Here is a 72,089-nt window from a genome sequence, read left to right on the forward strand (position 1 = left end):
TGTTTGAGTTCTCTGGTGACCCAGTGTTTGTCGTTTGGATAGACTTTTCCTGCATTTGTCTGGTATGACACTGTCTACACAGAAATGAATGTATTTGGTGACCACGTCATTGAGTTCATCCAGGTTTGCACTGGAGTCACAAAACAGTTGCATTCGGTGCACTCAAAACAGCCCTTGAGTTCCTCAAGAGCTTCATCTGTCCATGCTTTGTATACTTTTAGTTTTGGTTTATTAGCCTTCAGTTTTTGCTTATATGTAGGTACAAGTAAAATGGCATTGTGATCAGATTCTCCCAGCGGAGGCTTAGCATAGGACTTGTAGGCGTCCTTGACATTACCATAGCATAAGTCCAGGGTCTTTTCATGTCTGGTTGGACATGTGACATATTGCTGGAAATTGGGGAGCACTTTTTGCCGTGTGCAGCCATTAAAATCCCCAAGAATTATATCAGGTGATTTGTTTTCCAGTACAGCTATGTGATCATGAATAATGTCTGATGCTTTAGTGTAATTTGCCTTGGGGTGAATATATACTACAGATACATATATTTGGCCAAACTCTCTGGGGAGGTAATAGGGTCTCATGGATATGGTCAGAAGTTCCACATCTTCTGTGCAGAGAGATTCCCTGATGACGTAGTTTGAGCACCATCTCTCATTGATGTATATGCACACGTGCAGGACCCGTAAACTGACACAAATTAGACCATACGATTTTGTCCCAGCGTCCCCCAGCTGATAAGACTTTACCTTTTGTGACGACCCTGCACTCTCTGGCCCTGTCTTGCAGGAGGAGCCTGGTGTTGGGGTCATTGCTGATTGGATGCAATAGGCCCAGTGCCCTCATTGGGCTTAAGAAGACCTTCAGACCATTCAGTCTCTCTCCATCCTCACTGATGCACCTTTTGTTCTTGTTTACTTTGTTTACGTAATGTACTTTGTGTTGTCAAGTTATTTTCCCTTAATTTTAGTTAATTGATTATAATTTTATCTTTTACTTTGGTATCCTGTATGACTCCTCTCATTTGCTATACCTTCTTGAGCCGGGTTAACATATGAGGGGACAATAATTTATTAACTAAAACTATAAGGGAAAATTAACTACTACAACACAAACTACATTAAACAAACAAACACAACACGTGCATTGGTGAAGTGAGACTGGATGGTCTGAAGCTCTTCATAAGCCCAATGAGTGCACCGGGCCCAGGTGCACCCAATCAGCCTAACAACCCCAACACCAGGCCCCTGCAAGTGGGAGGGTGGTCACACTTTTACATGTTTTATTACAGAAAGTGTATGCAACCCATGGCCAGTGGCAGTTCTTTAGTCATAACTCTGTCATTGTGTTACTTATGGTTGGAATTCTAGTGAAAATAAATTATGAGCCTTTGTGCTGGGTACCCCACTTTGAGAACCACTGAGAGCCACATGCCCCTATTTGATGAGGTATAGTCTCTCAGACCCAAATCTGAGAATATTTCAGAATTCCAATCCATAGATATCAGATTATGATCAAAACAGTCATTCTTCTACATTGTCTAATTGTGTTAAAATCTTGTCAAATTAAGTCAAGTCAAATTTATTTGTATAGCCCTAATTCACAAGCATGTCTCAGAGGGCTTTACAGAGAATATGTATAGCTAAGCACTATCAATAAACAGGATTGAACAATTTTATATTAGAGAGAGAGGGGGAGGGGAGAGAGGAAGAGGGGAGGGGGAGAGAATAGGGGGAGGGGGAGAAGAGGGAGAGCTCACTCAGCTAGTGAGTGGGGGTGATTGGCTTGTTGTTTTTCCTCTGCAATGGGGAACATAAAATACAATAAGTCTCATTTTAGCCCATCATGACGGCTTTGTGTGTGTGTGCATGTGTGTGTGTGTGTGTGTGTGTGTGTGTGTGTGTGTGTGTGTGTGTGTCTATGAGTGACAACGTTATGATTTAAAACACAACAGTACCTGTGTGTGTTTTGTCATTTGTTTTTTTGTCAGATGTGGAAAAAGAATATTATATATGTAATAAAAAATATATATTTCGAATAAGTTTTTAATTAGAAAAGTTGTAATAACTAGTTGTATGATTGTTTTTGTATTTTAGAGAGTTGAGTTGAATTTATCTTTTGGGGATTCATAAGATAACTTTACTTTACCTGTAATCACACTTTTGGGGGCTTCATTAGCAAAATAATTGGGCGACGCAAAGCTGACATTTCATGCACTGTAATTGGATCTCCAGACTCAAGGACAAAAACACAACTTGTGGGAATTATTTTCCCCCAATTTTGCCATTGATGTTGAAAAACAGGCATAAGCTACTCTAAAGATCCAGGCTATTTCTATACCTAAAAAAGCTGGAATTGGGTTTGGCACAGTTGTTGTTCGTAGTGCAGATGAGAAGGCTTTTTGAATAAAAAGAGCAGCAGCAATCTGATGTTTGCAGCTGGTAGAAAGATGACTCAACCACATTGGGTTGAGATGGAATCTCACGGTCTAAAGTTACCTCTTCCCTTATATATATATTCAGATACAGTTAAAAAATTAAAGAAACAAACTAAAAATCCAATTGTAAAACATATGATAAAGGTATGGTATGATGTTAAAAAATATCTAAATGAACCACATTTGTTGTCTCAATTTAGTCCAATATGGGGGAATCAATTTGTTGTACCAGGAAGGGCAGATGCAACGTTCAAAGCATGGGATTCTAAGGGACTTAAAACTATCAAAGACCTTTATCTGCCAGACTCAGATGTTATGATGTCCTTTGAAGAGCTGGAGAGTAAATTTGATCTTAATAGAAGGCATTTCTACGAATACCTTCAGATTAGAAATTTTGTTAGAGCAAATCAAAACAATATATTGACCAAACCCCTACACACAAATTTAGAAGAAATGATGACAGGTGACAGTCTGAGAAAGGGAATCATATCAGGTTTTTATTGTTTACTTACATCTCGCTCATCTGAGAACTCACGATATAAGCTGAATGCTTGGAAGGAAAACTTAGAACTTGAAATTTCAGAGGAAGATTGGGAAACAGCTTGTGAGGAAGTTCATATCCTACCTATAAATTCACGACGTAAATTGATACAATACAAATGGGTAATGCGGATGTATGTGACCCCAGTGGATCTAAATCGATATAACAAAAACATACCTGACATATGTACAAAATGTGCAGAGGAAAGAGGAACTCTCTTTCATTGCATTTGGCAATGTAGAAAAATTCAGCTATTCTGGGAAGAGGTAAGAAGTATGATCGAGGAGATTATTTCAAAACCAGTTTTTTTGGACCCCAAGCATTTTCTGCTAGGTTTATACCCAGAGAATCACAGTTATAGTAAAAGTGAAATGAAATTTATAGATCTCGTGTTGCTCAATGCCAAAAAATGTATTGCATTGTTGTGGAAAATGGTTCACAGACCAAGCTCAACTCAATGGATTAGACAGATGCTGTCAAACCTTCCACTACAAAAAATTACTTACATATTGAAAGCTAAACAACATATATTTGAAGATATTTGGATGCGATTCATTAGTTATGTTGGTAATTTAAATTGAGCAGATGATCAAGCATAACTAGGTTTTGTGATGGCAGTGCAGTTCCTGAAGCTAGAATGTCTTTTTGATACCTTGTTTTTATTTATTTTCTTTACCTGTATGACGTTTAATTAAAAAATATATATATATGGTTTAAGATTACCTATGTACAAATTGGAGGAGCAGAGGTGTGGTTGTTGGTGTTGTTGTTTTGTCTGTATGTATTGTAACGATAACAAATTGTAAATAAAAACATTTTGGAAAAAAAAGAAAAGAAAGACGACTCAAAGGCTCTTTTTGATCTGAACAGATCAGAATAAAAAGGTGTGTTGCTGGAGCAACAAAAGTCAGTCAAAGTCATCATCATGACTCTAATAATGGATGCACAGAGTACCAGAGGGATGGCATATTTTTGAAGGGCAATTCAACTAGTCATACTAGTTCCAGTTCCTTCGTCTAAAAGTCATTGGGACATTTTTGGTTAAATGCTTGAAATAAGGTCTGTGGTTAACAAAATTTATGAAACAGCAAACTTTGTGTTCAGCAAGATAACCTTCACAAATGATGACTGCTTTTATGACTTTTGAAGCGTTTTCTGAAAAACGCGTAAAAAAGCGGTCAAAGGTGACTTTCCACATATAAACAACACTAAAATGAAGTAATATTTGGCATTATTGACAATTTTAAAATAAAAATCAAGTGATGGGCTAGATTTATTTTAGCTGACGTTGTGTCCCTTGTTTCTCCAGCGAGGGCTTTTGGCCACTGCCATTAAATGGACGTTTGGGGGCTATCTTTGTTCTTCGTCGGTGTTATGGGATATCCTACTCCACGATGAACCATTTGCATGCTTCAAATTTGCCCAAAGTAGGTACCTAGAAAGGTTGCAGATAATGTATCCTACTTGTTTCAGACAACCTACAGTACAACTTAAAAATTAGAACTTCCTGCCTAGAAATATAGGTCGATTCCTTGCGTTTCATAGATAGCTTCTGTTACACACGCACCTCTTTGCTTCTTCACACTCTGCAGTGGCAGCAAACTTTTTTTAACTTTTTTTAAGAAGCTTTCTCCCCAATTTTAGGTGGCCAATTCCCCCTGCTGTCCTGCTGTCCCGCTCGTTGTTCCACCCTCACTGCCAATCTGGGGAGAGTTGTAGACTAGCACATGCTTCCTCCAACACATGTGCAGTCACCAACCGGTTCTATTCACCTGACAGCGAGAACTTTCACCAGCAGGATGTAGCGCATGGGATAGAGATTAGATTCTCTTTTTTACATTAAAAGAAAGTGAGGGCATGAAGTCCTCAGAAGTTTCATAAAATACAATAAGTCTCATTTTAGCCCATCATGACGCCTTTGTGTGTGTGTGTGTGTGTGTGTGTGTGTGTGTGTGTGTGTGCGTGTGCGTGCGTGCGTGCGTGCGTGCGTGCGTGTGTGTGTCTGTGTGTGTAATCTGAATTGAAAAAAGAGAGATAGTCATTCAAGACTCTGTTGATCTATGTTTTAATCTCTATAACATCAGTCATTCATACTAACATTACATCTAGAGGTAAAGTAACAAGTCAAACTTTTGTAGGATTGATAAAACATGAATAATATGTTGCTTAAAATGCTTGATAGGTGTGCTCATATACTTGATCTCACATAGTAATCAATAGCCAGTTGGGTCACCCTGTACTCTATACACAATATTCTCTTGTAACGAACAGTCACTGTTAATTGTACGATCATTCTAAATACTGTTATGAGAATCACATTTCCAAGTTTTGCATAGAAAAAACACTGACAGATTAAGTTGTTGCGTGATCAAAACTTGAGACATATTTGACATACTGTATGCCAGTGTAAAGTGTGTAAAGTGCAGAAATAGAGTAAGGCAGAGAGTTAAGAGGTCTAATACGAAATATGATACATCTATATTGATCTTCGTTTCTGAGCCTAGTGAGAAAGAGGGGAGGAAGAGTTGAGCAGAGTAGGGAGAAACTCAGACCAGGGAGATAGAGATGAAAGAGAGAGAGAGACAGAGAAAGAGACAGAGTAGTGTGTGTGGTGAATGATGGGATAGCTCAAAGGTAGACAGCAGCTAGCTACAGTAAGGGGGAGGAAGGACACATTTTGAAAACATCTAGTTTCAGGAAATAATTATTTTCCAATCGTCGGTTGGGAAGAGACATGATCCAATGATATTATCCCAAAATCTAAATCCATACGATTCTCTCACAGAGCTCCATGTGCCTTTGACAGAGTTGCATTTCCTTTGCTAATATAACAACATATAAAACACATACGTCTGACTGTGTCAAACCAAAAGCCTCCCTGAGTCTCCACAGATCAACGCTGATCATTAGGTGAGTCATAACTGGAAAAGTTAGACTCTTTCGCAAACAAACCAATGACAATAGAGAGCCCCAGGGATGAGGTATTTTTGTAGTCGGAACGCGGAAGTCGCGGACTTACGGGTTCTTCACTGTTTCTGCCTATGGGATTTTTGAATGGGTTTTTGGTGCGATGCTTCAAATAAGGTCTGTGGGCAACGCAAGCTTAATCAAATGTGAACCAGTGTTCAGCGGGATAATCTTCACACATGAGGACCACTTTCATGAGTTTTGAAGCGTAAATGCGAGCCCTAGAAGTAAAAAGCTTGTGCTAAGCTAATCCAGAACTACACACAGTGTCGCATAGGTTTCCCCGTCAACGTCACCACTCAACCTGGAGTGTTGTTGATGTGTGCGCTGCTGTGCACTGATTACCCCGGGCTGAACCAGGTGAGGGAAAGAGAATTTCCGTGTTCGTCCTTTGAAGTGATGACATTATTGACGTATAATATCCCCGTCAACTCAACAGTGTAGTCTCATTTAGCCGTGTGCTAGCTAGCCGCCCTTTTAACGGCATGTAAAAGCTTAAAAACTCGTAAAAGTGGTCGTCATGTGTGAAGATTATCCTGCTGAACACTGGTTCATGTTTGATTAAACTTGCGTTGCCCAGAGACGGGGTACGGTGGCGCAGTCGGTAGCGCTGTCGCCTCACAGCTAGAAGGTCCTGAGTTCGATTCTCGCCTGGGACGCTGTGGGCGCTGGAGTTGTGACCCCCCCATATCTTCAGTGCCTACTGCCCAGGTGGGCTATCTCGTTGAAAGGGCCTTTCTGCGTGGAGTTTGCATGTTCTCCCCGTACCCCCCAGGGGGTTCCTCCGTACATAACCCCCCACTAAAAACATGCAGAAGATCGTCATCCGACCAGTGACGACAACATCTGAAGTTGGTCCAATGATGGTCCCCGGGCGCTGGAAAGAAATAGCGACCACTGCTCCTGGCCTGCCCCCCGGAGGAAAGGACAAGCCTGGATGGGTCAAATGCAGAGGACATATTTCACCGGCCACCGTCAGCATGAGTGTGTGTTGTGGCCGCATGCATGTGTTGTAGTATGTTCGTGTGACAATAAAGACGGGCTTCCGTCTGAAATCGTGTTTAAATCGTGTTTAGACCTTATTTGAAGCATCGCGCCAAAAACCCATTCAAAAATCCCATAGGCGAAAACAGTGAAGCACCCAGAAGTGCTAGCATCAATGTTTTCCGGACTCATTCCTGGGGCTCTCTATGGGCCTACATCGATTTCTGAAGCAGCTCTCACATTCACCTCACGCTGATTGTCAGTCCTCTTGTCTTCTAAGTCCACTGTTACTTGTCCCATCTCCCTGCCCTATGTCTCCTCTCTGGACGACCCTGATGAACATCCACCAGCTACTGACTCACTTTCCTTTTCCTCCGTTTCCTTTTCTCCGCCCTCCGCCACGCTCTCCAATGTGGCCTCTGTCACTGTCACTCTTCCAGTGGCCTCGTCCTCCTCCGCTCCATCCGACAGTCTCTTCTCCTCCTTATCTCTTGCCTCTCGCTCTGTGTCCCGCTCCTCTGCGTCTGAGGCCCCAGACTCGCCCGTTTCCTCAGGCAAAGCGTACATACTTCTCGAAACCCCCCCCACAGCAGGCGTGGTGGCTCCAGCGCCGCTCCGGTGGCGTTTCTGGAACAGGCCAAAGTCAGTCTCCTTGGGGAAGTTTCTCCTCTGGCTCGACTTGTCGCCGGGGCTCTCGTCAGACGGCGGGGGGGCGAGTCCGTTGGGCAGCCCGTTGGAGGCCTCTGGCGGCCTCGGCGACGCTGTGGCGCCGCCATGCTTGAGGAGGGATGCGGTGATCTTGAACAGGTTAAGTTTGCTTTTCACTTCGCCGCTAGGAGGAGAGGGGGAGACCTTGAGCGCGGAGTTGGGATAGGCAAGGCTGGATTCCACAGAGCTCCCACCCGCCTTCGCCCCCTGCAGAGGGGGTTTACCTGTCTTCACCATGCCCATCACCTCATAACGGAAACTGGAGATATCTTGCTTCAGCTCCTGAGAGAGCAAAGGAAATAGTGGTCAATTGACTGTTTTTCATGTAACAAGGTAAGTTACTTGGTATCCTCAGAGCTTTTGGAAGTACAGTATCAATTCAACTCAAATTACAATACAACCTACAATACAACATCTATCTATCTATCTATCTATCTATCTATCTATCTATCTATCTATCTATCTATCTATCTGTTTATTTTGTGATGTACTTTATTTTTGTGATGTACACATGGTTTTTCATGTTGTACATTTTCTTTTGTTTCTGTGCTGCTGCAGTGCTCCTCGTGTTACAGTATGTGTGGTTATGTGTGTGTAACAAGCAGATACTGTGTTATGTGTTATGTGTTATGTGTTATGTGTTATGTGTGGTTATGTGTGTGTAACAAGCAGATACTGTGTTATGTGTTATGTGTTATGTGTTATGTGTGGTTATGTGTGTGTAACAAGCAGATACTGTGTTATGTGTTATGTGTTATGTGTTATGTGTTATGTGTGGTTATGTGTGTGTAACAAGCAGATACTGTGTTATGTGTTATGTGTTATGTGTGGTTATGTGTGTGTAACAAGCAGATACTGCGCATTGTGAAACTGCACCAGTGCGTCCTGGAAGCAGTGTGACTGCGCTGGGATAAGACCAGGCTGTTACTTGGTTTTAGTGCACTTCTTTTCATTCCACCACAAGATAGCACGACGCCAGGGCCACACCTCATTTTCAGACCGGCACACCCATGGCGGTAGCATAAGGTAGCAATGACACTTGCGTTTGCATTTACCCCGCCCTGTGCCAGGTGTAAGACAGGGGCCCTTGAGTTATGGCCAAAAATGTATTTTGTTAGGTCACAGTGACCCTGACCTTTGACCACCAAATTGTAATCAGTTCATCCTTGAGTCCAAGAGGATGTTTGTCCCAAATTTGAAGAAATTCCCTCAAAGCATTACTGAGATATCGTGTTTAACATGCATGGAACAGGTGGACGTGAGGTGACAGTGACGTTAGTCTGACTTGCTTGAAGCAGCCTGGTGGACTTAGCTCTCTCATTGGTGCCTGGCTGCCATCTCAGTCAGTGCTGGATGGAAATCCCATTCCGCTCTCCGCAAGCTCTGCAATTGACCTATTGCTAAGCCACGCCCCGAACGCAGACGAGCCAATCACAGCGCGTGCAGCTCTACAATACACTCGGACATTCTCAGCTTAGAGTTCCACAGAGAAGCACTAGAAAACGTGAGTTTCCTCTGGTTTCATACATTTATAAGTTGAAAAAATGGTCAAACGATGTGCATGGGGGTAAATGCAACATTACGAGGTATCCTGGGAGGCCAGGCAATTGATAATATTAAGCTAGTAAACGTAGATCCACTCACATCCACAATGCTACTGTTTTGGAGTGCAATCGTGGTGACAGCGAGATGACGAGTCCTCTCCCTCATTTGGCTTCCATGATCCAAAAGGTATCATGAAATCATCATGGTATTCAGAAAGTCGGCAAAAGAAAATGCTGAATTATGCGAGTTTCCAGTCATTACGTTATGTGCGTAGTGGAGTTGGTGAAGAGGTAGAGAGGGGAGGCTGGCCAGCGAGACTAGTGAAGAGGAGGCGCATTGATTGATGTGATTATAACATCGCCAGACACCAGTCAAAACCTAAAACGAGGGAATTAATCTCGTTCTCCAAATAAATGTGAGGTAGTCTAAAGAGAAAAGATCCAGGAGGAAAACATGATGTTAAAAGTTGTAAACTATGCCTCTGCTGATCTGCTACACCACCACCCATGCGTGCGTGCCGTCGCTATGAAAAACATCTCTACACTATTTAACGTCTTGATTATTCAGAGGTACATGAAATAGATTACCAGGCGCCACTCTTCAATTCGGCATATAGGCTATATAATCCACGTTAGTTACTCTAAGTGAATGTCAATTCTGGATGTGAGTCGCCTGTTATCCCCACCCGCTGTCTTCCTCCGTTAAAACGTTTGATTAAAGATTCGCTAAAGCCGTTTCCAGGCATGCACGTATCACATTTCTTTTTATCGATAGCTTTAAATGTTGTACATTGCCCTCCATGGCATAGTGAAGTACTTTCTGATGGCTTCTAGACGATATCAGGCCTCAAAAAGTTGTGAAGAGCATCTTGGGATATAACTTTGACAGTGACGGCTGCCATTATTCTACTCAGCCTGCCCTGTGTTTGTCCGAGTGAGCATGGGGGGTGGGGCTTAGCGATAGGTCAATTGACTCCGACCCGCTCTGACTGCGACTGCGACCATATATGGATTTCCTTTCCGCCCCCATCCGTGTCGAATCTGTGGATCTCAAATGCCTCTGCGGCTGTACGTGTCGAATCTGGCAATCTCAAATGCCTGCGCAGCTGCATTTGAGACAATAACAACAGCAGCGCTAGCCGCTAGCTTGTTGCTACACGCTGAAAACGATTGATGTGGATTATACAATGAAGCCAGCCTGCATGGTACTTTTGGTGGATGGCTGTAAAGTGATTAAACAGAGCCTTTTTCCTCGCTAGTCCACAGTGGTGCTATCACTAGCCAGACTCTCTCCCGCTGCAGGGAGAGAGTCTGGCAAACTACAGTGACGTTGAACTTTGACTTTTGACCACCAGAATATAATCAGTTCATCCTTGCGTCCAAGTGGATGTTTGTGCAAAATTTTAAGAAATTCCTTCAAGACGTTCCTGAAATATCGCGTTAACGAGCAGCACGAACCCGAAAATATAATGCCTCTGGCCAGGGCTGTCGCCGGCCTGGGGCATAAAAAAGTCCCTGGCATGTTTGTCCAGGCATTGTGCCATTTTTACACCGGCATATCTCTCAAAACAGAATCTACCTTGAAGTTCTCTTCAGTCAGGCCTTCCTCTGTCTTGGCATCTCTGATCATGGCAGCTACATAGCGTTTCACCAAGTTCCTCAGTACCTCCTACAACAACAAATAGAAATACAGTAAATGCACAAGGAGATCAGCCTTAGAACACGTACAGTATCCTCATTCAATGATGGATAAAAATGGATAAATAATGAATAATACAATACAATATGAAATCCTCTGCAACAGAGAATGGTGACAAACATCCCGCTGAGTGTGACTGATTTATTCTATGAGACAGAAAAAAAATTCTATTGACTGACTGAAATTCAAACTGTAGAAACGAAATTGAAGTGCAGAATGTGTGATCCATCTCTCTCTCTCTCTCTCTCTCTCTCTCTCTCTCTCACACACACACACACACACACACACACACACACACACACACACACACGCATACACACACACACACACACACACACGCAGAGGGGAGTAATGGCTTTCAGTTTGCTTTGACACCGACTGCGTTTACCTGATACTGATGATTTATCCGCAGGTTCTCTGCTGCACGTCTCTATGGAGACAAGAAGCCAGAGAAGGCAAGTCACAGAAAGAGAGGGAGAGACACGAGCGGACAGAGAAGAGACAAGAATGACAGAGAAGGCAAGTCACAGAAAGAGAGGGAGAGACACGAGCGGACAGAGAAGAGACAAGAATGACAGAGAATTTTTATTTTTGTATTACTTCAGAGTACGACATTATTATTGTGCTTGCTGAAAGCAAGGCACAATCTATAAAGTCCCCCATTATTTTATGTATTTTTGTTTCTGTTGGAATGGGACTGGGTTGTGGGGAGGCAAATGAGGGTAGATGTGTTGGTTGGGATGTTTCAATGTAAAAAAAAAAAGAAATTTACACTTGTTATTGTATTGTAACGCCAATGCTCCCTGCTCAAAAATGAATATTATTAAAAAATATATATAAAGTCCCCCATACTTCTTTATATCTGCCAAAATGTTGGGATGTAATAACTGCCACAGTGTTCACATCACGTAGACATGCCAGACCTCAAAATGTGCGGCTCATTGAGGACAAGTTAGTATGCTATTAGTAGAGCGGATTAGCTCCCAAAAATAGAGGAATTGTGCACTTTTTGAGAAAAATGTGAAATTTCACACATAGTTATTAGGGAATACCATAAGATTTATTTTAAGATTGGGAGGGAAGTCAGATTTGATGCGGCAGTTTTACCGGATCTGCAACGCAGCCATAACGCATCTGGTGTACATTGCCTGCAAGCCTTAATGGTATGCGCTCTACCAGGTGAGCCAGCAGGATGCCCCATAGATCTATTGAATGACGAACATTATAATTTCTCCCACAAATGACATGTTGGGATCAAAAGCTTCCCATACTGTTTCTGTTCCTAAATTCCTACAAAAAACAAAAACAGCACAACCTATACAAATAGACCCTTTTCACGGGGGCCATTTTGTGTTGAAAAAACACAAAATGGAACATTTTGTCCCATTCTTCCATGATTCCATGATTGGAAGTTGGAAACCCTCATTAGTGTTTTGCTTGCACCTGTGTTTACCCTGCCTTTTCGACACAAAATGACCCCCATGGGAAAGGGTCTATTTAAAGGCGGTTAACGCCTGACTTACTCCAAGTGTTCCAAAGGTTTCGGGGCGCTTGGAGTCTGTCCTCTTGCACACCTGCCGCTTAATCCAACACATGAGGTACCAGGCTGATTTGGGGCTGGGGACGATGTTGAACGGGGACGGCAGAGTGCCCCCTTCTTCAAAGTAACTCATCCACAGCTTTGTCCTGGCAAACTTCCACTCGATGTCTGCATGGTCCTGAAATCATGATTTGAGTGCATTTGAAAACCACCACCACTCCCAAACATTCATGTAATACATGTCAATCTTTTAATTTATACTCCATTTTCATAAGTAAATAGATGCGTCCGTTCCAAACGGTGTAATCGTCACTGCCCACATACTTCCATGCATCTCTCACGTTCGTATCATATTAAGCAATACATTCACCAGTGGGCAGTAGAGAGTCAAATGCATGAGTGTGTGTGTGGTTTTGCTGCGTTTCGTGCGTATCCGTAAGCTTTCAGATGACGGACAGAAAACACACGAAATGAACGCAGAGTACGGACAGAAGGCTCTGTGCGTCTCTGTCTCCGTCTTTAATGTCATCGTAGAGTATAATTTGGCCTTAACGGGCTCTATCGTTGCAGCGGCGCAGTTTCTAGGCCGAGCGCCAGCCGCAGCGCAAAGCAGTGGGCGTGGAAAGGCGCACTTGATATCGTCGTACTGGCGCTAGATGCAGCCCAAAGCATTACAACCACGCCTTTTAGGCGTAAAATTATGCACCGTCATGCTCATTGGATAAGTGCAATAAACGAATCGCACGCTTGCCTTTTTAGCTCCAATTCCAGTGATCCCGCAAAACCAGACGAAAGCCAAACGCTCTGCCCCCCCCCCCCCCCCCCCTCCCTTCATCCAGTCTGTCTGTCTGCATTATAGGCTATTATTCCATATTATTATGCTTCTCAAACCAATCTAACTGCAGTTTCAATACTGCAAGCATGTAAATACGCTACACTATAGCAAGATCAAAGTGAAAATAATGTTCTAAAGGCATCAGCTACAAAAATATAGCCTATCCCTATATGATGAGATTAATTTTATATTGGTGAAAGTTTGTTCAGAATGATATCGTTTTCTCTCCCCTGCTGCAGGTAGAATGATGCACATAAATATACCCTACATTATGTAAAGTCATTGCATAAATGTGTTTTTATTGTAAAACTAAATGTGAAGTTGGGCAAAGTTATTGGAGCGGACATCACAGTATAGCACATGACAGTAGAAGCGCGTTCTGAAGCGCGTTCCTCTGACACTTATCTAAATGACGTTAAATCGACAAAGGATATATATAGGCCCAGGAGGACATATATGTTTCACTTAGGGTGGTGTTTTAATTTCGATTATTTATTTGGTCCAATATTGAAATGTTCTACAATTGCAGGCTGTGTTACCATTACACATTATTTTAGATCGACCTTTTATATCTATTTCGCCTCATTTAGTTGCTATTTAGTAGCGAAATTGAGTACCCAATTGCATGCTGGGGCATTCACAGGCAGTCAGAGAGAGACAGTCGTATTGTGCCTGTCAGACTGCCTGCAGCCTCAAAGCGGTACACGGAGTTGTTTTACCCAGGCTGGACGCGTTGTCACACAGGCTTGTGACAGTAACTCAACGCGGAAGGATTTATTTCACAATAAACTGGTAAACGCACACCAATGCCTGCTCCTGTCAGTAGGAGAGAGGGAGAGAGTGACACAGCTAAGGGTGACAGAGGAGAGAGGGGAGGAATAGGCCTGCTTTTCAAAGGCGCAAGGCGCTAAATTAACGCCAGCTCGGAAGATAGGTATTTAGCGCCGACACGCCCACTTTGGCCCATTCTGGGACTGCGCCACGCCCATTCGGCCTAAAGCGCATTTGGCAGCGTAAAGCCATATTGATATCGTCCCAAAACAGGCGCAAGGCACGTTTTTTTGCGTTTAAGGCCCGTTTTAGCGCCGAAGGCCTGTGGGAGAATAGGGCCCATTGTCCTTAGGCCACCCACATACAGTGCTGCATACTACTGTATGTCATCACACTAATACTGGGGTTTGGGTCAATTCATGAATGAACTCATCGATGTAAAATCAACCGAGGAACTGGAATGGAGGGGGGGATCTACAGGAAACAGAATACTGTAATATGAAATTATGAAATGTTTTTTATGTGTACTGTATATTATCAATACTGAATTTACCAAAAGTGTTAAAGGGATTTGATGTAATCAAATATACATTGCGATTAGATGTATTTGATTTGTTTAACTTTAATTTGATTCATAACATTTGTTTTATAATGTTTAGCAAGTCAAGACAGCCTCTCATAGAAGTGGAATTTCTATTCTGTTTCGTTCCAATTCAATTGTTTCCAGAGAACTCCAGGAGCCGAATTGGAATTGACCATGCATTCTCAATTCAATTCATGAATAGCCCCAACCCCTGTCTAACACACTATGGGCCCTATCGTCGTACAGGTGCTATCGCTTTTGCGCGCCTCTTGTGCTATCTTCCCTGCGTCTGATGCTATCGTCATTTTGCACTTTGGCCACGATACCATCCATTTTGCACCAGGATCTGAGCGCAGACACAAGTGTGGGCGTGCCCCATGCCAAACCAGGCGTGCCCCCGCAAAATGCTTGCCTTCTGCTATCATCAGCAAATTCTTTGCGTGCATGCAATTTTAAGAGCACCTAAAGGCAGCTCTTAAACAGCTCTTAGCCCTTGTTCACACAGGACGCCTAACGTAAGCAGAACTGAAGCTTGAGGCAGGCTCACGCTTTATCATTCACACAAGAAGCCTTCTCTTTTCCTCTCAGCGGCTACTCTGCGCCTTGAACCCGCCCACAACTCCCATTGACTTCATACCTGGCTTGACAGATCAATGCTCGGCTTCAGCACGCGTCACGCTTGGAATAGGCGTGAATCCTGAACGATCGCTTGAGCAAGGCGTGAGCGTGGCTTCGGCTTCGCCTGTTAACAAGGACGCCTAAATGAAACTTGTGGGTTCAGCGTAGGTAGAGCTTAGGTTAAGCGTTGCTTCGGCGTCCTGTGTGATGGGGCTTAGTGCAAAAATACCCCGCTGCGCTTGAGCACACCATTATTTAGTGGAGAGAATGGGAGAATTACAGCATGCATCGCGCAAACTGTGCAACACGGGAATCTGATTGGTTTGATTGATGTAATGCCCACACCTGTGAATAATTCAGGTGGTTAAGACTGGCCGAATCCCATTTGTGCCACGTGCAGGCGAAATTTTGCGGGGCACGGAGAATAGCAGATGACTTGGGAACGGCCATTAATTAAGCGCTAACTTACTGCTTTTGCCATGATAGGGCCCATTATCTATTGCACACCCACAGTCTTCATATGATGTTACAGTAGATCTGTGCTTACAGCAATGTGCTGGTAGGAGTTGTTCATCATGGCTATGAGCATGTTGAGTAGCACCACCAGCGAGATGATGTTATAGGTGCCAAACATGGTTGCACCGACAAACTCGGTGAACTGGTGGTCCGCATCCACGTTGGTCACATACAGGCTGATCAGACCAAAGATAGACCAGAAGAGAGACTGAAGGGTCTCAAACAACCTGCAAGGAGAAAGATACATGATGGATGACAACTTGATAACATAGCTACAGAAAACATACAGACATCATACAGTGGTCCTCAAAGTGGGGCCCGGGGACCCCCAGGGGTCCTTGAGGGGGGAACCATAAGTAACAGTAAGTGACTCTTTTTGTCATGGATTTCATACACTTTCCGTAAATTAAAACATCTACTGTAAAAGTGTGACGACCCTCCCACTCTCCTGGCCCTGTCTCGCAGGAGCCTGCTGGTGTTGAGGTCGTGGCTGATTGGGTGCAACTGGGCTGGTGCACTCATTGGGCTTAAGAAGACCTTCAGTCTGTCTCTGTCCTCAACAATGCACCTTTGTTCTCTTCGTTGAATGTGGTTTGTGTTGTCTATTTTACAGTATTTTCCCTTAGTTTTAGTTTATAAGTTAAGCTGCGTTCACACCGACCTATTAAAGTTTTTCGCTGGCATCGAGTTTACATACAAAGTCAATGCAAACGAGCGATTGAGCGTATATTCGCCCGGGAGAAAAATCGCTGGGCGTCCAAGCGACAGAGACAGAGCGATAGGGAGAAAATTCGCTCGTCGCCCGAGATGAAATGTCCCAACTCGAGCGAAATTACGCTGGCATCAGTCGCTCGCTGTTCAACGCTGATTGGCTGCCGTGTGAGAGTGAGTCAAGGATCACACTGGCTTGGAACAAACCGCTGGTTTATTGTGTGGCAACAAACCGCATTGACAGCTGATTGACAGGCTGACAGCTGACATGAAGTGAAGTCTGTACTACCGGTATTGAGCTGGCGTTAGGAGTTAGGAGTACGCTGATAGGCTTAGCTTGTAAACAACTACGGTGGCACGTAGTGGACAAATTGCGTAACGTTATAGCCCCCAGATGTCCGTCAATTATTGTGCCTGTTGACAAGCGATTTAAACAGAGCGACAGAGCGATTCCAAAGGGTTGAATCAGAGAGAAAAATAAATATATCGGTGTGAACACAGCTTTAGTTTCAACTTTTCCTTTTGTATATGATGATTCCCCACCTGGCTCAAATAAGGGGAGTCATACAGTAGAACCAAAGTAGAAGTTAAAACAATAATGTATGAACTAAAACTACGGGAAAATAACCAGACAACACAAACAACATTACACAAAAAGAACAGAACAAAATGTGCATCGGTGAGGAAGGAGAGAGACTGAATGGTCTGAAGGTCTGATCATCTTCTTAAGCCCAATGAGTGCCCCGGGCCCAGGTGCACCCAATCAGCCTAACGACACCAACACCAGACTCCTGCAAGACAGGGCCAGGAGAGTGGGGGAGGTCCCTGGGGGGCCCTGGGACAAAATCTTATCAAATGGGGGTCCATGGTCTAATGTGTGTCAGTTTAAGCTGAGATTACACTACAAGACATTTCCTAGGATTTTACATAGGATTTCCAGTTGGGCTCAGATGGCTCTAGTTGGCTCTAGTTGGCTCTAGTTGTCCTCAGATGTTGCCAGTTGTCTGTAGTCTTAGCACCAATTAGCACCGAAATCGGTTAGTGTAAACTGGGTGCAGATTTCTAATCGTCTAGTGTAAACTGCCAGATGACGCCAGTCGGAGCCACACGATTATTTCAAACATGTTTGAAATCCAGCAGCTGATATCGCATAGTGTATACTGCTCCACCGACTCAACCCAACTGGACTCAACTCAATGTTCCATCAACAGCCAATGAAAACAGAGGAGGGCGGTACCATGGGCGGTACACAAAAGGTGAATAAAAAAAATGAATCCGCGCAGCCCTGTCAAGTAGTTTTCCAGTGGCCCGAAAACTATTCGCACAAGACATGTCTTCGTGTTGTGCAGTGCGATGCCAGAATCGGAAAGCTATTGTAGCAGAGTATTCGGGTCCGCCTATTCACACTTGGTTAATAAAATAATAAACGATAGAGCCAGGCTGTAAGGTTATAACAAGCTTCTCCCCACATATCCTGTTCTACGCAACTCGAGGGAACATACACAGCCTCGCACACACGCAATAGAACACAACACAACACTGAACAGTCTGTTACACTATCAACAAAGCAAGGACTAAAGTTTTACCGAATCCCGTCAACTCATACTGCTTCTAACCGTAGGTGTCTTTGGTTGCAAGCCGAAAGAGGAAATCGTTAAAAATGCCCGACTTTGCAGTGCTCGCTCATTTCATATCAGAAGCTGTAGTAGGCTGCTAGTAACAGCCACATCGCTCGGTTAGTTAACAACCAACCCAGCAAGCAAAATTACGTCATGATAACGTTGTGATGACGTGTTCCAGTGACGTTCAGGACTAGGCCAGATCACATGGTGATTTGGGGATGATTTAGACGTCTACGCGGGAACGTCAAGGTGACGTCGAAATATGACCGTTACCATGAATGGGCATGTTCAGTTATTCTGCTATTTAAACAGTGTATATTCAGCAACTTTATACATAAAGCTATAATTATGTCCAGATTAACAATTTTATGCTACATTTTCAAAAAATATAATACCACCCCGTGTGGGTTTTGAACTCGGGATCTACAATTTACAGGTCGGCTACCGCTACACTAACTGTTCGCTGAAATATTCTGCTGTAGGTTGGAGTAATATAGCCTACTGTTTCAAAACATGGACCCCTTGTTATTTTTATACCAGTATAACATCCATGGAGTCGGGACACTTTTATTAAAAACGATAGCTAATTTAATTCAAAACTGAATCTGGAAGAATCATTGAGTGTCCCCTCAAAATTTACAAGTGTCACCAGCCTATAACGTTTGTTTGCCAGTGCTCCTGCACACACAAACAGGCTATGAGACACGGATAATACATAGCCTACCGTATACGATAGGATTATGGCAGAAACTTGTTTTTTATTTAAAACGTTGGCGTCAAGTCTGACGGTCCCTAAGCACTCGCCTCACCGCCCGCAGCACATAGAGACCAATGTTATTTGTCCAGCTCGGAGGATCGCTCATTTAGGTGAAAATGAGGTTGTAGCTCGTTGTCTACTAAGATGGGGAGGCATCGTGTGTGCAGTACACGCTTCGTTTATGAGCTATTGAGCCGGGAAGTGCGAATCTGTCACTTTACCGAACTTTAGTGGATCGCACATCACAACAGTTTACAATCTGTGTAAGCAGAACCCCGAAACACATGCTACAGCATGCAACTCCCAACTCAAATATTTACGCCTCGCAGTGTATTTTCTCTCTTTCAAAACAATCTGGCAACACGATATGCAAGTGAGACAATTGCAGGATTCCCCCGCAATTCATCTCCTCGTAGTCCCACCTCCACGAATAAACAGTTTGTTAATCAGCAGATGTGCACAAGTGCTGATCATTCGGATTTTGGATAAAAAAATAGCCCAGGCTGAGAAATACGTGATTGATTGCAACCATTTAGTTATCCTCATGGATATTTCAGTGGTGAGTGAAATTAGTTGGATACTTGGGCCAGATCTGACTCGTCATGATATGACTTGAGCTGGCCCCGATTGGGCTCTCTCGATTCGTCCAGGTCCGTCCGTGCTTGCTGGGAAGTAACGTTAAATAATGTCATTATTGAGTTGAACTGATTGGAACGAGGACATCATTAAAAATGCCCGACTTTGTAGTGCTCTTCATAATCAGGTAAGCTGCCTGAAGCTGTAGGCTGCTCAGCCACATCGCTCGGTTAGTTAACGACCAAGTAACGTTACATAATGTCATTATTGAGTTGTGTGCATTATCAACATAACAATATATCTTTGCAAGTTACAGAATAATTATCTACGCTATCCCCAGTTATAAAGGAATGCACGATATGCATTGCTGGCCACTAGGCTTGGCCAATTGACAGCGCCAGTGCGTATGGGTCTGTAAGACATATCCCCAAGGGCGTCGTTTTGGTCTCAAAGTTGGTAGGGTCGAGGACGGCAGGAGCGGGCGCCGCCGAATTTTTTTTTAGCTTTTTTTTTAACCTTTTTTAGCCATATTTAGAGGAATATCTAATTTTAAATAAAAAATAATCCCCTGGAAACCAGAAATATTTCTTTATTATTTAGCATTTTGAGTTCATCACATCACAGGACCCTATGTTAATAAGCCACTAGCCAAATTTGAACGATGATGAACGTCGCAAAGTATATAAATTTAGGTTTGACAGTCTGGCAAAAGTCATGAGAATCAATTACTTTTTAGAGTGTATTTTCTCCCGCGGACTGTGTGGGCGTGTCCCGTCTGCAGCAGGGACATTTCTCTCCTCCGAGAGAGAGAGAGCGCAAGAGAGAGGGGGGGAGGGAAACGGAGAAAGAGATATCCAGTGCGTGTGTCGAACACACACACACACACACACACGGTGTGTGTGTGTGTGTGTGTGTGTGTGTGTGTGCGTGTGTTCGTTGCTCAGAGAGGGAGAGATGTTGCTGCGACTGCACAGCGCAGTGTGTGTGTGTATGTGTGTGAGTAACCTCGCGTCACCAGGCTGTGTGTCTCTCTCTGTGCTCTCTCTCACACTAGTCCCGAGAGAGAGAGAGAGAGAGAGAGAGGAGAGGAGAGGAGAGGAGAGGAGAGGAGAGGAGAGAGAGAGAGAGAGAGAGAGTGTGTGGTGTGTTCCTCCACCTCCACCAACAATGACGTCTCGTTTTGCTACCCTAACGTAACGAGTTACTTACAGTTGCTGCAGGGGGACCCCTCTTTTTCCGAGCGGGAGGAGGAGGAGGAGGCGGCTGCGGCAGCATGTCGGCGTGTTATGGCCCAATTCCACAGCAGCTAGTAGCGCGGTCCCGCTCCGCTCGACTCGACTTTTGGTCTCATCCCACCGTCAAAAACCGGCCCAGCTCGGTTTGATTTGAGGCTGAGTCGTGGTACTTTTGGTCCCTGCCTCGTCGGGGTACTTCGGGCTGGCGAGTAGGTCCCAAATGGTGACGTAAAACTCTGATGGCTACTGATTGGTCAGAGAGAATCGTGTTTACTCTGTCTACTGACTGTCAATGCAATGCTGGTGGCTGCATACCAGTTTAGTGGTCTTACCTTATCTTCTGTTATGTATATTTCCATCAGTATTTTGTGTCGCTGCCTTCACCTCCGGTGAAATAAAATCGTGGCGGGTGTTCAATTGTCTGAGAAAAAAGTCCGCTGCTCGCTCAGGGAGCTCTGTAGCTGAGTGGAGGCTGCAGCGCTCCGCTAGGCCGCAGCGGGTGTTTGGAAGCCCCGGTCTTGCCTGGTGAGAGGCTGCGGGGTAGAGGCTTCACTCTGTTGCGCCTCTCCCGTCCCCGCACAGCGCAGCGCATGCCTGTGATATCATTCTCTTGGCCGATTGTCACATTTGCCCATGTACACTGTAGGTCATTTAGAGGCACCAGTATTTCATAAACAGTTTAAAAGTTCTGTGGATGGATTTAATTGTAACGTTATGTTATAGCCGAAGGACAGATATGCGGTCGCTATTTTTAGACGACCAGCTGTGGGCGGGGGTGGGTGGGGGCAGATGATCCGCGGTGGAAGCAAAACGTCCATAGGGCTGATACGATTAGAGCCGAGTGGTGACGAGCTGTACAGGGCAGTAAAATGTGGTGGAAATGAGCCATATGTAGTGTGTGTCAGAGCCATGTGTGTGGGTGGGCGTTTGTTTGGTCATCAGCCAAATGAGCCAATCAAACGGGAGTTTGGGGGGGGGGAATTGGACTGGCCCATTCAGTTGTGAAAAACAGGGGTAAATGTAACTTTGAACATATTGCAAACTAATTTCACTCAATAATGGTCGGGTCAATTCTATCCTTGCAAAATATGGGAAGACAATCTAAATGACCTATATAACTGCACTCCAAAGATAATGCAAATAAGGTTGCTTAAAAGTTGGTAGGGACAATTGGACACCCTGAAATGTTGGTAGGGTCTTGACCCTAGCAACCCTACCCAAATCGACGCGCTTGCATATCCCATTAACCAACGTTAATTTCGATGCATAACATTGCTTATCACTAGGCGATAAGCTGTGGTAGTAAGCCGAGAACTGCATTTTAAAACTAAAATCTAACTGTGTGTCGCAGATGAGCACAGAGCAGTCCTGACAGCGGGGCTTTTACACAGTTCTCAGTGTCTGTCAATGCTGGGCTGACGGCTTAACTCTCGCTCTCGCGAGAGTTTTGGTGAGGTGATGTTCAGTTGGAGGGAGTCGTCATGGAGACAATCGGCTAGTGTATTTCAAACAGTGATTTCCAGGCGGTCTGAGTCGTATAGTGTATTTCAATCAGTTGTTCAGTCGTGATAAAAAATCTTAATGAAAAAGTCTTGTAGTGTAAACTCCCCAGTCTTTCAAAATCTGTGAAAGATGTTCAGAGTTGGTCAGAGTTGGGTAGTGTATTTGAGGCATTATTAGGGGTCCTTGACATGAAAAAGTTTGAGAACCACTGATATAGTATTATCCTCACTCTCAGGTGGAAACTTCTCAACACCAATCTTTGGTGAATTTCAGGTTTTATTTTCAGTTGAAGGATTATGAGTTGCTCTGTGGGTTGAGAAAATTCTACAACTCTTGGGTTTATGAGACTTCTACACCAATTGAACTAAACAATGCATGGCTGTCAAGCTAAAAACAAGACTGTTTCTCTTCCTTCCTGAAAAGCTGACATTTTGCACAAACACCTTTCTCTGCCTCTCACACTATCTCACACATGCAGCATTTCTCACAATCTCTCTCTCACACATGCACAGTGCAGTGCAGTGGTGCAGTGGTGGCCCAATGGTTAGAGAAGCGAGCTTGTGACCTGGAAGGTCGTCGGTTCAATCCCCGAGGCCGGCAGGATAAATATGGGTGGGAAAAGTGAAAAATCAGCGCTTGCCCCTCCCTCATTACCACCACTGAGGTGCCCTTGAGCAAGGCCCTTAACCCCAACTGCTCAGTGGAGCTGGTCAGTGACCAGCAGATCAGACTGTGGTTGTACTGGTCAGTTTCCAGGTGTGAATGTGAATATGAAAAGGGCACTCCTGAAAAAGAGAGCATTGCTCTCAGTGAGACTCCCCCTGTATAAATAAAGGAAGAAAAACACTTGCGCGCACGCACGCACGCACACACACACACACACACACACACACGTTCACATAAACTCACGTGGAGAAAGCATTATTCTGCTCCACACAGCGGATGCCCTTGCATTTGCCTTTCTCATCTGCAGCCTTGGTCTCATAGTAGAAGTACAGCTGGTTCAGCCCATTAGCAAAGGCAAGCAGGACCTAGAGGAAGAGAGCAGCAGTGTGTATGTACAGTATACTAGGCATCTCACGCGCTCGATTCCTAGGCTCGGCCGCCCTGCAGCTCGCCGAGCTGGCCCTGCAGCTTGCATACGCGGCCTCGCCCACAGCTTGGCTGCTGCGTGGCCTCGCCTGCGCTATTGGTGCGTGCGGTTGTGTGTGTGTTGCTCACAAAATTGTATTGTCCTTAAAGGAGAACTTACCTCCAAAACACTTTTTTTCAGCTTTTAACCAATATATATGACTTTGGGGGTGATGTGTGAAGAATTCTGGTCAGAATTTCCACATTTGACACCAAACTGTTGCCATTTTACCATTTGTATCATTTTTCAGCAGCATAACTGGCATAAGCGCCCTCGAAAGGTCGACCACTGCTTCTTTTTTTTTTCTCAAATGAATGGGAGATTAGGAACACACTGACGTCACAGTGTTCCCAAAGACTATGGGATTTCAAGATAATTACTCCCCTACCCCCCCTGTACCCTTTTGGCTCCTCAGAACTCCAAGCCTATTACTATTGAAGTTTGCTCTTAAAATACTGAACCAAACGTCGTCAAAGTTGGCACATGTCTTAATTATAGTTAGTTTCCCGCTGAATGTGTCACTACTTTATTAATATCTTACCTGGATAAGCTCGAATGATGATGTATATATTATCAGTCCGAGTTGGAAGCAGCTGTCTCCAGCCAGGCAGGCGGGAGAGAGTCGTACTGTAAACCTCATGCACTAGCTCCAAGCTCCGCGGGCGCGCGCAGCAGAGCAGAGCTCTCTGTGCTCTGAGAGCAGAGAGAGAGCAGTCTGATATTTCCGCAAACAAATATGGTCGCAGTTTAGCGCACATGTAAAATATAACGCTATACTACGACGTGACAACGTGACAAAGCTTCTCTAAACACATCGGCTATCATATATTTCCCTGCATCCCTCCTACTGAGATTATATCGGTATTGATTTTGGACAGACTGAATGCGCGGAGGAGGAGGAGGAGAAATCTGCAGCTGTGCCCTGAGTAGCCCTGTGCCCGTCTGTGAAAAGCATCCTGTCCAGTCTCACCTTCGCAAACAGATGCGGGATTCCCTCAATCCTGTACCCAATCTCATACTGTATTGAGCAGAAAAATCGCACAACAGCTATTTCTGTCTGTGTTTGTTTGTTGCTCCGTGAGGTTACAGAACGCCCCATGCATGCAGCAGGCTGTTTCGCCAGCCGGGGTCTGGCAGGAGGGAGGAGGCGCAGGCAGCCTGCACTGCGCTGAGAGGAAACTTTTGCACAACTTTTAACAAGAATCACGAAAAGCCCCCAAACTAAAATGAAAAAGGGACTATATGGCAACTTGGACGAGGGAATGACGTAGAGAAATCTCGCATTGTGTTACCCCAGAACGGGGGGTTTGTCGTATTGTGCGGTGTGCTGCTGTAACGAGCCCACGTCACTTTGCTCTCGTAACGTAGTTTCCATAGAGATACATGCAGAAAAATAATTAAATTTCTAGTTCGCCACTGAATTACCAAATTGATATAACTTAAAACCATTTTGAGCAAAGCTGTTTCCAAACAGGCCACCAGCGTTGGCTAATTGTTGATATTTATAAAGATATTGCCCCTCTCAAATAAATTATTTTTGAGGCAGTAGGCAAACTGTAATGGCGTCGATTTCCGAAAAAAAATCTGGACTTGAACACAGTCAAAGAGCCTAGTATAGACAAGAGCATATGTCATTTCTTGGTTTTTTCCATAGGTATTTTCAAATCACTGTTCTAATACATATCTAGGGGGTAAGTCCTCCTTTAAGTTCACATGCACAAGGGTGTGTGTGTGTGCCCCTTAAGTTTACATCCATCAGTCTTATGACATCACTGATGACATCATCAGTGATGTCACAATGCTGATGTCACTGATGACATCATCAATTGCTCAAGTGACATCACTGGTGACGTCATCACTGATTTATGACATCACTGATGACATCATCAGTGGGACAAAAACATGAAACTGAGAACAGAGCCCACATTGCCAAATGTATAGATAGATAGATAGATATAGATAGATGTGCATGTTTGTGTGTGTGTGTGTGTGTGTGTGTGTGTGTGTGTGTGAGTGTGTACGTGTACGTGTACGTGTGTGTGTGTGTGTGTGTGTGTGTGTGTGTGTGGGCTACATCAGGTTTAACTCTACTTGTGGGTTTTGATAATGCTACGAGTATAGTGCAAATAAAACGTTTGAGGACATTTATTCATCCTTCAAGAAAACTATTTCAGGAATAGGTCAGGGGATAGAGAATTAATGGAACTATTTACAGATACAGCTATTGACGCCAGCGCATCATGTGTGTATGTGTGACAACGCCTGTGTATGTGTGAGTTCATGTTCATGCAAACACTTGTTTACCAGACAGTAGATGAAGAGGAACTTGAGGATGTCCAGCAGCATTCTCCCCAGAGAGATCTGCAGCGGCCCCAGGTGAGAGTTGGCTGTGAACAAGGAGATGAGGCGCAGAGAGCTGAAGATGTTCGCTATGGCAAACACCGCCTCTGCCACCAGCGTAGGGTGCCACATCTCCCACTGGTTCCTGGGCTTACAGCCGCTGTACTGGATGCCACCAAGAGGATGGGGGAGAAACAGACGGAGATGGATCGAAAGAGAGAACACACAGTACGTGAGGCTAATCTAGCTTTCTTCATAACTATTACTGTAACAAAGTATACCAATTTGCCTTTAAATGTGCGGCCTCAACAACATATTACATTTCTTCTTTGTCTGCAATAAAGTGTTATACCTTTTGTCTTTAGCAGAACATGACCCCTGGTCAACCTTACACTGGTGTAATATCTGGTGGTGGCCATTCAGAGTTACTGTTTACCTTGGTGTAGGCTACGATCTTGAGGGAAATGGTTGCCAGGTAGAGAGAGTTCATGACAAAATCCATCAGATTCCACCAGTCGTGGATGTAGTCTTGGAAACCACCATCCCACATTTGCTTGATCTCTGTCCAGATGAATCCTAGATATAAAAAGACCATGTGAGTCGTAACATCTTCAGCCATTTGATCTAGTCTTTGTACTGCCAATTACTCTTTGTATTCTTCTTCTTTCTTCTGTGCTGCACATAGCAGATTAAACACCCATGTTTTGGCTGTACCCAGAGCAAACAGCCAGGAAGGGGTCTCGCGCTACTTTTGAATGCTAAAATAAAGCTACTAATGTACAATTTGATAAAAACAAAAACAAAAATTAAGTACATCACAAATTTTCCATTTTGCTGCAACTCAACAGTGCTGCTTAATCCAGAACCTTACTTCCTGGAACTCTTGAGAGTAAAAAACTGGCCCATTGGAGTGAATGGAGATGTCGCGACTCTTCTCTATATACGGCTCTGGCTGTACCATTCCTCATTCACAATTCACATTCATGTATTCATTTAGGCATCGTCATGCAGGGCTTTTACACACCTATCCTCTGTACCCATCACCTTACACCACAAAAAACACTCTCCGTTCCAACACGCCTTTCACTCACCCAGCACCCAGGGGAGAATCATCCACTCCACAGTGGTCGGTGCTGGGCCCTGCCTGTCCGGCTCTGTGGTGACAATGTGCTGGGAGGCGAGGAGCAGCAGGAACAGAAAGGTCAAGTAGGAGGCCGTGTGGCAGATGAACTTGATGAAGGGCTTGCGGATGAAGTGGCCGTAGCGGCTCTTGGGGACGATGAGGTAGCAGAGGGCAAAGACGGGGAAGAGGAGGCCGATGAAGACGCAGGTGAGGAACTTGCCCGCCCAGTGGCGACGCCTCCAGCCGGGGAACTCGTCATACCACCGCGACGCCAACAGCTGCTGGCAGTTTGGCTGAGCTACAAACTGAAATAAATAAGACACAGGGAAGTGTTTTAATGCTTTGATCTTCAGAGATGAAAACTGCTCATAAGCGGCTCAAAAGAGCACCTTGTCTTCTCATAAACTATTGAAGGTATGATTCCAGCATGCCATGTCTGCTAGGCAACAGCATCTCCCATCCTGAGGCGAGCAGAGCTGAATCAGATAACATGTTATGTCTGTTCTTCATGTCTGCTCACCATAACAACATTGAATGAAATGTTTTGGATTATAGAATCACATATGGGAAGTGTTGTGTTTTTTGCTATTATTCTTAAAGCCCTGTTTGACGCTTTGCATTGCTATGAGGTCAACAGCTTATGAGGGAAAACAAAATCAAAACATAGTTAATGCCATGTTCATTTGGTGACTGAAAATGGCTAGTGAGGGCAAATGCATCCAAACTGGACTGCCTGAGCCAAATGGGCTGAAGATACAACACCAACATCTGGAGGTATTGCTGAGTAGAGCCGGGCTTACAAGTAAAAACACCATCTGTGTCTGATCCACAGCATGAGAATGCACACACACACATGCACGCACGCACGCACACTCACTCACTCAGAGACACACACACACACACACACACACACACACACACACACACACACACACACACACACACACACACACACACAGATATATATCTATATCTACATTATATATATATATATATATATATATATATATATGCACAAAATATAAAAGGAAGCATGTGGGCAATCTCTGTTTAAATTTTTGTCCTGGAAGTGATGTCATCAGTGATGTGCATTGTGACATCATCAGTGATGGCATGAGAGCAATTGTGATGTCATCAGCGATGTGAAGTTGTGACATCATCAATGATGTCATAAGAGCAGGAGAGCCCGCACAGCGGTCGAGCTGCAGGGCGGACGAGGCGGCGCAGCGGCCGAGCCTAGGAATTAGCCACCCCTAATGTTCAAGTTCAAGTTCAAGTAGTTTATTGTCATATGTATAATACAATGTATAATACAATGAAATTCTTTATGCTTTGAGCACCCTCAGCCTTACATACACAAGGACATGGTCACAAAGACCGACAGAAAAAGGGTGTAGACCTACATAACTATGTAGGCTACACGTGATACAGACATGTCTGTACACAGTACGTGTAGACATAACACAGACCACAATACAGTACAGTACAGTAATGGTACACAACAAAGTGACAGTGCGTTGCAGTGTGTGTGAGTCAACTGTTCAATGGTCTAATGGTCTAACGCCTAACGGTCTAATGTTCAAACACGCTTAATTTTGGAACCAAACAGTATAGAAAAACATTTAAGAAGTTACAAGCAAAATACAAAAAGCATCATATCATTTCCAGGCACTGCAGTATTAAAAGCCATGTAATGGGGACATTAAAACATCTTGAAATGTTGGATTGCAATTTTTACCTTAAATCACAAGGGGGCAACGTTATCCTACAGCTTCCCTTGGTGCTTCTGAGAACTTCAAGTATTAAAGAGGCGGTCTGGTTGAGCTACACACGTGTATGTGTGTGTGTGTGTGTGTGTGTGTGTGTGTGTGTGTGTGTGTGTGTGTGTGTGTGTGTGTGTGCGTGTACGTGTGTGTACATGTGTGTGTGTGTGTGTGTGTGTGTGTGTGTGTGTGTGTGTTTATAATTGATATAGATAAATACAATGAGGGTAATCCGCTGTCAGAACCTTCAGGGAGTACACTGTGTTACTGATTGTATTTATCTGATCTGGCCTCCTGCTGCATCAAAGCACAAGCCGCTCTGTTCATTTGGCTCCTTAAATGGGTGGAGATTCCTCTTTAGACTATTATGAACTACATCTCCCAACCCTTAGGAGCACTGTAGCGGCAAAGCTGAGAACACGCACAGATACAAGTACAAATCCCAAAATAAACACATATGCACACACACAGGGGTTGGCAGCGCCCCTTATGCTTTGTTGGCTGGCTGCTGAATTATCCTTTAAATCACAGGTTTGCTGAGCTGAGGGTCAGCGTGAGTCACAGTAACACTCATCACTAGCCAGTGCTATACAAAAAAACAGACAGACAGACAGACAGACAGACAGACAGACAGACAGACAAACAAACAAACACTTCATTTTCAGGCAGAGCGACATGCCAATTACAAGAGCTTGCGAGTGTTTATGCGGCATCACACCTCTACCTCCCCAAAGAATAATTGAAATAATGGGTGGTGATCAACACAGACAAAATGTCCAACACAAAACAATTGTTCCTTGTGAAACAATGAAAAGTGCTTTTCGAATTAACCAAGTGTCCACTTAACCCTCGATGCTGTGACTGCAGCAGCTAGTCTCTATGGTTTTGCTCTTAGCACCAAAACATTTTCCAGTGCAAAACTCATTTGAATAAAAATTCTAGGGTGAAAATACTGGATGGAAACTCAAATGCCAAAAACAATGATTTTCCAAAAATAATGCATTCTTTATCTCACACATTTTCATATTTGTGTCTTTCACTGACTTAACGATCAGTTTAATGAAGCATCCTCTGCAAAAATGCCACACACAAAAATCACATACACACCCCGACACCGTACGATGCAGGATTTCCTCGTACTCCATTAGTGTTAATAATGAAATGTTTGCTTGTGTGATTAGTAGAATATAATTACTATTATAGTAATCAATCTCTATTCACCGTTATCGCACCGCAGCTCTGTAAACCCCCTCCATCCCTCAACCACCTACACCACTGTTTGGACGGAGCAGGTAGATCAGAATAGCTCCACTTTGACTGCTAATGAGTAGAAATACATGGGAGATGTATCATTTGAAAAGGGCAGGTGGGTGGATTTTTTACCCCCCAACCATGCACGTCCTTCGTCAAGGTGGAAGTACGATCAAAAGGTGTTATAGTTATAGATGGAGGAAGGAGGAAGCATTACAAGGACATCTACCTACATTAAATACAGAGCGGGGGATCCCGGTGAGAGGGGATGAGTGGTTGCGGGAGGGTGGGGGCTGGGGGGGGGGGTGTCTGTTTGTTTATGAATAATGAAAAATGTACTCCCGCCAACAGAGAGGCGGGTGAGGTGGCAAGATATGCCAGGGGTTGTCCATCATCCTATCCAGCTGTTTACTGCCCTTGCTCCTATAGTGACCTATCATGACTGGACTCACCCATGATCTGCCAACCTGCAGCTCGGTGCCGTGTGCAGATCAGACACGACCAGGAAGAGAGAAAGAGGATCGGTGCTGTGTGCAGATCAGACATCAGCAGAGGTGGCGCAGCTGCTCCGGCAGCCAGCCCGAGCTCCCAGCTAAAGACGGCTGAATTAATTATAATATAGTCCGCTTCAGGGAGCGCTGTGGGCACTTCCTCCTCGCTTCTACTGTAGGTGATATCTGCCTCACCTTTATATTTCGCAGAACAATTCCACTACGTGATACCTATTTAACCCCTTGCTACTTGCCTCAGGAAACAAACTATATTCCAAAGCCGGGCCTACTATTAGTCTAGTAGCAACGGGGGTGCCCCATGCACCCCATGGATATATTTTTCTAACCTAGATTTTTGTAATCCTCAAGGTGTCTAGTAAACACATTTTGATGTTAACAACTCAAAATATTGTCCCATGGGTCCGTTTGGCATCCATGTTTGTAGGCATCTTTTTCGCCCCAATCCTTATAGAACTAGAACGACCGCACCGCGGATTTATGCCTCCGCCATTAGTTCATTCTTGAGTCCAAATCGCCATTTGAGGCAAATTGGAAGAAATTCCGCCAAGGCGCTCCTGAGATGTTGCATTACAGAGCTTGGAAATTGGGTGTGTGAGGTCACAGTGACCTTGAACTTTGACCTTTAAACATCAAAGTTTAATCAGTTTAGCCTTTAGTGCAAGTTAATGTTTGAGGCAAATTTGATGAAACTCCGTCAAGGCATTCCTGAGATATCGCGTTAACAAGCTTGAAAATGGCATTCCAGAGGTCACAGTGACATTGACCTTTGACATTTGACCACCAAAATCTAATCAGTTCATGCTTGAGTCCAAGTCGATGTTTGAGGCAAATTTGATGCAATTCCGTCAAGGCATTCCTGAGATATCACGATAACAAGCTTGAAAATGTCGTTCGAGAGGTCACAGTGACCTTGGACTTTGACCTTTGACCACCAAAATCTAATCAGTTCATGCTTGAGTCCAAGGCGATGTTTGAGGCAAATGTTATGATATTCCGTCAAGGCATTCCTGAGCGTTAACAAGCTTGAAAATGACGTTTGAGAGGTCACAGTGACCTTGATCTTTGGCCACCAAAATCTAATCAGATCATCCTTGTGTCTAAGTCGATGTTTGAGGCAAATTTGATGAAATTCCGTCAAGGCGTTCCTCAGATATCGCGTTAACGAACATCGGACGGACGTACGGACGGACTTCACGGATCCATAATGCCTCCGGCCTGGCTATCGCCGGCGGGGGCATAAAAACTAGGGGTGGGGGGGGGAATCGATTCACCTAAGTATCGCGATTTTTAATGTCACGATTTTTTGAATTGATCTTTTATTCCAGAATCGATAATCGATAATTTTTTTTTTTTTTTTTTTTTTTTTTTTGGGTGCTTGCAGTCAGGCCACTCACTGAACAGCAGGCCAGACGCCGCCTACTGGTTTACTAGTGGTTTTATTACTTTATTAGTTAGTCTGAAGTAATAATTACACTTCAGGGTTAAAGTGGGTGCATCTCATTGTAAAAATCTACATATTAGTCCATGAACCATTAAGGTTGGGAATAATGCTCATAGTGATTTTTGGGAAGGTATACATCTCTAGAGTTAGAAATATGTGATACTGTAACATTGCACCAGTGGTAACTAAATGTGTGGTATCACTCAATTTATAACCCCATGCAAAACACACTTTTCAAACCTATTGAGGGACTTAGGGACATATGAGGCTAAGTTCATGCAAATCAAACTAGAAGCACCAAATTTGGCCCGAGTCAGCGACCCAGGGAGTCACCATGGCGGCCAAATCCAATATACCGCCCGAAAAAAGTTTTGGCTATAACTTCTGAACCAGTTGCTGGTGGCAACTGGTGGAAACTGTAATTACCTGCTGAATACCTCATACAGAATGACAGTAAAGGGAAGGGTTGGCAATATTCTACTCAGTGGTTCCCAAACAGTGGGTATGCATACTTTGAGGGGTACGTGGAGGTACTACAGGGAGTACTTGAGAGAAAGGGGAAAATGAAAAAATGTAAGAATTATGAAAAGAAATGAAACATTAAAATTAATCTGCTCAATTGCAAATCTTTCATTCAATTTTGTAATGTTATATTTTTTAAGAGGTACTGTAGGTTATGATTCATTGCATCATACTATAGTTTTCTCTTACAGTTTTCTAAGCAAAATGTTGTAGTCGAATAAGGGGGTACTTGGATTCAGAAATCAGGGAAACAGGGTACTGAAGCAAAAAGAAATTGAGAACCACTGTTCTACATCATGTTCAAATAGTGTGTAGCAGTTACCTCTTTCTGGTGGTACTTGATGGCCAGTTTGAGCCTAGCCAGGTCATTGTTGCCCTCTTCCTCCAACAGGTTGAAGTCATCTCTGAAATTCAGGATCATCTCCAGCTCTCTGGAGCTCCTGGTCTGGTCCAGCAGGTCCTTGGCAAACTGCTTACACTGCTGAGACAGCTCCTCATACTCTGACTTGAACTCGTTCTCCACCTGACAGAGACACCGTGTGTAGAAATAACGCTCAGCATCAAACAGCAGTTAGACAGTATTCCAATAGGGTGACCAGACATCCTGAAAAATTCAGGACAGTCCCGAATTACAAGCTGATGTCCCGGGATCCCGAATCCTGTCCTGATTGTCCCGAAAATGTACCATTATAGTAATAGATAAGGCGACGTGTTTTTCTCAGGGGATTGTTCAGTTAGAACAGACAATACATATTGCTGTATTTGTACTTGTCAGACGTGGACTTACTCATCTTGGCTCTGAACCCCGTTATCTGGTTGAGTGTGGATTGGCGACTCTGCTTGCTCAGGACTAACGTTAGCATGATCAGCGGCTAAGTTAACGTTACATGTAGCTCTGGCTTCCACGCTAGCTGCAACATGTTTAGCATTGAGGTGATAACGGAGGCTTGAAGTGAAGTGCTGATATGCAAATGTTTGTCATTACAGCGCACTTCTCACATGTGGGGCTTTGTTGTCTGATGTCACTCAATGCACGTTGTGCATCGGTATGTGGTATGCATGGTATTAGTCCACTGAGAAATGTTCCGTGGTCTCTGTAGTGCAAAAATAAAGTGTGATTAAAATGCGTAAAAAAAATTAACGCGTTATCACCTGTGCATACAGTAATGGTTCCTGTGTCTTGTAAACACAGCCACTACTCTTAATATCATCCTCACAGCCATACTTGTATCTATCTATCTATCTATCTATCTATCTATCTATCTATCTATCTATCTATCTATCTATCTATCTATCTATCTATCTATCTATCTATCCATCCATCTATCTATCTATCTATCTATCTATCTATCTATCTATCTATCTATCTATCTATCTATCTATCTATCTATCTATCTATCTATTTTATCCATCTGTAACTGATCATGATCTTCATAATATTGATAACAAATGATCATCCCTTTTATCATTTCACCCATTCTCTGGTCACCCTAGAGTAGTCTGTCTGTAAAATGCTACTTCTAAAGGAAAACACACCTCTGGGTATTTTGTGACATGATGCTGTTTTTCAGACTTGGGAATGCAATTCACCACCCCTCTCTAGCCATGTTTCCAGTAGTCTCGCTGGCCAGCCTCCCCTCCCTTCTGTCCGAGGAGTCTGGCACATGGTCTCCATAACTGGGATAAACCCTCCCCTGCTCTACAGCTGCTCTCCCATTGGAGCGACTGTTTCGGTGGCAGCCGGATGTCCGCTCCCGGCTTATTACAAACTCTGTCATTGGCTCCGACCATGTCAGTCAGAGCGGCTTCCGCTCCCTCCTCCCTGTGTGTCGCTGTAAATAGTGCCCTGCCGCCTCAGTGAAAACAACAACGCTAACTAGCTAACGGCAGAAACCTACAGGCTAGCTCGTTGCTACACGCTGAAAAATTGGATTGTTAGAAACTATTTTCCAAGGGCACTGTCAAGGTACTTTGAGGGTTTGTAATACATTATTTCAGTTGGATGTAATGTAGCAGGAGAGTGTCCCGGTGTTGTTTTTTATATGAATTAATCAGAGGAATTGCGTGAACACTGGATGAACGCTCACATCGGGGACGAGTAAGAATGAATGAACGCACCATACAGCTGATATTGAAGCTCGTCAGTCACTGTAAACATTATTTAAATCAGATGCTGCCAATATGGACTGTCCAGCTGTGCCATCATCACCAGCTGGACATCACTGTATTTCCCACCTTGCTGAGCTCCTGCAGCTCCCAGCTGAGCCTGAATGCCGTGAGGAAGGGATCCTCGCTGGAGAGGGCAATTAGCGAGGGACTGGACAGCGCTCTGTAGATGTTGAGGCGTGAGCGAGAGTGCCGCAGGCTGTCCACGTCTGAACTGGACACACACTCCACACAGTTGCAGCGCACCTGCCACAGCAAACAATGCTTCATGAGTGTCCATACTAGGCATGACTGAAAATGCATTATTGTCAGTGTGGGTTTAACATAGCATGTCCCAATCCAGCAACGCATGCCCCTGTATGCATTATGTCAAGTAATAGGATATTGATGTATTTCAAATGACATGATATCTACCGGTATATGACATGTTATGCACCATACTATACAGTATGACTCAGTGATTCTCGACCTTTTTCATATCAAGGACCCCAAATATATACAGTATAGCCCACATTTGACCCACAGACCCCGTTTGATGAGATTTAAACCCAATGTCCACGAGTGGAGATAGAAAGCACCGCAGCTCAAAGCTGGTGAAACACGCACACTTGCGCGCGCGCGCGCGCACGCACGCACGCACGCACGCACGCACACACACACACACACACACACACACACACACACACACACACAAAAACACACACACACACACACACACACACACACACACAGCAAAGAGAGAGGGGAGGGGTGGTGAAGAAGGCTCCGACCTGCGTAAACTTGCACCGCCTACTTCAACACCTGGGTTGTTGTTCTTTATTGTTAGATATTATTTTGTCCAGAATCGCACATCTATAGGCCTACTGTATGTAGAAAGATAAAAGTGAAACTATGATCAAAATTGTCATTCCAGTGCAGTCAATGGTTCACCCACCTCATGTGGCTGGGGCACAGACACACCCTTCTGCACCAGAAGTTTGATAATTTCATAGTTGTTGGTGTGTGCAGCCAGGATGATGGGAGTTATGTCAGGGGTGAAGTCAGAGAACTGCTTGTCCAATAAGATAGGAGGAACCTGTATGGGCAGACGAAAATAAAGGCTTTAAGAAGATTATGAACCTCTGGAGGGAGGCACAACATTTCTAGCTATTACAGTATGTGGCCTTGGTGTCACTGTGAAGCATCGCATGCTTTATATAGTCTATTTAGAAAGCTCACAATCTTTTTTGCACCCTCAGTTTTAACGGACATGCTCGGAGCGCAGTAAAAGTAATTTTGGTTTGGTTAATGACAGTCTTGAAATGTCTCCTATTCACCTCAGAGTGCAGTTCAACAGTAGAGCTGCAATGATTAGTCGATTAATCAATTAAGAAAATGAATCACCAACTATTTTTTTTTATAATCGATTAATCATTTAAACAAATGAGATAAGAAATACCTACTAACATTCTCTTCTTCCAGCTTCTTAAATGTGAATATTTTCTGGTTTCTTTAGTCTTCTATGATGATAAACTGATTATCTTTGGGTTGTGGAGTATTTGGGGCTTTGGGGAAAAAAGTGATTAACATTTTTCATCATTTTGTGACATTTTATAGACTAAACAACTAATTGATTAGTCGAGAAAATAATCGACAGATTAATCGATAATGAAAATAATCCGTTCCAGGCAGCCCTATTCAAAAGTGTCTAAAATAAGCCTAAATGGAGTAAGCAGGACCAAGCAAATAGTCATTAAAGCCGTGCAAAACGATTGCCGTTGGTTAATGTCGCATACGAAATGTAGCCAATAGCAATCAATCCAAACCATTTGAAAAAGGCTAGAGGCAGAGGCTACAGTGTAGCTCCTTTCGGGAAACAAAGCATCAGTATTTCATACATTTCAGAGGGAAACATTATGCTTAGAAAGAAACGCCTCTTATCATCCACTCCAGCTAAGCCCTTTTGCTATTCCCTTGTCAGTCAGTCCAGATACAGATACAGATACAGGGCCACAGACTGCAGGGTGAATGAGCTGGCCCTTTTTATCCTCTTTTATAGTATATCGTTTTTTTATTGTTGCTTTTTCAGACATCGGTTCAGTGCCGTTAGCAATTGGGTGCGCCCAGCCAAGCAAAGAACAAAACAAAACAACAAACAGACGGAACAGAACCCATAAGAAATAGTCTTCAAATAAATTGCGTGTACGAATATGATGTAATGGCAACATTGACCATGTGAGTGCTTGGTCTGAAAATAATCGTTTTCTCCCACCCCGTGACCTTTTTATCCTCTTTTAATTGAAGGCGTCTTATCTGATTCTACAGAAGGGGCAGAAAGGAACAGAGAAGATAAACATGATAAAAGGACTTACCGTTTGGGTCGAGACCACCTAAACCGAGACCAAGTCAAGGCCAAGACAGAGGAGGGGTGTGTGTGTGTGTGTGTGTGTGTGTGTGTGTGTGTGTGTGTGTGGAGGGGGGGGGGGGTTTGTCAGCCACTGATTGGTAAATTACACAGTAGCCTATGTAATAACCTGTATGCTGATACAGTATATGATCTGTATGTGGGAGTATGCTGTTAATTAACAGAAGCATTAGTCTATAGTGGTTATAGTGGTTAAAATGTATTTGAAATGTAAAACCGTTGGTCTGCAGTAGGAAATAATTTCACACAATGGAAAACCTGGCTCAGAATGGACCTTGTGGTCTCGACTGGTCTTGAAATAAAATCCCAAGTCCGGCTTATCCGAGACCGAGTTAAGACCAAGACTGAGGGGGGACGAGTCCGAGATGAGACAAAGACCGGTCTCGAGACCAAGGTCTGGCGTACTCCAACACTAAAAGGACTATTACCATGGCTATAGAGATGGAGGGCGGAAGTGGTGGAGATAAGGGAGTGGGGGAGAAGGAAGGAGATGTTTCTGGAGTTTTACTGAGACTAAAGACATGAGGCTTGAAGTGACTGTACACAAGTTCCTGCTCATACATCGACTCATGCTTTTGGAAATAGATATCGAGAGCCAAAGTCAGGTAGGGGCCTGTACAAACCAGTGCCACAAAAAATATGATTGGTGGTGAACAGTGGTGGTGAACGGCGAGAGACAATCTTGTTTGAATTGTGCCATGAAGTACACATATGATGTTTGTCCATTTTAAAGATAACTTTGCAAGTCAAGAAAGTCACAGTTTGTTGTAAAACTGTTGCACTATCTATCTATCTATAAACAGGAGCAAGTGGGCATCCCCTGGGGGAGCGGTAGCGTGCGCGGGAATCATATGGTGATCTAACCCCCCAATTCCAACCCTTTGATGCTGAGTGCCAAGCAGGGAGGCAAATGGGTCCCATTTATATAGTCTTTGGTATGACTCGGCCGGGGATCGAACTCACGACCTCCCAGTCTCAGGGCGGACACTCAGACCACAAGGCCACTAAGCTGGATAGTGGAGCTAAAAGCAATCGTGATGTCATCAGTGATGCGAAGTTGAGCAATATGTGCTGCGCTGCACATGCCAATACAGCAGGTGTGTATCAAAGAGAAAACAGGCACATCCAAAACCAGGTTGGGCAGGTGCCGAGCTCAAAGGTAATACAGCAGGTGTGGCCATGCAGCAGCCGAGCTGAGTGCGGTGAGCCCGCGCAACGGGCCCCAAAGGGGCCGATACCCTAGTAAGTTATAGATTAGAAAGACTACTACACACAATCAGTCGCGTGGCGTCATAACTTTCTCTCCCGCCAAACCCTTCAGACAACATATATTTATTGTGCGAGACGAGAGATGTACTGTGTAGTTCACCGAGTTTTTTCTTACAAAACCTTCGGAAAACTGAAATGTAACACAAGTTTCAGTTTTACGACAAACTGCGACTTTCTTTACTTGCAAAGTTATCATTTAAAATCACATGTGTACTTCATCGCAGAATTCAAACAGGATAAAAAAAATATTGTCTCTTGCCGTTCACCACCATTCATATTTTTTCCAAAGCTGGTTTGCGTGCTGAAGCAGGAAGGGGGTGTGACTTTGGCTCTCTATTAGATGTTTATTTGAAATGGCTGTTGAATGCTTTGTGGAAAAATGAACTGTATTGCTATAGGGCATTTTTTTCTTAATTGTTTCACTATTTTCCACATTTTAGAATCATAGTAAAGACATCAGATGTATGGGGGCTCAACAAATAAAAACTCTCATATTTTAGATTCTTTAAAGTAGCCACCCCTTGCCATGATGGACTTTTCAACTTTGGAAAGAAATTTTTACATAGGCATCAACTTCACTATTTATATTAGTCTAAGAAACACATTTCAAGGATTTAAGCATAAGCCATAAGGTATTTCAATGCGACAGAGGGTCTAATCAATCAATCAATCAATCAATCAATCAATCAATCAATCAATCAATCACTCAATCGATCGATCAATCAATCATCAATCAATATTGCTGCTGCTCGTAGCTCAAGCTCGTCTGGCAAAAGGGAGAATCGCCAAACTGAGCATCCCTGGCCACATCTGATTGAGCTGTTCAGTATGAAAGACAGACAGACAGGGACAGCTTAGGTAAGAACATGTGCTAGATGTATGAAATGTATTAGGCTACATAATTCAAATATAAAACATTCTTAAAGTAATGCACATGCACTTTTTTTACTTGAGTACTTTTAAATAGGCTACGTTTTTACTCTTACTTGAGTATGTGGCCATGTGGCCCGTGAACTAAAATGAGTTTGACACTCCTGCCTAGATCAAAGATAATAAAAAAGTACATTCATTCATACAAGTACGTTCATTCATTCATTCATCAGGTGGGTTTGGTAGTTTAGTATCTGACAATTGTCAGCTAAGCTATGAGCTATTTCAAATGTGTGACTCTGGAATAGACTATATAAGTAACAATTGAAATAGGATTAGTGAGACCATTTGTCACCATTATCCTTCAGTGAACAAAATTCATAGAAATGTTTTCCAGGAGATTGGTTCATTTTGCTCCACATGTTTCATCATCCATACTGAACCCAAAAGTCATCATTTCCTCATTTGGCCGCTAATTACCTGTTTAATTAATTCTCAGATCAATCACAGTGTAACAGGAACTCCTGGGAGTGGCACAGAGCCAAGTATTGAGGGTCTTCATATTGAGGAGGGTGATCTAATAAGTTATATTCTCTGGTCTCCACGTGGGAGGAGATGGGACGTCAACATCAAACAGCCTTGGCCAGTGCCCAGGCCTGGAGCAGGAGGAGAGCTTGCTGGGAGATATGATGGAGTTATAATAGTGGAGAAATTAAACGCAATTATAGCCCACTCATCCGTGTAATGTGTATTTGTTGTGTTACTCATATTAGAATGAAGCATCCACCATCGGCATATTGATTAAAAATGCAACATCTGCTGGGTGCACGACAGCACAGTCTGGTGTGAATTTGCTTTTCTTTTGTTTTTATGCCTCCGCCGGCGATAGCTAGGCCGGAGGCATTATGGCTTCGGGATGTCCCTCCGTACTTCCGATGTTCGTTAACGCAATATGTGAGGAACGCTTTGACGCAATTTCTTCCAATTTGGCTCAAATGTCCACTTGGACTCAAAGATGAATTGATTACATTTTGGTGGTCAAATGTCAAGTCACTGTGACCTCACGAATGCCATTTTCATGCTCGTTAACGCAATATCTGAGGAATGCCTTGACGGAATTTCTTACAATTTGGCTCAAACGTCCACTTGGACTGAAGGATGAACTGATTACATTTTGGTGGTCAGTCAAGGTCACTGTGACCTCACAAACACCATTTTCAAGCTCGTTAACGCAATATCTCAGTAACGTCTTGATGGAATTTCTTCACATTTTGCTCAAATGTCAAAGTCTGGACAGACATGGATGTCGACTGCTCACTTGTTGGCGGAGGCATATATCCGCAGTGTGCTCATTCTAGTTCTCTCTGGGTCTCTTCAAGTCTCCCCTCTGGTTCTCACCTACCAGAGTTGCTGAGAATACGTTTGGGCATTGATAGTATTCTTACATCACAACATGGCCATCTTGGTAGGAAAATAATGGGTGATTGTAACCAATTAAAATTAACAATCAAATTACACATGTAGCCAATAAGCTGTGCATAGTGTAAAGTGCCACATTGGTAGGAAATGCATTGTGACATCATGGGAATACTTGAATAAATATATTAGAGCCTACTGAGCAAGTTTTGTTTCTGAGTTGACACCATGGAAAATCAAACTAGATCAGTGAGCATTAATGTGAGTGTGATTATGTGATGATGTGTTATGATTATGTTATATATGATCATGTTTAAAGTATGTTTCCTCATACTGTTCAATGTGGAATTGTGAAGTAGCATCCCTGCTTAAAGGACAGAGCTTCACTTAGATAACTATCTCCATGTGGAGATGGCGAGAAGGTGAAAAGAAAAACACGAAAGCAATGTAATGTGGTTTACAAAACGATTGATTAAAAAAGTCAAAAGACAAAAGGACTTGTAGGAAGGCCTACAAACCGTCTGTACCTCTGATAATATCATCCCCCCTCATTTGGCTCATGACAACATGCATATTCTGATTGTATTTATTTTGTGGATAAAAGGAAGTAGGATCTGTAAAATGGATACATACAGTATCTGATAACAAAATGAAAACACTGTAGAAAACCCTCATTTCCAATGTGGCTCTCAGAGGAAAACAAATGAGCCGCAACGCTTTGAAGACTATTATCAACACATATTTAAAACATACAAATGCAAAAACAATAGCAGCAATGCTCAAAATGAATCTCTGGATGACAGTAATAAATCCTCTAGCAGGCACTGGCAACAGATAAGATGCAGTTTGCCCTGACAGCCTCTTAATAGAACCAATGAGCTTCTCTATGGGAGACCGCGCCATGCGATCTATTTTCAGAACCTACTAGGCCTTTAAGGTGAAGGGGAAATGCGGCAGCTAATGGATGTCGTAGCCCTAGGGGGTTTAGACTGAGAGGTTTCTGGATACTTTATCTCAGTCCTGTCCAGATCCATTCAATAAACAAACCCATTCAATCTCTTTGTCCATGCATCACTTTCTCTTCTCCTCTGGCTCTCTCATTCATTCCTCTTTGTATACAGTGGCGCTGGAAGTACTTTTAGGTAGGGGGTGCTGTAAGGAAGGGACTGTCGGTGCTGCCTGCCAGGGCAGCGGCGAAGAAAATTTGACGTTTTTTGGACTTTCATCCATATTTAGAAGAATATTTAATTTTAAATTAACATTAGGATTATACTGTTGTGATGTCATTCAGTATCTTCTCCTTTTCTCATTCACTTTCATGTAAGCACCTGCTCTCCCTTTAGTCGTTTTACCCTACAACAGACAGCAACACAGGTATAAACACTGAACTTATTATTATTATTATGGAAAACCAGATTATGATGAAAATCAAACACTTTTGAAGAGAGAGCGTATGAAATAAGATTAGAGCTGGGAAGCACAAACTGTTTTTTAATGCATTTTGTTGGTGGTATAAACACAAGACAGCCAAATCCAACAATTTCTAAAATCCCATATCTTGCCACCAGGGGGTGCTGCAGCACCCTCAGCACCTACCTTCCAGCTCCCTTGTTCGTGTTTTTTAAATTCTCTCTCTCTCTTTGTCCCCGTGTCATTTTACTCTCTTTTATCAGAGCCATGAAACACTGATGACACACAGCAGCAACGGAAGACAGTCTCCCCTTCAGTTAGTCAATGAAGCATGTGTTCCTTTGTGCTGAACAATGCATTACTGCAACGGATTGTATTAAGAGACAAGAGAGAAAGAAAGAGAAAGTGTGTGAGTGTGTGTGTCTGTCTGTGTGTGTACCAGTGAAAGGGCTTCTAATGAATGTGTGTGTGGGCCCGTGCCTGTGCACGTGTGTGCGCCGGTGTGCACTGTGCAGTGTGTATGTAGCAGGCAGAAGCAAAAAGAACATTCGTCGACTGGAGAGCAATCAAGGTAAAAGGGCACCAATCTGAGAATTAATTAAATGTTATTTGTTTTTGATTGCGGTAATTAAAGCTCTGAACAGGCAGTTGGGCTGGAAGAGGATGTTTATTAACCCATTGATACCTGATGCAGCATTTGCGTGTATATCCCTCATTTGTGTGTGTATCCCTTTAAGACCGCGAACCGCGTTCACGCGGTTCGCGGTCTTAAAGGGATACACACACAAATGCTGCATCAGGTATCAATGGGTTAAGGAACACTGTACTCTTGCTCGCGAACATGCTTTTTTTTTTTTTTGCTGAGCCCTCCTCACTCGTCTGTTTGACAACTGCACCACGGCCTCTACTGAGAGGATTAGAGAAGCGTGGCAGGGGGAACTTGGCATTGACTTATCTGACATTATATGGGATAGGAGTCTGTCCGTGATACAACTCTGCTCAGTTAATAGTAGACACCATCTGATCCAATTTAAAGTCACTCACCGTCTTCACTATTCTAAGCATAAGTTGCACAAGATTTACTCGTCTATGGGGGTGGATGGGTGGGGGGAATGTCTGATGCTGTTTGTGATGACTGTCATGTATCGTTTTGTGGGGAAAATAATGTAAAATTCAATAAATATATTGATAAAAAAAAGATTTACCCCGTCTGTCTCACCACTGTGTGACAGGTGTCAGGTGTCGGAGGGCACTGTCTCATGCCTTCTGGTTCTGCCCTTCACTGACTGGATTCTGGGCCAAAATATTTGACTGGTACTCTTAACACATTCAGTGCCAGCGACGCCATATGGCGTCATTAGAAATTTACCGTACAGTGCCAGCGACGCCAAATGGCGTCATAACTCGATTTTTTTTTTTTGACGGGGGGGTGTCGATCTATGCCTCTTACATCGCCTCTTACAATATTCAGAGGTATTGAATGTGTCTAACCTATTTTACAGAACCCTTAGGTGGCGACAGCGCTCTCCAGATGAGAGAACGTGGAGTGAAACACACAGAAGAAGTCATTGGGGGGAAGGAAATCGCATCGCATCCGTCCGTATGCAGCGGCTTCATTGAAGCAACGTTTAGCTGTGCCCCTGCAGCAGCCAATCTGCTATCACAATTGAGCACCTCGGTGTCCGCTGCAACAGCCTCCGTGTCCGCTGCAACACATGATCAGCCGTGGATTTGTTATTATTCTCAACTCGAAGCATGGGAGCTGGTACACGCGGCTGTAAAAAAGCAGGATCTAGCTGACTTTTTCAGTGCTGAGCACAGGCAGAGAAAACGAGAAAACAGCAGAGCAGAGAGACACTCCTCCCACAACGGGGGGGGGGGGGGGAGGAGGAGGGGGGGAGGTGGGCACGCAGAGCCAAGTACACAACACAGACCCAGACAGCAGGACAGGGTTGGCAAACGCAAGCCAGAATATCCGATGCCCACCAGCAGCAAAAGATCAGCAAGAAGCTGCAACCAGCAGCGCATGCAGGCGCCAGCGCTGCTGGTTTCAGCTAAAAATATTATTCTTCCAAACAAAATTCCCTTGCCTTCACTGTTTTATTGAAGGAAATTATTTTTGAGGTGTGACTACATCAGAAAATTAGCTTCAGAGTCAGTGATGTGCTTGAAATGTTTAATTTCACAAAAGGCTCATTATCTCAGCTCGTAGAAAAAAAGCTCTGTTTTTCGTTCGATCAAGCTATCTTCTCCGGCTCATAACTAAAGAACGGAAAATGGGATCAATAAACTTTTTTTTGCAGGTGATAGAAGAGAGTCTCATCGTTATTTGTGCGTGTTCAGTGTTTACATAGTAATTATTAAAGAAATTATATGACTGTTTTAAAATGCATTGCGGCCTATGTGGCACAGCAAGCAACCTTTTGCCCAAGGGCCGTGGCACTGAAAGTGTTAAGGCCTACAAACCAACCCTTCAGCCGGAGGCAGAACTCACCATCTTCGGCTGTTCGGAGTCCTCTCCGGACTTTCCTACAACAATCTCTGACACAGGGGACAATTGTCGCAAAGTTAACTCATTCTGCAGGAATGGAAGTCCCCCTCGCCACCCTCTTTTCAGCTGTGGTTGGCAGACATGATCTCTGTTATACGGATGGAGAGACTCAGGTTCTTGAGGACCAACTCACTTGGGAGATATCTGACTGTTTGGGACCCGTATCTGGCCCACCTTGACGGGGTTGGAGGCGACAGATGATTCGCCCGGCTGGTCTCTCATGGACCCCCTTGTGTGGGATCCCATGCATACATTTTCTTACAAGCACATAAGCACCTTATGCAGCTGTTAGCACCACGTTGTCGATGTACATGTATGTTTTGTATCTTCTTTTCTTTTCCTGTATCTGAGTTTGTTTGTCTTTGTTTGTTGGTGTTCTAAAAATTGCAAAATAAAATATTGGAACAAAATAAACACTGTACTCTTAACCCATTGATACCTGATACAGCATTTGCGTGTATATCCCTCATTTGTGTGTGTATCCCTTAAAGTCTTAAAGGGATACACACACAAATGCTACATCAGGTATCAATGGGTTAAACCAATCAGTGTAGAAACTAGAAAATCTTGATTGCAGCCTGATTTGGGGAAAATGTACAAAGTAATGCATTAAATCTTCTCCAAGTGAATGTACTAATTAAGCCTCTTTCTGTAAAACCTATTCTCTCTGCAAAAGCTGCCACTGAAAAACACAAAGGAAGCTTAAGGGCCATGATTTTCCAAACGCCTTTGACAATGCTCAAGTTGAAGCAGCGTCTTAAAATATGTTGGTGCGAGCTGAGCCTTGCAGTGCCCCTGGTTATCTATGGATTGTTTAGAATTCAATATGACTCAGTATGACCAATATGACCTCACCTCCTCCCAAGCTCTGTCTCAGCTAAGGCTCACTGATGTGTTTATGATGTTTTTATTCCTCTCTCCGTCAGAACTCTGGTGTCTTAACTGGTGGTTAAGTTACCTCAGACCACCCCGAAAGATAGGGGAGCATGCCCAGTGAGCATTCTTCGGTTGAAAAGACAATAAAAAAAAAACCGTTTAGGGTCAATGTTGAAAAAACGTGCAAGAAAGGTTTAAAAGTGAAAGTTTTTTTCACATTACACCATATTTCACCAGGATCTTACATTTTATATCATGTTTACCAGGCTATTATATTATTTAACACTAAAATTATGTTGACTGTGTGTGTGCGTCTATGTAGGCCTAGTCTGTAGCTGTACGGCTTCAGAGGTTAAGTTCATTTAACACCGGCAACTCAGGGGGTACACAGCCATTGCGAGACGGGAATCTGATTGGTTTTGATTGACGTAATGCCCAGCATTGCCTGGCCACGCCTGTGAATAATTCTGGTCGTTAAAACCGCCCAAATCCCGTTTGCGCAGGCATTTGGGGGCGCAGATGATTTTGGCATGGCTCTAATTTGCGTCTGCGACAGGTGCCGTGAACGTTTCCGCATGCCCGCCGAGAATTGCATCCCCAACATATTTCGGGGCTTTTTTAACTTAGAAATCAGGGAGGTCACGTCTACCAGACAATTATATCACTTTTAACACATTCACTGCCAGCCTTTTTTTTTTTACTGTAGGTAGCTTTTGCCAGAGGGTTTTTTTGAGGATTCTGGCTCATTTTACAAGAGCCAAGGATAATTTTCTGCTTGGAGTTTGTCAACACAAAGTTCACAAAAGTACTAATAGAATGTGTGCTTTCTCTGTCTAAAAGAGTTAGTTTGTAGAGTTAGTAGTTATGTAGATATTAGCCGTTGAGTACAGCATGGTTTCAGCGTCTGAGACAAAAAGCTGAGATAATCGCAGTTTTGTGAAATTCAATATCAAACAGTCACTTTAACCATTTATTTTTGGCATCAGTGAGACATCAGACATAAACAATATAGTTCTGAACAGTAATTTCCTCCATAGCAGCACCCGCACCCCCTCTCCTTACAACTCCTCCCTCCGTGGGCGTGTCTGGTGGATTTCAGCAGCGTTTGTCAGTCACAAGCCAGTCTCTCCTGCCTGTCTGAGCAGTGAGCAGCAGCCTCCCTCTCTGGCGGCCCCTCGTCGGCGAGCGTGGATGTGGCTTAATCCGTTCTTGGATTTTCGGTTGAGAGCTTTGACGAAGCCTTGTGTGACTCTAGGCTTTATGCTGCGCGCTTCAAAGTGTGCTTTCCACCCAGTCCACCTTTGGAACCCCCCACCGCCGTGCGCCCGTGTGAAAGGTTTTCGCCTACAGTATGAGAATGAGGCTCGTTCGCTTCTGGGTCCTCGGTTGAGCTCAGCTGGAATGCGTGCGTTTCTGGCCAAACAACACTCAATAGTCTGAGCACCGTCGCCACTCAGTGGGTCGGCGGAATGGATTGCACACGCCCGGCGGCTCTAACAGTATAATAGAAGATGCAAAAGGGCCAGATCAACGATCCACCGTCAAAAAAAAAAAAACGATTTTTTTGACGTATCAATACGTCGCTGGCAGTCAACGGTTGGATTCTGCTTGACGTATCAATACGTCGTTGGCAGTTAACGTGTTAAACAGGTACATTTCTGTATAAATCATTATAATATGCTCCCAAGAGGTGGGGATGCTGCCGGCGCTGGGGTGCAAAACTCGGCAGAACACCTGGCGGACGGCGCAAGGCGGACTGCTATCTTCCCTGCCTTAAAGGAGAATTTCGGTTTTTTACACCATGGTCCTTATTTCCAGCTTAAAATATGATCTTTTACTCACCCAAATAACTTTGGTTTCATTCGGATGTCCACAGACGCTTTTGAGCTCGGAGTAGCATCCTCAAACAGGCTATAACGGGCGCAAACGGGGCCACATGCATGCGCTCTGTAAATAACACATTTTCTGTCACATCGCGGTTCATTGTGGTTGTTATATAATTATGAGAACATGAATTAGCGATCTAACTAACCTCTTGTGCTCCCGACTGCCGACAGCCTGCTGTTTGCTGTCCGAGTGTCCATCACAGATAACACCTCCCACTTTATCTCCCGCTGCTGTTTGTTGTTGTTGATATGTGGCCTTATTCCAGACGAGCGGCAATTGAATTGAATCGTCCATAATCTTGACATCAGATCATATCTATATGCCAAGCTAGGCTGGTAAGCTAACAACAACATACTGTAACAGATGGGTCAACTCTGACCTGCCCCGGATGGGCTTACAGTGCTTATGTTCTTCTTATGTGGTTTCTCTAACAGAAGCGCTTCTCACTGCTTCTTCTGAAGCACATCCGGGGCAGGTCAGAGTTGACTCGTCTGTTACAGTATGTTGTTGTTAGCTTAGCAGCCTAGCTTGGCATATAGATACTGCCATACAGGGGCGGACTGGGATCATAATTCAGGCGGGGCATTAGATACCAAGCAGGCCAGGCCGATACGGGCCGACGTGCGTGCGAAAAATTTGGGGCGTTTGAAGCTCAATTTGGGCCGTTTGAAGCCCAATTTGGGCCGTTTGAAGCCAGATTTGGGCCGTTTGAAGCCCTATGTGGGTCGTTTAAAGCCAGATTTGGGCTGTTTGAAGCCCTATTTGGGTCGTTTAAAGCCAGATTTGGGCCGTTTGAAGCCCGATTTGGGCCGTTTGAAGCCCAATTTGGGCCGTTTGAAGCCCAATTTGGGCCGTTTGAAGCCCAATTTTACAATGGAATGCACCCACTTTAAACCTGAATAAAGTAATAAAACCACTAGTAAACCAGTAGGCGGCGCCTGGCCTGCTGTTCAGTGAGTGGCCTGGCCTGGCCTGCAATTTTTTTTTTTTTTTTTTTTTTGGCAGGCCAGGCCAGGCCAGGCCACCGGGCATTTGCCCGACGTGCCCGATTATGCAGTCCGCCACTGCTGCCATAATGAACCGCGATGTGACAGAAAATGTGTTATTTACAGAGCGCATGCATGTGGCCCCGTTTGCGCCCGTTATAGCCTGTTTGAGGATGCTACTCCGAGCTCAAAATCGTCTGTGGACATCCCAATGAAACCAAAGTTATTTGGGTGAGTAAAAGATCATATTTTAAGCTGGAAATAAGGACCGTGGTGTAAAAAACCGAAATTCTCCTTTAAGGCACGCGCAAACAGGTGCGCAAGCGCTATTAGGCGATAGCGCCTGTCGGAAGATAGGGCCCATTATTTTAACCTTACAGAACAGAGTTGATTGGGCCAACATTTTACACCCATAGGCTCAACTTATTCCATCCATACTCAATTTACATTGCCCTGGGATAGGATGTGCCAAAAGACCAACTTTTCTTAATTGGTCATATATAGGCCTAAAAGCCTTCTAAAAGCTACATAAATATGTGTACTTAGATGCCAAACAGCCTTACAGCAGCTACAATGAGCTTTCAAATGGTTATGAAACAGTCTAACTGCAATACTGATGCCTCACATCTGACCTAAATCAGCAAATGAGACCATCGGCGAGGAGATTGGCGATTTTCTATATTGTTATTCCAAATGCCTTTGTGCTGCCCGGGCACAGCGTGTCCGTCACGTAGGGCTGCACGATATGAGGAAAAGCTGCGATGTGCGATAACACTGTTCAATATTGCGATGACGATATGACCTGCGATAAATAAAAAAATGCTATAAACAAAAATATTAATGGGTAGGGGTGCTCCGATCCGGCTAAGCCACGATCCGATCCGATTCCGATTCCTGGGGTCATGATCCGATTCCAGAATCGATTCTCGATTCCAACGATTCTCGATTCCAGAATCTAGAATCGATTCTCAATTAGTTTTATATTGCAATAACACACAAAGGTAAATCTAAGACAACAAATGACAAATGTATTAATGCTGAACTTCAAATTCAACTTCTGAAGTATTACAGTGAGGGCCTAAATTCATTTTGCAATATGAGTGTGTTAATTTAAGCATACGTATCAGTAAGTGGCACGGGATTCTCAAAGCCTGTGTTGAGGGTCATACCAACAAAAATGCACTCTTGAAGCTAAAAAAATCCAAAACCAACAAGTTAATTATTTACATTTTTACTTCAATGTAGAACAGTAATTTCTTACACATGAGATTACTTTTAGCCTTTTAGTCATAACGATTATTGAAAGATATTCCATATTCCAGACTGAAATGTTATAACAGAAGTGGAGTATTGGCCAGAATGACATGAACATTTTGACACTTATTCAGCCGGTATCTTGCATGTTGCGTTCAGGTGCACTGTAAAATTAAAATAAAAAATAAAATAAGATAATTATTATTATTATTGCGATAACACGTGACTTTTGCGATGTGTTCATCGTGCATTTTCATATCGCGATGACGATGAAAATACAATTAATCGTGCAGCCCTCACGTGTAACGTCCGTGTGAAACGGGTTGTAATTTTGGTTCTGGCCGGTGAGTCTTCAGTGACGTCAACCTGCAGTAAAAAAACAGCGGGGGGGAGGGTCAATGACTCGGAGAAGCCCTGCATGGCTTGCTGTGGCTCAGACAGCCCGGTGGAGACAGCGGGAGGAGCCTCGGTGTTCAAGAAATACATTTTCGTTCCGGGCGAACGGTACCGCTTTTGTCCACAGGTGCCGCTACAATAAACACTACCCCTCACCCAAGTGAAAGTTTCCCATAGCTGCTTCCACGTAGCCTATACATAGTGTGTGGACAGCACATTTATTTTTGCTGCAGCTGCACAAAATGCAAAGTTTACTTCAGGAACTAATGCTTTATCAACATTACTGGCAATCTTCCTTGCACTTTAGGCTCCAGCGAGGGATTTGATGAAGTTTAGGCTACTCTGTGATTTAAGATTTGACTACTTTGAATTTAATATTCATGTGACTGATCTGTATTTTCTGGGTCATGTCTGGCAATGCATGCTGCTCTTGCCACACATTTAACATAGATAGCAAGCATATGCAAGAGTATGTTGTAGTTATCTTCCCTTCCTTGTGATGCAGATGTCATTGGCTTAGAAAAGTAGGCTTAGTAGAGAGACAAAATAGTCATCAGCCATACCGTTTTGTATGGTTTTGTATGGCAACCCCACACTTTTTTTTACACCGCAGTGAGGGACGGTCTGAGCAGGTTTTGACAGTGAATGATGTATATTGGCTGCGAGCCGCCAACTAAAGCTTCTAGAACCGCAAAATTCTCACAAGCCACACAATGAGGAACTAGGGATTAGATACTGAAGACCCTGTAAATCTATTACAGAATGAATGAATGAACTAATTAATGAATTAATTAATGCACTGTTTATTCAGACCAAGGCTACATTTTGAAGCATCAGCTTTATAGGCACTATTGGGTAATTGTTTTGAATGATCTAAAAAAAAAAAAAAAAAAAAAAACGTCAGGGGAGGCTTACAAGCTTACACAATGAGTACCAGTATTTTTTACGCTGACATTGCACTCAATTTGTCAAAGAAATTAGCACAGTTAGATCAGAAATTCCTCTTTGGTCCAGGAGGTGAGATGAACTTAGCCCATGGGCCACCAGTTGATCATTGTGCTTGTAAAAAAAAGAAAAAGAAAAAAGGTCAAACTGAAGAAAAGAGAGTTTATTCTCTCTGAAGCCGCATTGTACACATCATCAAACCTCCCAGCATCCCCCTTGCCATGTGCGCACCTTCCTGAGTGTGAACTGACACTACTCCTGCTTCATGAATAAAAGGGCTCCACCTCCTTTTCCTCCCTTAATCCCCTCTGTACCTGCATGCCCCCACTGGGCTTCTTGTGGTTGAGCAGCAGCTCCACGGCTCCCACCACTTCCTTGCGGATTGCGTGTAGCAGGGCATCCCCGACGTAGACGTTGAAGCTCAGCAAGAGCTCAATGATCTCCAGGTTCTCGTTCTCAATGGCGATCAGCAGAGCTGTGCGGCCAAGAGGGTCGATGCAGTTGATGTTTATCTTGAAGTAGATCTCTGCCTCCTGATAAAGTGAGATTGTGAGAGAAAGTCAACTGTTCATTTAACCCATTGATACCTGATGCAGCATTTGTGTGTATATCCCACATTTGTGTGTGTATCCCTTTAAGACCGCGAACCGCGTTGACGCGGGATACACACACAAATGCTGCATCAGGTATCAATGGGTTAAAGTGACAATCTGGGCCAAAAACCCATTGTACATTTACAAACAAACAAACATTTATAACAAAATTATACCAAGCTTCAGAATGCATGTAAAATGGAGCCGTCATATACTGCCAGTCTGTATATTGAATTGTATATTGAAAGACTTCAGGCTGAAAGAATAAACATACTGTAAAACTTCCAATAAAAACCGGGTTTCACGCTGATCTCAAGCAATAGCCTGGAAGTGTTGCGTCTATGCAGAGCAAAGGCCAGGAATATTTACAGTAATAATTACCAAAACATGAGCGAGAGATTCTTTCTTTATTCTGTTTTGATGGGCTGATGCTTTGTTTGCAAGGCTGATGATCGTATCACAATTTTTGATCAAGTAGTAAATGTGTTTTGCGTAATTATTTCAGACAAATATTTATTATTAGTAGTAGTAGTAGTAAATTAGTAGTAGTAACAATAAAAGTAGTAGTCCTTCCTTCTTCCTTCTACTAACCTATAAGGCATTAAATGGTCAGGCACCATCATATCTAAAGGAGCTCATAATGCCTTATTACAGTACCCTACTAGAGCACTGCGCTCCCAGAATGCAGGTCTACTCGTGGTTCCTAGAATTTCAAAAAGTAGACCGGGAGGCAGAGCTTTCATCTATCAGGCTCCTCTTCTTTGGAACCATCTTCCAGTCTCAGTCCGGGAGGCAGGCAGTGGCACCCTCTCCACATTTAAGAATAGACTTAAAACGTTCCTCTTTGATAAAGCTCATAGTTAGGGCTGCTTACCAGTACCTAGTTATGGGGGAAGGGGGTGGGTCTTCCCGTTAAAGGGAAATCTTAAACATTCGTTAAACATTCAAATTAAATCCCTACACAAAACGTTTAAACTGGTTATGAAAGACTGCTGCCTCTATAACTGGGGTATATGAACTGGGGTATGCGTACACCTAGGGGTACATGGAGCTGCTACAGGGGGTACTTGAGAGAAAGGAAAAATGGAAAGAATGCATCCTGAAAATGAATGAAAGGTTAAAATAAATCAGCTCAGGAGGCACTAATTGCAACTCTTTCACTCGATTTCTTATTTTGCAATGTTATATTCTTCAAAAGGTGGGTTATCATTCATACATTGCATGTATGCTATAGTTTTCTCTTGTGGTTTTCTAAGCCAAATGTTGTAGGGGGATTCAGGGGATTCAGAAATCAGGGGAAAAAAGTTTGAGAACCACTGGGCTAGGAGATTGGATAAGTTGTTATTTACATGCCTGTGCTGCGGACCGCGCGCATAGCGGAGGACGGGGGGTTACGCTACAGGGAGAAGAGTAAGTAAGTAAGTAAAAGTTTATTTCTAAAGCACCCCTCCCAGCACGAATGCACAGAGTGCTGTACATAATATGTCAGTCAAAAACATTATAGGCCTACATGGCACTAGGCACTAGGGCATAATAGTAACATAAAATGGTGGGCTTACAGAGCAAAAGTAGGATAAAATCTTAAAAACAACATGCAAACATAAAACCAAGTACAAGAAGACAGTGAGGTGATGATCAGCCTAAGACTGTTCAAACGCCTGCTTGAATAAGTCCGTTTTCAGGTGTCCCTTGAACAGGTTGAGGGAGGCAGCCGATCTCAGGACCGGGGGAAGTGCATTCCAGAGTCTAGGGGCGGCCGCCCCAAACGCCCGGTCCCCCCTGGTCTTTAGTCGGGTCCTGGGCACTGCCAGGAGCCCCTGGTCTGACCACCTCAGAGAACGGGTGTTTTGGTGTGGTGGAATGAGATCGCAGATGTAGGCTGGGGCTTGGCCGTTTAGAGCTTTGTAAGTGATTAACAGGATCTTATACTGGATCCTGAAATTAACTGGTAACCAGTGCAGGGAGGCTAGAATGGGGGAAATATGGCAGGACTTTTTAGACCTGGTGAGTAAGCGGGCGGCAGCGTTTTGGAGCAGCTGCAGACGGTGTACAGAATGGACCTGAGTTTAGCAATATTGCGGATGTGGAAAAAACAGTTGCGGGTCAGTGAGGAAACATGTTTATCCAAGTTCATAGCCTGATCGAAGAGCACCCCAAGATTTCTGATGTGGGGGTGAACGTTGGTGATGAGGGGCCCCATTAGGTTTTTTACCTTGGCTGCTAGGGTGAGAAGAGAAGCCAGCAGCCCGGCCACTCGCCAGGAAAACCTGCAGCTCCGCTAAAACCCCGTGGCTCCAGCCTAGCGGAGCCGTAGCTGTGACAGACAACTACAAAGGGGTTCCCGAGCCGCTGACGTTTCACTCTCAAAACAATTGAAAACAACCGTCATGTTAAGGCTGAGCAAGGAGATTGATTTGATTTCACCAGAGCTGAAGCACAGAAGAGAAGGTAAGTGCCACTAAACTGGTATCCGGCATTGACAGTATCCAGAGACACATGTAAACACGATTCTGCCTGACCAATCAGTCGTCTGCAGTGTTTTCACGTCACCGCGAGGGACCGGGTCCACAGCCCTGGAACCTCAACAGAGGCGGTACTAGAAGTAGCACGACTCAACTCGGGCTGTCCCGGTTTCTGACCGGTGGAATGCTACAAAAAAGCGAGTCAAGCCGGGCGGAGCCACGCCAATAACAGCGGTGGAAATGGGCCATTTGTGTCTTTCATTTCCTGCAGGAGCTATGGAAGCTGACTCCAGTGAGAAGAGACCTACCACTGCTATTACTATTATTAGTCCTGTTCTTATTACAGCTGCTGCTACTGTTGTACTGTGCAGTACTATTACTACTTATGCTCTTACTTATTATAGTTGTTAATGGTATCATTATTACTGCCATTACTGTGCATCTCTCTCTCTCCCTCTCTCAACCCAACTGCTCAGGGCAGATGAACGCCCACCAAAGAGCCTGGTCTGCTCAAGGTTTTCTTCCTCGTTAAAGGGGTCTTTTCCTTGCCACTGTCGCCAAGTGCTGCTCTAGGTGGGTAATTATTTCAATTGTCGACTCACATGGCCTCGCAGTGAAACGCCAGTGCATGTGAGAATTGCTTCAATTGTTGGGTGTAAAATAAAGAGCCTGGTCTTCTACCTGCTCTATTTTGTAAAGCGCCTTGGGATAACTTTTGTTATGATTTGGCGCTATATAAATATAAAATTGATTGATAGTTCTGGTATATCAGCAGTAACTGACATCATACCAGTAATATTCAGGCTATAGCACTTTTTCATCTTGAGACCGAAAAGATACATTTTGTGTCTCCCTGGGACCCAAACTCACTAAAAAACATACGGTAATGAGTTGCCATGACGACCAGTTGGCAACCCACCCCCCACGGGTCCGGGACCCAAATTGGCTCCTGGCCCATAGTTTGGGAAACACTGGGCTATGGGCCTGGAAAAAATCGATTGCATAAATTTGAGCAGCCATCCATTATTGGAAATGTTATGGCAATCGTAAGGGTCATCATGGCAGCACAGGGTGATGGCATGAATCCATTCTGGATTATGCATTTCAGTAAATACTGATCAACACAATTTGGTAAAAGCAATCCAATTAGATTACAGTATGGCTTCAATACGAATACATCCCTCCATCCAGCTCATATGGTTGATCAATTAAATCAATCTACTAATCACACTATCCATCCATACCTCCATACATCCATACATACCTCCAGGGCCTGTTTGACACTAGCATAGTCTCCTTTCTCCACAGCTCCAAGGTAGGCCTTCTCCAGGGGCGACAGCTCCGACTCGGACCGCACAATCCTGAGCGGGATACGGTCCTGGTACGAGGAGCTGTCTGTCCGCCGGTAGTACAGCTGAGACATCTCGCTGAGCTTCAGCTTACCAGCACCCTACAATGACTGCTACAGCTGCTTCCAAGCTGGGGAGTTTCATACTGGAGTGGATTTATGGGCAGGGTTAGCAGGGTAAGAGGAATGGAAACAGAGACAGGGAAGGAGGTGAGAGGATGATGAGGAAAGGAGATAGAGACAGGGCAGAGAGTTAATCCCCAAGAGTTACAAATCTTATATTTGAAACCTGTTGAATGAAACCTCCGAAAGCGAAATTGGTAAGTCTAAAGGGAGGTTTACACAATCTGAAATATATTTTCATTGTTATGTAAAGGCCCGGTATGAAGGTAATTTTAAGTGACAGTAATGTGTTGATGTGATTTTAAATGTTCCTATTCTTGTGTGTTTAATTAATGCCAACTAAGAGATGTTAAGAGTTTTGGCCTTAAAGGGACACTCCATGGAAAAACAATGCTGATTTATTTTGCACATAATCTCACACAGCCAAAAACTGTAAACATTTTTGCAGACGTTCATTTAGTTTGACAGTTATTATTATTATCTCCGCCAGGAGATCGTGTGTTCGGTCGTGTGCGTCTGTGAGTCTGCGTGTTCCTCTGTTTGTTCCGTGTGTTCCATGTGTTCCACACATTGACAATATATGGATAATCCTCCACGCTAATTTGAGTAATGTCACCATTTTCATCCTCCGTGTCTGTAACGTCCCTCGTCTGTTCAAACAAAGCAATGCAAAGGAGAGCGAGCATGCAATCAGATGCAGATCAGTGCCACCATGTTCAGCTTCTTTTTCTCGCGATATGAGATTTCATCTCAACGATACATATTGTCACGTTTTGATATCGCGATATATCGTGGGACGATATATTGTGACATCCCTACCAACGAATGTTGCTAACGTTAGTTGCTATTGCTAGCTTTGCTCCATTGTTCTCACAGTAGCCCGAAGAAAAAGCCAGAGAGTATTATTTCCTCCAGACCTCGCGTCACCAGCCTGCCGCTTGCATCTTCCTATCTTCCACAAAATCAAGGTAATCTTATTTTCTAACGTAATTGCATAGCGTGACATTAACGCTAGCAACATGTCCATTTGTCATTACAGGAGGACTAACGTTAGAGTAGCAGAAGTTAACGTTATACAATGTTAAACCGTATTGCATGCTGCACACATTCGGACGTAGACAGAAAACAAACGCAGTTCTGTTTACCTACCTCTTTAGGTTTATCCACCTAAGCAAACGTTAACGTTATACAGTGATTTATACAGTGATTAACAGTGTCATTGGTTTAGGGATGGGTGTCCAGTACCAGTGATGGGACACACAACTAGGGGTGGGAATCGTGGAGTAACTCACGATACGATATGGTCACAATACTTGGCCCTCGATAACGATATTATCACGATACAGCGATTCTGCGATAATCGATATATTGGAAGAAATTTAACCTACGATACATCATGATATCTGTGTAACTGAAGAGAAAAAAATACCCCTAAAAGGCAAGAAGCAGGTATTATGTATTTATTAGCAGAATTGACATGAACTCTCTCAGAGTTCACTCACTCACTCATACCATTTTCGATACCACGGAGGAAAAGTTACACATTAAGTCTTTTTATTATTATTATTAAGAAAACCTATATAACCTACCTACCTATATAATTTCTAAAAGTAGATATTAATAATGATCAAACATTTCCATTCATGTAGCCTACAGTATTTATGTTTTTGTTTCAAATACAAACATAAATAAACGTCAACTTGAAACTATGTTTCAACTACCACACACAGCATCATATTTTAGCCTGTTTATTAAAAAAAAAAAAAAAAAAATTAAATAAACATATCGATACTTGGTGCCAGTGTATCGATAACGTATCGCAAGTGGAAATATTGCGATACCGTGAGTATCGATATTTTGTCCCACCCCTACACACAACAGAGGATCAAATGATTTGTGAAGATCAAAGCTATAATATTCTGTTCTCCTGAGATTATAATGCTAAACTACATGTTAATGAGTTGTTTCAACTAGGATGTTGCAATAACACACAAGTCAAATGCTGACATGAGAGATTTGCTTTGAACAAGTTGTAGCTAGTATATTGCCAGTGACCAGTACAGAGAATATTGTTATACTTGCTTGTTTTAATGCTTTTGTCAATAAACATTGTCAACAAAGATAGCCTCGTTGTATATTATCATGTATAAAGATTGTTGATGTCGAGTGAACACGAACTACGAACCGAAGTTTGGACCAGAGGACATGACGACGGAGAAACAACCGACCAGCAATCAACGAATGCTTTATATTTATTGAAATGAAATATGGTGATATCTGGTGGTCTGAAATTACTCTCTCTAGCAAGGCTAACTGGCTCATATTGTGTCATATTATTGTAACATCTGAATCAGCGTTTCATAACTTTATAATAGCCTAATGTTATGTTACTATAGCCTGGATGACGTTAGCTAATGCTACCCAGCCTTCCATTGGCATATGCTGCCTTTAGCTTGTGGTATTATGTACAGTAATATTGTCTAGCTGGCTAGCTAGACAGACAAGTTTATCTGGAATCAGGGTGACAAGATCCCTGCTGCTAGCTTGTCTGCCTTTCTGTGTCACAGAGTATCTAGCTTAACAGACTGCATTACATGATACACCATGCAAATATATTTCGATATAATTCAAACAATGGTTCCTTTCCCATACCCAGAGATGGGCAGTATTTTAAATACATGTATTTAAAATACGTATTTCAAATACATTTGTGTATTTTGTAATTTGTATTTGGCTGGACCGAGAAAAATAAGATGTAATTTGTATCAAAATACTTTCAGACCTTGTATTTTGTGTATTTTAAATACATAAAATACATTTTTATTTCATTTTATTCTCAAATGGACACATTTTAAACATTGACACAGGTTTAAACTGTGGAATAAAAAAAACGCAATGTGAGATGTCACTTCTACTCCGCCTCTGATTGGCTTACCCTCAGAACAATCTCACCACAAATCAGAGGCAGAGTAGGGTGGGAACCTACTACTGAAGCCTCGTGTTGGTGGAAATTCCCCCAGAGATAAAGTAGTAAATGTGATGATCAGATATTGCATGCTAAGGCAAACGCTGCCCTATCTGCAAATGAAACTGTTTACTGCATGCAAACCAGTGTATCATATTAGAGAGACACAACTAACGCTAATTCAACAAAACAAAGCAAAACAACAACAATAACAAAAGGTTGTTTGGTTCTGAGCTTTAGCGGGGTGCAGAACCATGAGTCCCCCTGACCCTCTGATTAAAGCCGTGATGAACCCGACACAGTGCCACATTACACCAGGCTGATAGAGTAGAAGTCTAATGCTACAGCCTGATGCCTGAATGATTACATTGATTGGGCTTCAATGAATTTGTGCTTCTGAGTCTGGACAGACATGAATGTAGACTGCTCACTTGTTGGCGGAGGCATACATCCACGATAGGCTATTTCCTTTTTTTTTTTTTTTTTTTTCTTTTTTTACATCAGCACATTTGGAATGGAAATGGAAAAAAACATAAGAGCAAGGCAAGGATTTTCAGTGTTTAAAAATAGATGCCTCTCTAATGTCACTCTGAAAAACATTATAAAGAAGGAAACTTCTCAAATGTCTCAAATGTCCCTTTGCTCCCTGGTAGTGAGTCTTGTTCCTCATTTGTAGTCTACAACTTGTACCACATGTTTACAAGTTGTAGAGAAAGGAGGAACAAGACTCAGGAGGAGGAGGAGGAGGAGATGACCTCTCCCCTGTGTGCAGATCATGCTCAGCTGCCTGCTGCTGTATTTTCCATCAGTAACACACAGGAAGGAAAGTACCAGCCCCCTGACTCCAAGCACAGCAGAACTCAGTCAGACACCAAGCCCAGCAGAGCTCAGTCAGACTCCAAGCTCAGCACAGCTCAGGCAGACACCAGCTCGTGAGTCGTGCTCATCACATGCAGGAAGCCAACACAGAGCAGAGGAAATCAGCAGAGCCAGACAGCCACCATCACCTCTCAGCACGTGTCTCCCTGCGCTGGCCGAGCTCAGGCTGCTCTCTAAGCACCATGCCACAGGAGCCTCGCCTGCTCAGCCGCCTCATCCTGCTGAGGGTCAGCATCCTCACCCTCTGCCAGTTGGGCTTCGTAGCCTATTACTTCACTGTTGGACAACGTAGCTCTGTGAGTTCCCGTTCAATTCATTGATTCTTAACATATCTAAGTCATCAAGGATCACACACATCTGCTGCTCATTTTTTAGTAGACATTGGGATCTTGAAATGTGCATGCCTGTTGCATCCATGAATAGAACTCAACAGAGTAAGGCCTATTCACCTTATGTTCAGACCTTACAGTGGGCCAAATTCTTCCGGGTCCTGTTAACACTTCCGGCGGTCACGGCGCAAGATAAGAGAGTTGTTTTTGGAGTGGACAGTGCAGGGGGTAAAATAAAGAACGTAGCCTACTACTTTGAGCTCGGTACACAGCAAGCAAGCGAGTATCCACTGTTAGCCAGGTCAGATAACGTTATCGTCGACAATGACGAGCACTTTCTTGTAAACCATACCTGGACTCCAACAAAGAAAGCTTCAGATAGTTTTCTCTCCTCCGAGCGCTCGAGCCACTTACGTCAATAAGACCCGCGAGACTTAACGAGCCAGTTACATGCCGTTGCATTCTTAGACATTGCCGTTTGCTTTTATTTGGTATGTTACATACAATTGGCCAAATTATTAGTTAATTCAGAGTTAGATGATATTGGAGCAGCCAGCCATTTTGTTATTTTATTTTTAGCGGAAGTTGTAACACGACCACACAACCGGGTGAAATGGGCGTGGCTATACATAAGGTGAATAGAACATGTATTTTCTTTGTGCCAAGTCTTAGGATTTGACTGCTGTATCAACCATGCTAGGTAAATGTAGTGTGGGAACACCTGTGCAGCTAGTGCATCTGCTCCTTTCTTGTGGTTTTAGTAGCACAGCTGGTGTGAGAGACTCCTGTGTCTGTGGTCTCCAGCTGGTTACAGCACAGACCCCCTGTCATCATGGCTCCCGATAAGAGCTCTGTCTAATGTTTAGAAACACCTGTTTTAGATCCACCCCGTACTGATGAACATAGCTATGATGTGGTCAATGTAACAAGTAATCGAGCAAATAAAACATTGTTAAAGGATGGGTTTTCCGTGGGGAATATGAATATATATTAAATCTCACGCCCCTAAGGTTTTCGAATCCGTTGAAATTTTTGAAATTGGTGGTTTACTCACAGAGATATCAACCGAAATCCACTCTGTGTGTGTGTGGGGGGGGGGGGGGGGGGTGGTGGGGGGGAGGTGCGGGTGCGGGGACTCGAAATACTACATTTCCCACAATGCACTGGGCTCGCCTTCGTGGCCTTCGTTTTCATGCCCACCCCTCAGGCATTTGGCTGATATCAAACTCCAGTAGGTGGCGGTAATGCACATATATGTTTGCCAACCGCCATAAAACTCAAAGAAGAAGAAGAAGAAGGCTTCGACAATAAAAGATACAAAGAAGAAGAAATAAATCGAAAATAAAATTGCCTCCAAATTGCACCAAATGTAAACGGTAGTATATATGTTGGGAGATGTCTTCATAAAAAAAATTTCATGCATTTTAAGGCATTTTCGTAGGAGTTACGCGCATCTGATGTTGTAACTATTTTCTGTAAAAATGTGTAAAAACAGGTACATTGCTCAGCGTTGATTTCGTTACTTCAACCCACCTACTAATAGATGTACAATTTGACGATCTTTCCAATGCCGCCAGTCCCGTGTCTATTAGTGCTTCCGTTCCCGAGATATGGTCTCTTTGCAAGGAACTATGGGAAGCTAATATTAGCTACAGCAGGCTAGGCGGTTGAAAAAGATGGCTGCCTTTTTGTTTTTGTCAAGGCCTCTGAAGGGGCGTGGAGGACCTCTAGAGGCGGGACCATGGCCAACAACAGTTGTAGTTCATAGGTGCACGACTTCCGCAAGGCGGGGGGTGTCGCTCTGATGCGTTTTGCGTCAGAGCGACATGGAAATAATGTGATAGATGCTTGATAGGCATGGCAGTGAATATCCAATTTCAAAAATTTCAACGGATTCGAAAACCTTAGGGGCGTGAGATTTAATATATATTCATATTCCCCACGGAAAACCCATCCTTTAAGTATCTATGAACTATGCTTTGAAATCACATTTAGATTTAGTTCGGTCACTTGGAGAACTTGAATGGTATCTTTAACCGTTGTGTTTCAGTGCACCTACAGTATACATTTGGGTTTACTTTCAATCACCAGCTATTGGTTACACTATTATTACTTTCAAAACACAATCGTGGTAGTGGTTGCCTTGGTAACTCAGGCTAAACCGCATGCCATGTGAACACAGCAATCCTGGGTTCAAATGCAAGGTCCGGGATCTTTGTTGCATGATGTCATCTCCTCATCTTTCCTGTCTCTCTCTGTTCTTTGAACTACGTAAGAATGAATCAGATTTCTTCACAAATACACCAATGGCTTTTTGAACCCTTCTGCTAACACTAATGTGAGCTACTATGTTTTTCTCATTCATTGTCCAGTCTCAGGGTGATGTAGCACCAGAATCCACAACACCACGCAACAATCATCAAGGGGTACGCTGACCACAGTTTCTACTCCCATCAGTTTTTTAAATGTCCCATGGCTCATCAGTCAGAGTACATGTTTGTCATGTGAATGTCATGATGTTATTCGTGGTTTTGTATAGCGGTCTGCAATGGAAAATAATCATACCCAAATACACAAATCATGCACATACGTCACATTAGTCCTATACTCTCTGTATTCACCACTCTTGTGTGTCAGTCTAACCACCATCCTCACTTCAATCATGAGAGACTCGTAATATAATTTTAACAAACTTTATTGAATCAGAATAGACAGTTGAGTATGGCGTATGACTCCATGATGTGACGCTCCTCTTGCTTATGAGAGAGGGGCGTCAGTGCTGTATGAGATAGGACATCCCCCCTAAGGGTATCTGTTTCCGACGGGAGTCATGACATTGGTGGTGATCTGGGGAGGTGGTGGGATGAAGCTTCTTGCTCCGGAGATGCTGGATGAATGCGTGATGCTGACACAAGGTGAGTGATGACTGCACGAGTGTGATTTAAGCTGTGGTGATGGGGGCTTTATATAGTACCAGGAGAAGGGCATTTATGATGTCATAACTGACGTCATTTGGGCAACTGACGTCACACTGCAAAGGTGACGTCATAGAGAAGGTGACGTCGGAGATGGTGACATCATTTAGTGACGTCATTTGGGCTGAGGGGTATGACAGCATGGGGTGCTTCATTAATGCCTTATTTGGTCTTCCATGATTGAAATTCAGTCTAAGACTACACTTCAATCATGAGAGACTCGTAATATAATTTTAACAAACTTTATTGAATCAGAATAGACAGTTGAGTATGGCGTATGACTCCATGATGTGACGCTCCTCTTGCTTATGGGAGAGGGGCGTCAGTGCTGTATGAGATAGGACATCCCCCAAAGGAATTTAAAGTTATTTCAGGAACTGGGAGAGTGAAAACGGGGGGTCATGGAGCTCGCCTGGGGCATGCTTTAGTCAGGTCATGGGCTGACGGGGGGAGAATTTATGCATGCCGGGAGATGAGGGGCTGACCGGGGTTTTTTAAGGCAAAGCGGGGATGCAAGGGAGTGGATGTGGATAGCCCGGGCATGGGCGCATTGAAGAGAAAAGGAGAGTTTGATCACCACCAACGAAGTGCTTGTTGCCTCTTTAGTCATGGAAGGAGGGATCTTTGGGCTGATAATATGGCGTCTTGCTCTGGTCGAATGTAGGATGCATAGGCTGATGAGGACCAGCACCCCGTTGTTGAAGGGAGGCGGAGGACACCCCCTGCATGGCTGCTGATGTGGCTGCTCCGATCCTGAAGGAGTGACTGGAATAGTTCTCTGCAGGGATGTTGCATTTCTGGAGTGTGGTCTTGAAGTGAAGGATGAACGAGGATCTCGTCATGTGATGATGGGGAGAGATGAGGAAAAGGGGGGCCAAGGGCTGATTGAGGTTTATGCAAATGCCGGAATGATGGGTTATGCAGATTGTCAGGACATTGGCTGACTTGTCAGGACGTGGGCTGACTGAAGTTTAAGCAGGATGCAGAGATAATGGGTTGAGCAAATTGTCAGGACGGGGGCTGACTTGTCAGGACATGGGCTGACTGATGTTTAAGCAGAATGCAGGGATAATGGGTTGTGCAAATTGTCAGGACGTGGGCTGACTGAGGTTAAGCAATGGCAAGGACACTTATGGGGATATATGCAAATTGCCCGGGCATGGGCACCAAACGGGGATTGGGAGAGAAGACCACCACCAACGAAATGCATTAATACTTCCTACCAATCATGGAAGGAGGCATCTTTGGGCTGATAATATAGCAGCTTGCTCTGGATGGATGTAGGACGCATAGGCTGATGAAGACAGCAGCCCAGTTGTTGAAGGGAGGACCCCCAGGACCCCCCCAAAAGAAAAAAGGTCAGCGATGACCTGCATTTTTAAGGTCAGCAATGACCAAGGTCGCAACAACCTGCATGAGCATAGCCAGCAATGTCTTAAAGATGCAATATTTAACTTTTAGCATTATATTATTATAGCATGAAAATGTCTAAAAATGAGTACCGTAAATTTCGGACTATAAGCCGCGGCTTTTTCCCCGTTTTTTGGCCCTGCGGCTTATATAACGGTGCGGCTTATCTATGGATTTTTTCAAAAAAAAAAAAAAAAAAAAATCTCTCTTTTTTAGCACTCTTTCTAACTATAAATCCACTTCTGTTTTAATTTCCTCTCTTGCCCTCTTTTCACCACACCGCGGACACTGTGTGCACTGTAAAAAAAAACACAGGTGGTGTTGTGTTATGTTGTTTTGTTGAAATGTTAATAAATGGGAGCTTCCTCAAACAGCCATCTCTTTCCCGACAATCCCCTCTGTGCATGAACCCTTACATATGGTAATTAAACATTAAAACACAAAAAAAAAAAAAAAAATATATATATATATATATATTAAAACACCTGCGGCTTATAGTCCGGTGCGGCTTATATAACAAACAGGCAATTTTGCTGCTGCGGCTTATACTCCGGTGCGGCTTATAGTGCGGAAATTACGGTAGACATAATGTTATATTCTTTAGTTGTGCACTTACTTTATCCCAAATTGTATGAGGCAAAGATTGGCTTGATATTTTTTCTCATAGTTTTCCTATCTATCTGTTCTATTCCTAATAGATGCACGTTCTGATTTGTGCATTTTGACATTTGGAATATTAAAGGTGGGCTGACCATTGTTAATAAGTATGTTTTCCCCTTGGATTTGACTTTAAAGGAGAATTTCGTTTTTTTTTAACCTGGATCCATCTCCTGGCATTAATTATGATTTGGCCACTCACCTAGCGATCTCCGCGGCGTTTCTGGCCGTCCTAGCGTTGTTTTGAGATCAATAGCGTCCAAGTCAGTTGTAAAATGGAGCTGACTTGGGGCCAAGTGTGAGCCTGTCTTTCCTGCATCTAAATAGCTATTTTTATTCCCGTTTTCGCCAAATATCGTCATAATCTGATCCCTCAAGAACCACCACAGTGATATTTCGCCAAAGGCTGTTTCCTGGAGTCGCACAGGGATCAAATTACCTCAAACGTGATCTCGGTCACCAAGTCTCGTGAAGTCCCGCGATACTTTCCTGCCGACTGGCCAAGTACAGGAGGACGCTTTGCGGTGGTGGTTTTAGCGTAACCTATGTGGGGTTTGGCGAAGGTTATGCCAAGATTATGACGATATTTGGCGAAAACGGGAATAAAAATAGCTATTTAGATGCAGGAAAGACAGGCTCACACTTGGCCCCAAGTCAGCTCCATTTTACAACTGACTTGGACGCTATTGATCTCAAAACAACGCTAGGACGGCCAGAAACGCCGCGGAGATCGCTAGGTGAGTGGCCAAATCATAATTAATGCCAGGAGATGGGTCCAGGTTAAAAAAAAACGAAATTCTCCTTTAAGTTGCGTGTCTATGTCTATTATGGGCCTTTTTCATTTGTTTTGACAGTCGTGTACTGTCACTTTGGGAGAGTTGCACCCGCACCCTCGGCTGAGCTGTTGTACGGTGGATTTAGTTCAGTTGAGGCAGAGACTGGCTGTGGAGACACACGGTTTTCGTGCCATGTCCCTTTTGATTAGTTTTGACGTCCAGCAGGAGGGGGAGCAGTGAATGTGACCTGTGACTCTTGTGGAAGTGGAATGGAAGTTGTTCGTGTTTTTCCGGCCTTGCAGTGGATGATTGGAGACTGTCGACTGGATACGTGTATGCCATGACTAGCAGCTGAGTGGTATAGTTGCTGTTACACAAATGTTTTCAAAAGTGCTCGAAATCCATATATTATATAATATAAATAATACGGAGCATTTGAGCGAATCACTTTTTGTCGATGATGTCATCGCAGAGCGCCAGGTGTTACCTTGGATCTCCGGTCAATTTTAGACTATTTTCTTACTTTTTCAAGTCACAACACTGTCAGTTTTTAGTTATTGGTCGTTTTTAACTATATCTTTTGACTGGATGAATGATTTTAGTCATTGGAGGTCTCGATCTTATTGGTTCACCTTGTTACGTTAGAGAAAGAGACCTTGCGGACATCTTGTATCTCCTGAACTCCATTGGAAAGAAATGGTAAGTTTTAACAAACCGTTCATTTAGTGTTTTGCCCGTTTCAATTACTGAGTCCGTTTGTTTTGGAGAGGAGGGGGACTCTAGTATAATCCGGCTTGGGTAGAAGCCTTGTGAATGATGAACATCGATGAATCCAAAGCTTTGAACCCAACTCAGCATCACACAGAAACAAGCTGAGTTAACATTAGCAACCGCGCGCCTTGCAGCCCTCGAGCAAATTCCGTTTAGGGAAACGGTGATTTCAGCTTTATTCAGCATTTTGACCTGTTGTAATTAGAGTCTGTTTTCGGAGAGGAGGAGACGTCTGCGGGTATCGGCTCCCGGTAAAACCTTGTGAACAATGGACACTGAGAGAATTACAATCTCATAAAATGGCTCGCATAATTCCACCCTACTGCACGATGCCATGACGCGCCGTCTTCTGTTATTGTTTTTGAGATTGAGCCCCCTAGCGGCAGAAAATTACATACTGCACGTTTTAAAGGGACGGCAGTGAATATGGTGCTTGGGGGTTGAACACTTTGGACGACTGTTGGGGCTTTGGACAGCCGTGGTTAAAAGGTCAGCAATGACCAGCATGTTTATGGTCAGCAATGACCCAGGTCGCAACGACCTGCATGAGCTTCAAGGGACGACAGTGAATAAGATGTCATGGTTGGGGCTTGGGCATTGGACAGCTGTTGGGGCTTTGAACAGCAACGGATAAGAGGTCAGCAATGACCTACATGTTTAAGGTCAGCAAGCCAGACCATGACTATGATGATGACAACGATGATGTTTTGAGCTTAGCCGCCAATGCTGTATAGGTCTGGAGTGGCAGCATTGATCAGATGATGAGCGTTGATGAGCTGAAATGAACAATATGATACAAGGACTGAATTGCTAGCAGGAGAGACAGACAAGATTCACCCAATGCGATGCGCTTTCATTAAAAGCAAAGCACGGTGGATCAGCGGTGAGCGCTGCTGCCTCACGCGGAAGGTCGTGGGTTCGAACCCCGGTCCGTCCCAGGTCCCCCCTGTGAGGAGCCTGCATGGCTGCGCGATATTGGAAACTGTCATTGCAATATATCCGATTTTGCGATATGAAGAAAAGAGAGAAAATAATAATGCAAGCATTTTCCACCAAAAGACATAGCTCATTAAGCCTTGCCCCTTTTACGTGCATGGGTGAATTAATAGCAGCATTTAGCTACAGCCAGAGTGAATGGCAGAAGCTAGGTTTCATTGCCGACTTGTGGTTCTAGGATGTCAATGCACTTGCTGATGTGCTATCTGCGACCCTGTTAGTTTATGGTTGCCCTTGTTGAACGGCACAATTTATCACGTGACTCATCAGCAACGGCATTTTGCAAGAAGTATTGAGATTCTGAACGCATTAAAATCATGAAAAGATACGGTTTAGGGCGGTGATGACGACGTCAGGCAGCTACAGTACGTGACATCCTTCTGCTGTTGCTGCTCAGAGGACACGGCGATGGGGAATTCTGGGCGATTGACGGGGCCGGTGTTGCCTGGAGAGCGATGGATGATCCCTGGTGCGGAAATGCCCCCAACACTGGCCACACGCTGGACGGCCGGTGTGATCGAGCCGATTTGCTGGTGGATGCTAATGCGGAAGTGCTCTGGATTCTGCACGCTGGACTGACGATGGGCCGCTGGAAGCCGGCGAGACGGGGGTCGGAAGATTTCAGGACGGCCGATATATCTTGGCCGCCCATTATCTTCTTGCTGCACTCAGCAGACGGCAGGATAATGCTGACTAGGTTGATATCTCTGCCTTGAAGGATCATGGATCGAAGCCTGGGCGATACGTTTGCTGAGAGTGGGATATACGGCCTCCCGTATGCGGGGGAGGGGATAGCTGAGGCGAGGGTATTCATGGGGGGGATGTGTGCGGGGAGGGGAGGGAACTCGGCGCACACACCTGGATTTTGAAGCGGGGTTGGCTGGGCTGATATCACCGGAAGAGATTCCGGCTGAAAAGGGGGATACAAGCCTGAAACCTGCGGGTATCAAAATCGTTGCGATCGGGGGATCTTGGAGGCCTGGAGGGGCTGGAAGCCTTGTAGCGTCCGCCGAGGAGCCGGCGGTCTTGGTGCGCTTCGCTGGGCCTTTCTTGGAGGTGGATTTCTTGGCTCTTTTGCCGCGGCCACGGCCTCCGGAGTGCTGTGCGGACTGAGATCCGGGCGGGACGATTTGGACCTCCGTGGCGCTGGGTTTTCTTTTGCGGCTGCGGCCCCCGGTGAGAGGAGCGTCCCATGTGACGCCCAAAGATGAAGCCTGGGGATTGGGGATTTGCCCGGGGCTGGCCGGGGCGTTGAACGTGCTCTGGAGGAAGGCGTCCATGGTGGAGTTGAACCTTTGCTGCTCGTCTTCGGACTCGGACATGGTGATGGACTGAATGAAGCTTCTTGCTCCGGAGATGCTGGATGAATGCGTGATGCTGATGTGGTATATCAGCGGCCCACTGTCTGCCCACTGCCTATCATAATTAGTGATACTATCTTATAGTATATTGTAGTTGTCTTTTATTCTTAAATATTAAGTTATGATGTATAAAGAACAGATTAGTACTGGCTTTTAACTAACTAGGAGCAGAGAGAAGAAAGGGGAGACAGTCCGACTCCCTGAGACTAGCAGATGAGGGGAAGAAAGTAATAAAATGCAGGAAGGAACAAAGACCTTGATTGGCATCAAAAGGTGGAGGAGAGGAGAGTTCACACTCTTACACACAAATTTGCAGGCACACACACACAAAAACAGCAGCTGTATTGTTCTAGGGACAGAGGGGAGAGAAGAGGGGGCTCAGGGCTTAGGGAGATGAAAGCAAGGAGAAGGGGGGTCTTTGGGGGGAGAGAGAGCTGAATAGGGAGAGCATTTGGTTAGCCTTTGTTCAAAGGAGGAGACAAGATGCAAGGTGAGATAAAATGCAGGAAGAGAAACAAAAGGGTACACACTGAAACACACGGAGAGCTAAGCACATATACATTTCTGGAGAAGCTTTTGATTGGACAGAGGGAGAGACAGCGAGAGCTGTGAATGGTCAGGTAGTCTGGAGGGGTGGAGCCTTGAGAGGAGGAGCAGAGGAGAGTCATAGTTTATTTAAGTCGATGCGCGCCAAGAACAGATAGAGCATATTCTGATTTTCTCTCGGTGGTTATTTTTTCCAGCCATCTTGTCCTTTGAATGCAAGTCTATTTTCTTCAAATAAACCCTGTTTTTTGAGACCTGACATTCGCCTCTCGACCCTTTTTTCTGCATATTTCTGAACATACTTTTCACACACCACTGCCTTAAGAGACGACAAGTGGCGACGCCGACGTGATGAATTTGGACCTCCCGGAGAAGACGCTCCAGGACGGAAGAGCCAGCCAAGTGCGGGTCGCTCAGCTGCTTCTTGCGGTAAGTACAGTCCTATTCAAAAATGAGCACGCAGGTGGTGTGTGGGAGTTGTTGGACAATATGGTTAAAAAGGAAGAGAAATAAGGACGACAGTTTGCCCAATAATATATTGTTGTGTGCGAGTTTTTGGCTATGGCAAACTGTACTAAATTATCTCGCTGTCCGTGGAAGACAGGAGATGAGGCCAGGTGGGCCTGTGTATGATAGCACACATTAAAACTAGGACAACAATTAATAATTAGAATCCGCCCTCCAAGCGTGATTAGAATTATTGATTGGCATTGCTTATGGACCCGAATATTGATCAAATTATGGCAATATAGGCAATGCGGTCCGAAGCCGTTGGTTGCCTATAGGAGATAGTTAAAATGTGTGTAGTTATTTGGGAAGGCAATTGAGATAACGCAGATTTAAATAGGTTGATCACACAAACCATTTGGGAAATGCGTGTGTAGTTTGGATAAATTAAGAGCTAAAAGAGTGTATTTGGCACTCACTGATTAGAAGTCACACGAAAGAAATAGTTTAGATTATGGTGTTTACAAATAGGTTGAAAATGCGCGTTGGTGATGTGTTGCTGTGTGTTGTATTGTTAAATGTGAGTGTTGGTAACCCGGCCGGGGTTGTGTGAAAGTGGTTGAAAATAGCACTTAATTAGAGTATCATTTGGAGTCAGATGTTGGTGATATTTGTTACATTAAGGAGGTGAGATAAAATCATGGTTTAATATGAATGAAAAATATGTTTGAATGAATGGTTTTTTCGGAGTGCATCATTGAATGATTGTCCGGGTGGAAAATGAAGGCCTTTCCTTTGTTCCGTGGGTTGAATGTGAGTGTGAAACTGAGGAGAATAAGAGTGTTGGTGTTCCTGTTGGATTTCAGAGTAAATGTGGGAGATTTGTTAAAATATATGTTTGAATGGGGTTTTATACTTGGGAGTGATTGGGAATTAAATATAGATGGCTGAATGGTGAGTGAGTGTGTGTAGTGTTAGGGTAACCGGAAGTGATTGGTTGGAGAGACTGGAGTGAAATGGCTGAGTTTTGCCTAAGGTATGACTGGGTGTTGAGCTTGCTGCTTGTGATGAAATGTGAAGCTGCATTTGAAAGGGGAAGTTTAGATCGAAGTTGTGTGGCTGTGTGGTTGTTTTATCAATAAGTGAGTGTGTGTGGTGTGTGTTTGCAAAAGTTTGGTTATGGCTTAAGATGTGGGAGTGTTATGTTGCTAGTGAGCCTACATTTCCCAAGCGGCCTTGCGGTAACGTATGGGAGAAACGGGAAGCTATGTGGGACATTTTCCAGGAAAACGCGAATGTGAAAGTGTGGTTGTGAGAAAATGGCGTCGGACTGTTTATAGAATGTGATTGTTGTGGGCACTTGAGGAATGACTGTTGCATGGATGTTGTCGCGAGGAGTTTGTGGAATGAGTGAGAGTATTTGGAGTGATAGCGCGAGTGTGTATTAAGAGGCGGAGTTAAAATATCCGTGTGTGGGAGGTGCCAGCTGGCATGAACGTACGTAAGCATGTAGCATTAACGCGTCAATGTGGCTAGCTCATAGCATGCTAAGGTTAGCAGCTAACTATTGCTAGCAAGGCTCACATGTAGCGTGATGAAATAGCTATTAACTGGTTTTGGTTTGAAAAGGCATTCATTGGTGGTTAACATTGTGACTATTTACAACGCTATGATGAATCTTTACTGGCTGTTTGGGGATGAGAGCTGAATATGAACGATACGTGAATGAATGAATGGATGATAACATGGAACATGCAAGGAAATGTATCAGTATGCTGTTGTGAGGCGTATAATTAAATCGTTTTGATGACATTATTTGGTTGGTTTAAGTTGGGTATACGGATAAGCAAGAGTTTATTCACAGTGATATAAGCTATAAGTAAAAATAAAGGGATATACAGTGATGGATCATTATGGTGATTGATATTAATACGAATTAATATGAACCTATTCATTAAAAATAAGACATGGGAATTAGATCCGGACTAATTTAAGTGTGTTTTTACAGTATTGTAACGTATCCGGTATTTCATGAGGCAGAGGCTTCCTGATGGTACAAGGGTCTTTATTCATAGTTAGTTATATTACAACTCTCAGCGGTTGTCATGCTCAAAGCTAGCAGCTTTCCCTTCGAGTAGTGTGTGAAGACTGACGCGCATGCTCAGTTCACTCCGGAAGTATCCCCACAGCATAGTGTTCCCCAATAAAGCACTCCCACACATCAGTTCATATCTGCAGTCAAGACACTACCAATGCTCACCCCTGTATGTGTACTGCTGATTCGCTACAGTATTATATTACTATTTCTCTTTTTGTAATGATAATAGCTATAGACCCCTTATACAGCCGGTCAACATTGAGCTGCGCGCATCGTAAAAAAACCCATCAGTCTAGCTTTGATAAGACATTGGGAACTGTGTGAAAGCCCCGCTGTCAGGTCTGCCCTGTGCTCATCTGAAACACATAGTTATAGTTTAGTTTAAAATACAGTTGTCTGCTTACTACCACAGCTTATCGCCTAGTGATAAGCAATGATATGCATTGAAATTAACGTTGTTTGATGGGATATGTCTTACAGACGCATACGCACTGGCGCTGTCAATTGGCCAAGCCTATGGCCCGCCATACATATCGTACATTCCTTTAGAACTGGGGATAGCGTAGATAATTATTTTGTAACTTGCAAAGAGATATTGTTATGTTGATAATGCACACAACTCAATAAAGACATTATTTAATGTTACTTGGTTGTTAACTAACCGAGCGATGTGGCTGCAGCCTATAGTTTGC

General features: G+C 43.8%; 1 protein-coding gene across 1 annotated transcript; it reads right to left on the reverse strand.

Moving 5' to 3' along the window:
• Positions 1 to 7,238: 7,238 nt before the first annotated feature.
• LOC310796432 (short transient receptor potential channel 4-like) lies at positions 7,239 to 55,139 on the reverse strand (the record flags this gene model as incomplete). The annotated part of the gene is made up of 14 exons (XM_083658616.1): positions 7,239 to 7,919; positions 10,761 to 10,850; positions 11,269 to 11,310; positions 12,404 to 12,598; positions 15,775 to 15,970; positions 23,057 to 23,178; positions 25,584 to 25,784; positions 26,056 to 26,195; positions 26,711 to 27,047; positions 32,554 to 32,754; positions 34,467 to 34,643; positions 35,332 to 35,472; positions 50,976 to 51,194; positions 54,981 to 55,139. 14 exons carry the CDS (start codon positions 55,137 to 55,139, stop codon positions 7,239 to 7,241), a joined length of 2,901 nt encoding a protein of 966 aa, XP_083514742.1.
• Between the last annotated feature and the right edge of the window lie 16,950 nt (positions 55,140 to 72,089).

The sequence above is a fragment of the Poromitra crassiceps genome (assembly GCF_964638095.1).
Source record: "Poromitra crassiceps genome assembly, chromosome: 1".
NCBI lineage: Eukaryota > Metazoa > Chordata > Actinopteri > Beryciformes > Melamphaidae > Poromitra > Poromitra crassiceps.